We start from the raw sequence: 72,089 nt of genomic DNA, 5'->3' as shown, positions 1-72,089 counted from the left end.
GTGAGCGTTGAGTTTGAGCCAACACCGGAAGATAATGAAAGACAAGGAAGCCTGACATGCTGCAGTTCATGGGATCACAAGAATTGGACAGGACTTAGCAACTGAACAACAACAATTCAGTTCAGTTCAGTTGCTCAGTCGTGTCCGACTCTTTGCTACCCCATGAATTGCAGCACGCCACGCTTCCCTGTCCATCACCAACTCCCGGAGTCCACTCAAACTCACATCCATCGAGTCAGTGATACCATCCAGCCATCTCATCCTCTGTCATCCCCTTCTCTTCCTGCCCCCCAATCCCCCCCAGCATCAGGGTCTTTTCAAATGAGTCACCTCTTCGCTTGAGGTAGCCAAAGTACTAGAGTTTCAGCTTTAGCTTCAGTCCTTCCAAAGAACACCTAGGACTGATCTCCTTTAGAATGGACTGGTTGGATCTCCTTGCAGTCCAAGGGACTCTCAAGAGTCTTCTCCAACACCTCAGTTCAAAAGCATCAGTTTTTCGGTGCTCAGCTTTCTTCACAGTCCAACTCTCACATCCATACATGACCACTGGAAAAACCAAAGCCTTGACTAGATGGACCTTTGTTGGCAAAGTAATGTCTCTGCTTTTGAATATGCTTTCTAGGTTGGTCATAACTTTCCTTCCTAGGAGTAAGCATCTTTTAATTTCATGCAGTCACCATCTGCAGTGATTTTGGAGCCCCAAAAATAAAGTCTAACACTGTTTCCACTGTTTCCCCATCTATTTCCCATGAAGTGATGGGACCAGATGCCATGATCTTAGTTTTCCAAAGTAGAGATAAATCATGAACTCTATCCTTCCTTTCAAATAGTTAGATTCTGAGTATTAAATGAATGACAAGGAGTAGTATATAAGCATGGATACAATATAAAAGTCAAAGTTTTGAAATGAACAGCATTTGTCCCATTCTCAATGTCTTGGATTCCTACATAAACATGGACTTTATGAGAGAGACAGAATTCTAATAGCAGAATTAGTGAATGTCTAGTCCACCTTATTCATTTGATAAATGTGTCAAACAAATAAAAAGAATGAGTTGTAGACATTTTCCCAAGTTGGCCAATATGATCTCTCCAATTTTTAAGTTGGCACCTAGGTGTAATTTAACTTTGAATTTTCTTCTCTTACACTATTCTAAGTTACAATTACTTTATAACTGATAATTTTTAATTTAACCTATTTGAACATGGTTAATGTTCTTAATATGTAAAGCTGTATTATATTGTGGAGATGTTAGGATTTCTATATATAATATCATGTCAACTGCAAATAATGACAGTTTCACTGCTTCCTTTCTAAGTAGGATGCCTTTTCTTTCTTTTTATTGTCTGGTATATGTGGCTATGACTTACAATACTGTGTCAAATAGAAGTGGTGACCCTTCTGGGTATCTTGTCTTGTTCCTGAATTTAGATGAAAGACTTTTAGCATTTGACCATTGAGTATGATATTAGCTGTTCATTTGTCATAAATATTCTTTATCTTGTTAAGATATGTTACATGCATATTTACTTTAATTAAAGTTTTTATTATGTACTGTTGTTGAATTTTGACACATGTTTTTTCAATTTCTATTGAGAGGATTATATAATTTATACCTTTTATCTTGTTAATGTGGTATATCACATTAATTGATTTGCTTAAATATCAATTAATTGAACTCTCCGTGCATCCCTGGAATAGTTCCAACTTGATTATGTTGTGTGATCCTTTTTATATATTGTTGGATTTGGATCATGTGCTCTGCTCTGCTCAGTCACTCAGTCATGTCCAATTCTTCGCAATCCCATGGACTGTAGCCACCAGGCTTCTCTGTCCATGGGATTCTCCAAGCAAGAATACTGTAATAGGTTGTCATTTCCTACTCCAGGGATCAAACCCGTGTCTCTTACATCTTCTGTGTTGGCAGGCAGATTTTTTATCATTCTTCCATCTGGAAAGTCCAGAATTTGGTTTACTAGTGTTTTATTAATTTTTTTCCAACTATATTCATTAGTGGTATAACCCTGTAACTTTCGTTTTCTGTAATGCCTTTGATTTTGGTGTCTGGGTAAAGGTAACCTTGTAGAATGAATTTGTGATTTTTTTCCTCCTCTTCAATTTCTTGGAATAGTTTGAGAAGAATAGGTATTATTTATATGTTTGATAGTTTCCCCTGTGAAGATGTTCATTCTAGGACTTCTGTTGCTGGAGATTTTTTCAAGTTCAACCTATTCATTTCTTATTTTGTTTTTGGGTCTTCTCTCTTTTTTTCTTGGTGAGCGTGGCTGAAGATTTATCAGTTTTGTTTATTTTTTCAAATAAACAACTCTTGCTGTCATTGATATTTTCTTTTTTTTAAGTCTCTATTTTATTTACTTTCTCTTTGACCTTTGATCATTGATGTAAATGGGATGTTAAACTCCCCTACTATCATTGCATTATTGCCAATTTATCCCTTTGTCTATTAATACTATATATATAGATATATCTATATATAGATATTTAAGTGCTCATGGATTGGTTACATATACATCAACAGATGTGTATCCTGTTCTTTTATTATCCCTTTATCATTATATGATGCCTTCTTTTTTGTTATAGCCTTTGTTCTAATGTCTATTTTGTCTGATATTAATATTACTGCCCACTTTGTCATTTATGTTTGCGTGCAATATTTTTGTATTATCCTCTCACTTTCAGTCTGTGTATGTCTGTGGATTTGAAGTGACTGTCTTGTAGGCAGCATATTTGTTTTGTTTTCTTGTTCGTCTCTGAATGTTTTGTGACCTGATGGACTGTAGCTCACCAGGCTCCTCTGTCTGTGGGATTTCCCAGGCAAGAATACTGTAGTGGATTGCCATTTCCTTTTATCAGGGATCTTCCTGACCTAGGAATTGAACCTGTATCTCCTGTATTGCAAGCAGATTCTTTATCACTGAGCCAGTTGGGAAGCCCTCAGGCAGCAATATAGATGAGTCATATTTTCATCCAATTATGACTCATGTTTTATCTTTTGACTGGAGCACTTAGTCCATTAACATTACTTGTTTTCCAGTTTGTTTTTCTAGTTCTTCTGCATTAATTTCTTCTTTTTGTTTCTTCCATTATGGGTTGATGATATTGTTTAGTAGTATGCTTGTGTTCTTCTGTTTTTAGTTTCTGTGTATCTATCAAAATTTTTTGATATGTGGTTACCATGAGTTTTATATATGTTGCTTCATAATTATATCAGCTTGTTTTAAACTGGTGGTCATTTCAGTTCAAATACATTCTCAAAGATCCACAGTTTTTTTTTTTTTTTTCACTCACCTCTCCTCCACTTTGTGTTTTGATGCCATACTTTATATCTTCATGCTTATTCCTTAGCTATTTATTGTAGTTAGAGTTGAGTATATAATTTTAGTTTTTAATATTCATGCTAGTTTACTTAAGTGATTGGTTCTCAGCCTTTATAGCCTCCCTGTATCTGTGACTTTGGGCTTCCCAGGTGTATTAGTGGTAAAGAACTCGCCTGCCAAAGCAGAAGTAAGAGATGTGCATATGACCCTGCATCAGGAAGATCTCCTGGAGGAGGGCATAGCAACCTACTCTAGTATTCTTCCCTGTAGAATCCCAAGGACAGTGGAGCCTGGTGGGCTACAGTCCATAGGGTAACAAAGACTTGGAAGTGACTAAAGCCACTTAGCACACATGCATGCATATTTCTGAAATTTCAGTAGTCAGTGTCTATTCACAATATCGGTCACTGAAAAAAATATTGATAAGAAGAAACTTGTATGTAACATCTATTGCAGTCTTCTGCAAGATATAGACTATTATGCCATATCGTGTTTTAAAATTCTGGTATAAAATGTTTTCTTATTTGAAGGATTTAAAGTGACTAGAACATAGCTCTTTAAAAATCTAGTTCTATATGGTTAGGAAGGAAAAAAGTGTTCGAATTCATGATTTTTTAGCTCATTTTTATAAAATTAAGAAAAAAATCTTTAAAAAAAGTAAATAAGAATTTCTATTATGTTATAGAAATGTATCCACACAAAAGTGATTTGCTTGATGTATTTTTTTGAACCCGATATGTCTGTCTCCTTTGTGACCCCTTGGACTGTAGCCTGCTAGGCTCCTCTGTCCATGGGGATTCTCCAGGCAAGAATACTGTAGTGGGTAGCCTATCTCAATAGAAAAGACTCTGATGCTGGGAGGGATTGGGGGCAGGAGGAGAAGGGGACTACAGAGGATGAGATGGCTGGATGGCATCATCGACTCAACGGACATGAGTCTGGGTGAACTCCAGGAGTTGGTGATGGACAGGGAGGCCTGGCGTGCTGCAATTCATGGGGTCGCAAAGAGTCGGACTCGACTGAGCAACTTTCACTTTTACCTTCACTTTCACAGTGCTATGTAATATCTCAATTTATAATTCTTTTTATTTATACTTTATGGTGGAACCGCTGCTTAAACACATGCTAATAAATTTGTACTTTTCTGAATTAGTTTTGATAGAAGGCTAAACAATACATAGTTATGTGGAATAGCAAATTAGTAAATAAAATACAATTTAGAAAACAGGAGATTTAATTTAAAGGCTATTTTTTTCAGACTTTTTATTTTCTTACTTTGTTCCTCACATCCTGACATATACACTGGCCCTCAGTCAATGAGGCTTAGTGGGATTGCTTAGATGAAAAAAAGATCTATGCATCTGCTTTAATTTTAACTCTGGTACTCACTGATCTCCAGAACAAATATTAACTCCTTTGGAGATGACAAGCATATGAAAGAAAACCCTTCTAAATTATATTATGTAGTCATACGGTTTTTAATAAGACTGTGTGAAAAATTAGAAACATATCACATTGCAGAATGATAGGCATATTTATATCAGTTTTCTTGGGAGAATTTCTCCTTTTAGAGTTGTAGTTGTTTAGATTTTAATTATTATTCCTGAAATTCATGGACAAAGTTTAAATTTCACCCAAACAGCACATATACATAACAGCGTATATTTTGTGCAAATATTTTTGTAGTTACTATTTTCTGGCATCAAGCAACAAAGCAATGTAAATCAACTATTTTGCCTTCTGCCTCCATGATATGCAAATATTTTGTGCAAATGTTCTTATATACACAAACACAAACAGATTGAAATGATGAGAATGTATTTTTATAGTTTATTTCAGCCAATATTCTATTTTATTAAATTAATATAAACACTATATATCAGTAATTAATGAACTTTCTGAATAGTAGTTTGGTTGCTCAGTTGTATCTGACTCTTTGTCACCCCATGGACTGCAGCATGTCAGGCATCCCTGTCCATCACCAACTTCTGGAGCCTACTCAAACTCAGGTCTGTCGTGTTGGTGATGCCATCCAACCATCTCATCCTTGGTTGTCCCCTTCTCCTCCTGCCTTTTATCTTTCCCAGAATCAGGGTCTTTTCCAATGAGTTGATTCCTCACACCAGGTGGCCAAAGTATTGGAATTTCAGCTTCAGCATCAGTCCTTCCAATGAATATTCAGGACTGATTTCATTTAGGATTGACTGGTTTGATCTCCTTGTAGTCCAAGGGACTCTCAAGAGTCTTCTCCAACACCACAGTTCAAAAGCATCAATTCTTTGGCAGTCAGCTTTCTTTATAGTCCAAAACTCACATGCATACATAACTACTGGAAAAACCATAGCTTTGATTAGACAGACCTTTGTTGGCCAAGTAAAGTCTCTGCTTTTTAATATGCTATCTAGTTTGGTCATAGCTTTTCTTCCACTGAGCAAGAGTCTTAATTTCATGGCTGCTGTCACCATCTGCTATGATTTTGGAGCCCCACAAAATAAAATCTGTCAGTGTTTCCTTTGTTTCCTCATGTATTTGCCATGAAGTGATGGGACTGGATGCCATGATCTTAGTTTTTTGATTGTTGAGTTTTAAGCCAACTTTTACACTCTCCACTTTGACTTTCATCAAGAGGCCCTTTATTTCTTCTTTGCTTTCTGCCATAACGTTGATGTCATCTGTGTATCTGAGGTTATTGATATTTCTCCCGGCAATCTTGATTCCAGCTTGTGTTTCATCCAGCCCAGCATTTCTCATGATGTACTCAGCATAAAAGTTAAATAAGCAGGGGCAATATACAGCCTTGATGTACTCCTTTTCCTATTTGGAACCAGTCTGTTGTTCCATGTCCATTTCTAACTGCTGCTTCTTGACCTGCATACAGATTTCTCAGGAGGCAGGTCAGGTGGTCTGGTATTCCCATTTCTTTAAGAATTTTCCACAGTTTGTTGTGATCCACACAGTCAAAGGCATAGTCAATAAAGCAGAAGTAGGTGGTTTTCTGGAACTCCCTTGCTTTTTTGATGATCCATCAGATGTTGGCAATTTGATCTCTGGTTTCTCTGCCTTTTCTAAATCCAGCTTGAACATTTGGAAGTTCACAGTTCACATACTGTTGAAACCTGGTTTGGAGAATTTTGAGCATTACTTTGCTAGCATGTGAGATGAGTGCAATTTTGTGGTAGCTTGAGCATTCTTTGGCATTGCCTTTCTTTGGGATTGAAATATAAACTGACCTTTTCCAGTCCTGTGACCACTGCTGAGTTTTCCCAATTTGCTGGCATATTGAGTGCAGCACTTTCACAGCATCATCTTTTAAGATTTGAAATAGCTCAACTGGAACTCCATCACCTCCACTAGCTTTGTTCATAGTGATGCTGTTTTATTGCTTGACTTTTCATGAATCAGACCTCTAAAAAAACAATATTGAGTAGAATGAGATAAAAATAGAGTTGAAAGTTATATTTACGTAGTCACATATTTAGATGTGATCAGATGTTTTATATTTATATCAAATTATTGTAGGTGATCAGATATTAAATAATTGAAGACATTCATTCACTACATTGAATTATTTTTTTAAGTACCTATTCTGGTAATAATGCTGACCCTACACCATGTAATCTCATGTTCATGTAGCTGATAGTAGTCTTGCTCCAAATTATTGTCATCCAGTTTGATAACCGTTGGCATGAGGCGAGCACAGGATATTATATGGCGATACCCGAGCTCACTGCCATGTGGAACAAGCATCTGGAAATCTGACTAAAATGCTCACTTTCACTTTGGAGGTTTTGATGGTATGTAGACATTTCTACTTTCAGTGTATTCATCACAGCTGTGCTTTCTTTCCTGTAATCTCTAGAGAATTCTCAAAAGTATGTTGAATTTTGTGTAATGTTAATGATAGTCTTTCTTGCTTATTCAGCATTATATTATAAATGTTTTTATAAAAGATCATATTGAAGTGGAGAGCTCTAATGAGGCTCATTAACATCAATTGGAAGATTCATAAAGTTGGAAGGAAAAGAATTAAGTTGATTTCTTGCTAATATGAAATCACAATCTAACAGGTTCAGTAAGACCTGAGAACCTTTCAAGAGAGTGCCAAGTTTCTAAGCAGTTTGAGTAAATAGGAATTTCAGTATGCTAATTTGGAATTGAAATGTACTGCTCTTTGGCTGTATCAGCCTGTATAATTCAATATCTTCTAATTTGTGTTTAAGAAGAATGCTATCGTAGTTTTTTCCAATAATTTTTCTTTAAAATTCATATGCTTACTGTAATTTTAGAGGCATTTTATAACAACCATCAGAGATTGAAAAATGACGAATGATAAAATTACATAGTAAGACATAACATATTCTGAGTATTTACCCTGTGCTAAGTACTACTTTAGGTGCTCTGGATCACTAACTTAGTGAATTCTCATGACACGGCTGAAATAAGGAAATGTAGATCACATCCCCATTACAGACAAGGAAACTGAGACACCGAGTGATTAGTATTTTTCAATGTCACCGAGCTGATAAATGACTGAGCTAAATTAAGGAGGTATTGCTTCAGAGTATGACTTTCTAAATACACAGCCTCTAATTCAGTTCAGTTCAGTTCAGTCACTCAGTCGTGTCCGACTCTTTGCGACCCCAAAATCACAGCATGCCAGGCCTCCCCGTCCATCACAAACTCCCGGAGTTCAACCAAACTCATATGCATCGAGTCGGTGATGCCATCCATCCTCTGTCATCTCCTTCTCCTCCTGCCCCCAATCCCTCCCAGCATCAAGGTCTATTCCAATAAGTCAACTCTTTGCATGAGATGGCCAAAGTATTGGAGTTTCAGCTTCAGCATCAGTAGTTCCAATGAATACCCAAGACTGATCTCCTTTAGGATGGACTGGCTGGATCTCCTTGCAGTCCAAGGGATTCTCAAGAGTGTTCCAACATCACAGTTCAAAAGCATCAATTCTTCGGTGCTCAGCTTTCTTCACAGTCCAACTCTCACATCCATACATGACCACTGGAAAAACCACATAGCCTTGACAAGACGGACCTTTGTTGGCAAAGTAATGTCTCTGCTTTTGAATATGCTATCTAGGTTGGTCATAACTTTCCTTCCAAGGAGTAAGCATCTTTTAATTTCATGGCTGCAATCACCATCTGCAGTGATTTTGGAGCCCCCCAAAATAAAGTCTGACACTGTTTTCACTGTTTCCCCATCTATCTGCCATGAAGTGATGGGACCAGATGCCATGATCTTCGTTTTCTGCATGTTGAGTTTTAAGCCAACTTTTCCACTCTCCTCTTTCACTTTCATCAAGAGGCTTTTGAGTTCCTCTTCACTTTCTGCCATAAGGGTGGTGTCATCTGCATATCTGAAGTTACTGATATTTTTCCCGGCAATCTTGATTCCAGCTTGTGCTTCTTCCAGCCCAGCATTTCTCATGATGTACTCTGCATAGAAGTTAAATAAGCAGGGTGACAATACAGCTTTGACGTACTCCTTTTCCTATTTGGAACCAGTCTGTTGTTCCATGTCCAGTTCTAACTGTTGCTTCCTGACCTGCATACAGGTTTCTCAAGAGGCAGGTCAGGTGGTCTGGTATTCCCATCTCTTTCAGAATTTTCCACAGTTTACTGTGATCCACACAGTCAATGGCTTTGGCATAGTCAATAAAGCAGAAATAGATGTTTTTCTGGAACTCTTTTGCTTTTTTGATGATCCATTGGATGTTGACAATTTGATCTCTGGTTCCTCTGCCTTTTCTAAAACCAGCTTGAACATCTGGAAGTTCATGGTTCACGTATTGCTGAAGCCTGGCTTGGAGGATTTTGAGCATTATTTTACTAGCGTGTGAGATGAGTGCAATTGTGTGGTAGCTTGAGCATTCTTTGGCATTGCCTTTCTTTGGGATTGGAATGAAAACTGACCTTTTCCAGTCCTGTGGCCACTGCTGAGTTTTCCAAATTTGCTGACATATTGAAAACTCAGCAGTGGTCTCTAATTTGCCTCATAAGAATATTTCCATTTCCTTAATCTATTATTTGTGGTTACAATATTATTATTTTTGGTACATTTGACATTCATGTGTGTGTGCTAAATCGCTTCAGTCATGTTTGACACTTTTGACCCTATAGACTATAGCCCACCAGGCTCCTCTGTCCATGGGGCTCTCCCCGCAAGAAACCTGGAGTGGGTTGCCATGCCCTAAAACATTGCAAATTGGTACCAACATCAATAAATAGAGAAACAAAATTCAATCAACCTATTGATAAAAGTAGTAATACAGGAATAGAGAGATAGGGATATCTAACTTTAGTCTGCTAAGTACTTTTACAATATACTATTTTCCCTTATCTTTATAGATTTTTAAAAATTTTAATAAAGGATTTGTTTTTGAAGGCATTAATCATGGTAAGCAGTACACTGCTTTTCTAAACTATTGTGGTGGCCAGGTGCAAAAAAATCTTTCACAATTTAGAATTCTCTCTACTCTGATATACGCATCTCTTTATTGATAGGAATCTGTTTCTAAACAAATGATTATAATTCAATTAATTATAATCATTAAATTGAACTTAAGACTTTTTACAGAATTTCTTATTTTCTCATTTCTAAAGAAAGAAAGAAAGTGAAGTCGCTCAGTCGTGTCCGACTCTACAACCCCATGGACTGTCACCTACCAGGGTCCTCTGTCTATGTGATTTTCCAGGCAAGAATACTGGAGTGAGTTGCCATTTCCTTCTTCAGGGCATCTTCCCACCCTAGGGATTGAACCCAGGTCTCCTGCACTGTGGGCAGAAGCTTTGTCATCTGAGCCACCAGGGAAGCCCATTTCTAAAGTTATTGTCTATTATTATTCATATTTAAAATTGTGTTCTGTATTTCATATAGTTTACACATTAATTCTATTTTTTATTTTTCATAATCTTCAATATGGTAGACTTTGGATAATGTATCTTCTTTTTGCTAAATATGTCCAGACGACTTGAATGGTTCAAGTATAGCCCATTTTTTCATGACCAATTTCTAAGAATTATCACGGTTCCATTTCTTAAATTGACGATTTATGGAAAAGCACACCAATGAGTTAATAAATACTATTGTACTGAAACTAGACATTGTAAAATCCATTGTTCATGTCTAATATGTTTCATTACTAATGACACAAATTGCTACACACAGTCCTGAATATTGCTAGACCTTCTCTGTGTAATTAAGACACTTAAATTTCTGGGATTTGTCAACTAAGAGCAGGGCTATCTTTGATACCTGATGAAGTTGTTATGTACAAAATTCATCTCCTGATTTCTGGTCTATAAAATGAAATTTTAAACAGACTTTGTCTCAAGCACACTATGAGAGTGGATAAAAATAAAATATTGGGAACAAGACATGAGGAAAGAAATTCCTAGTACTATCAGATTCAGTTATATGAAAATGTACATTTAACTTTTTTCCTATGTTTTGAGCCTAACACCACCCCATTTAATCACTCTTGCTAGAGAATGTATATTTTAGTCCCTATTCCAAATACCTACGTGCTTGTTACTATAAGCAGGTAAAATTGAGTCAAACCTTCAGTTCTGTTCAGTTTGTTAGGCTGTCTTCTTTTGCACTAAATCATGTTCAGTACACAGAAGAGTCTAAAAATACAAAGAAAAATCACTTCACATGGCTTTCCCATGTATCTCCATTCCTCTTCTTCATAATTAAAAAATAATTTTAGTTTTTTTTATTCTTTCTTCATAGAAAAGATCCTCTCTCTATATAATAAATATGTCTTACATAAAATTATGTTTTATGTATTTCTATCTAAATTATGCTATATATAAGTATGCTTTATTACCTCCTCTGTGTCTAGCTCCTATCTCTTTATGGATCAGGTCAGTAGTGCCAGCAATACTCAAGGTATCCAAACTAGCAGAAACATATTATCTTCTCTAAACCTAAAATTTTAGTCCTTACTCTTCTAATTTTATATTTTGTAAATGTTTTAGTATGACTGAAAGTGAAAGCAAAAGTCGTTCAGTCGTGCCTGACTCTTTGTGACCCCATGGACTACACAGGAAAAATGGCAACCCACTCCAGTGTTCTTGCCTGGAGAATCCCAGGGACGGGGGAGCCTGGTAGGCTGCCATCTATGGGGTCGCACAGAGTCGGACACAACTGAAGCGACTTAGCAGCAGCAGCAGCAGGACTATACAGTCCATGGAATTCTCTAGGCCAGAGTGGGTAGCCTTTCTTTTCTCCAGGGGATCTTTCTAACTCAGGGATCAAACTCAGGTCTCCCACATTGCAGGCAGATTCTTTACCTTCTGAGCCACAAGGGAAGCCCAAGAATATTGGAGTGGGTAGTCTATCCCTTCTCCAGTGGATCTTCCCAACCCAGGAACCAAACTGGGGTCTCCTGTGTTGCAGGTGGATTCTTTACCAACTGAGCTATCAGGGAAGCCCCTTGGTATGACTATAACATTATGATTGTAAATACTTCATAGGTACTATCACTGAAGTACACAGATAAAATAATGAAACAATACTAATTGTTTCACAAACTGTTGTAAAACATTAGTTTTACAAACTGATCACAAAACTGATGTAAATCCAATGTTATTGCTGTTTATGATTTCAGTTTGATATGAAATAGTCAATGTCTGAAAAAAAGTGTTGAAAAAATATACCTAAGGCTTTTAATAGCCATTTAGTAGAGAAAAAGGAATGAAAAATAAGCAGAATAAAGAGAATTAAAAGTAAAAGAGGGAAGAAAAACAAAGTGGTATATGGTAAGAATGAGAATGAGCCATCGATTTCATTAATTATTGATTACAAGGCCCTTACAAAAATGTCTAATATTTACTAGAATCGAGGTGCCATACTATCTTATTGGTCTTTATTTCTTTGTTAGTAAGTGTTCCATGAGTTACGTTTTCATCTGGACTGAAAGGAGTGGAAATTATTTATATTTTCTTCCTTTTGAAATATTATGAAATTGCTTATTATATAGAAAACAATATTTTAAAAGATTAGTAATTAGTTCATTAAAAAAATAGATTCCCTTTCTAGTCATTCTTACAGTCTTATTGTTTAAATTAGGTAGAATTTTCTTTGGTAAGTATAATTTATTAAGGTATTTGGGGAAGAGATTATATATTTGTCATCTTAAAAGTTATGTCACTCATTTTATTCAGGGAAAAATTTCTCACTGGGTTAATTCTGTGAAAAGAGTATTATTGACTGTGTGTTAATAAAGATGGATAGAATCTCCAATTTGGGCATGCTGTATTTTTTTTTTTTTTACATTGAATACAATATTTGATTTTATGTTATTTGTTACATCGTCATAGTACATTTTCTACAGTTTTCCATAAAAAATAGGTTCAGTAATTTTCCGAAGAGTGTTCTGTCACCATCATTTAAGTCCATATTTAAAGAATCCTTCAGAGTATTATTATAGTTATATATGTTCCATGAACTAGTCAACTTATATTTCTTCTATTTCCCTAAATTTTTTCTTCATTAAAATGAATCAGAGATACTATTATTCCTCTATAGTGTGTTCCATATGTCAGACTGAACATGATTTTTACAAAATAGTTGTGTGGGATAAAGAAATATAAGAGGGGCTGGAGGTTAAGTAGCTGGTTAATGCCTTGGCAGATTTTCCTGATTGAGAGGAACAGTTTGATTGGTCTTCTTTTAAGAAAGGTACAATTTTATTTTTATGTTTGCTATACAACCCTACATGTCAATGTGGGAGAACCAAAATAAATTTACTATGCTAAATTGACTGACATTCTTAAAGGTAATTATCATGAGAGCTTTTCAACTCCACTAGGGGGCAATTTCATATTAGATATTTGCTGTTTCTCACTCCCAGTAAAGAAATCTCTTAGATGTCAGCCTGAAATTATTGACAGACAAAGTGAATTTTGAAGGTGTAAAATCTGATATCTGATATCAGTGTAAGCCTTACCTGTATTTCAGCACTAGGCAGGCTTTTAGAGCCAACAGGGATAGGAAAGCTAGCATTTTAAGAAACTTTCTAGGAGACTGTTTTCTAGAAGGTACGAAGGAGAAGATAATTTTGTCATGAAGAGAAGGGGACTTAATAAAGGCAAGGCCTTCTGAGGGTGGCTGAGTTTATATTACCTTGAACCATGCTTTAATTTTAGAAGCCCATATTATGGAGTCAAAAAAAGCCTAAGGGTATTTTTATGGTAACGTATTTTCTTATATATGTGGTGACACTAGTTTTACTTGTTTGATTCTAACATTTATGAAACAGTTTTTTAAACAATACCTCAGCAGGCTCCATGCAATTTTTACAAAGGAAAAGAAAAGGAAGTTTAATGATTTTAAGCCCTGTTTTGTTATAAATCATGGTACTTTAAAAAAAATCCATGAAGTGTACTCAACCTGCATCTGTATATGCCTGGCATTTAGTAACACCTGGCCTTTGGAGTCTTTCTTATATAGAAACCCCAGCATCTCAAGACCATTGTTTATTTTGGCTAAGCCTGAAGAAGCAAGTCCCTCTTTAAGATCGTGGAATATCACCACTATTATCAAAATTTCACCACCAATTGCCTTCATTTCATGGTGACACAGAATGATAGAATGGTGAAATTGTGATATTCTCCTCTAGATTATATATGTACATAGAGTATGATTTTTAAACAGATATACAGTACATATACTTGCATTACATATCATCAAAAATCTTATAAACCAGCACTTTAAATTCACTGTAGGCTATAATTCAATAAACCATAATGTAATTATTAGTAAAAATTCAAAAAACATTATGAAGACTAAATAAAAATAATTTATGTGAAAGAACTTTACAAACAAAGGTATTATTGTTAGGCTCCTTGAGGTTAAAGCCATGCCCAATTCATCTGTCTATGCCTAGACCCCAAGGCAGGGGCTGGCATATACTATACATTCATAAAGAATTTGCTGCTGTAACACACTGAGGATTTTAGTGGAGAGCTTATCAATTTGCTAAGATAATAAACAGTAATGTTTAAAAGCCCAGAATTTGGACTTTTCTACAAGGAATGCTTAGATTTGTGGATTGAATGTAGCATAAGATTGAATAGAAGCATTAAAAAAATGTGATAAACATTATACATTTCCTCTGGCATAAGTCAGAATTCTAAATCTGATTTAAGACTTATGAAAGACATTTGTACTGCTTGGATGTGGTTAAGAAATAGAGGGATAGAGGGCAATGGTAATGATTTTCTAAGGAAACAGACACACACTAAAGTCTGTCAAGGATCAATCTGTTGTACAATATATGTGAAGGACACAGCCAAGTTTTGAAGACTTTGGCACTGAAAGGTCTTGTCATTCTTATATTATTATCCTGGTATTTCCTGAAATTCAATCAGGGCAAATACAGTAGGGATGCATCACTTGGGTGATCACTAAGGCTCACAAGATTTTCAGTCAGTTTAGTTCAGTCGCTCACTTGTGTCTGACTCTTTGCAACCCAATGAACTGCAGCACACCAGGTTTCCCTCTGCATCACCAACTCCTGGAGCTTGCTCAAACTCATGTTCATCTAGTCGGTGATGCCATCCACCATCTCATCCTCTGTCATCCCCTTCTCCTCCTGCCTTCAATCTTTCCTAGCGTCAGGGTCTTTTCCAGTGAGTCAGTTCTTCCCATCATGTGGTCAAAGTACAAAGCTTCAGCTTCAACATCAGTCCTTCCAATGAATATTCAGGACTGATTTCCTTTAGAATGGACTGGTTGGATCTCCAAGGGACTCTCAAGAGTCTTCTCCAACACCACAGTTCAAAAGCATCAATTCTTCAGCACTCAGCTTTCTTTATAATCCAACTCTCACATCCATACATGACTACTGGGAAAACCACAGCTTTGATAAGACAGACCTTTGTTGGCAATGTCTTTGCTTTTTAATATGCTGTCTAGGTTGGCCATAGCTTTTCTTCCAAAGAGCAAGAGTCTTAATTTCATAGCTGCAGTCACCATCTGCAGTGATTTTGGAGCTCCCCAAAATAAAATCTGTCACAGTTTCCATTGTTTCCCCATGTATTTGCCATGAAGTGATGGGACCAGATGCCGTGATCTTAGTTTTCTGAATGTTGAGTTTTAAGCCAGCTTTTTCACTCATCCCTTTCACTTTCATCAAGAGGTTCTTTATTTCCTCTTCATTTTCTGCCATAAGGATGGTGTTATCTGCATATCTGAGGCTATTGATATTTCTCCAGGCAATCTTGATTCCTTGTATTTCATCCAGCCTGGGCATTGCACATGACACACCTGATTTTGATAGTTCTTAAACACATGGAGGTTAAACATATTAATGCAAAAAGCAAGAAAAGATTAGGTTAGACATTGGTTTCAGCTCAAAGAAATAGAAATGCTAATTACAATGAGATATCATATAAAGAAACAATACTACACATATTGAGGGATAATATCTGTTGTAAATAAATATCTTTAACTACTCCATTGGTGCTCTATAGGGGATATTCACAATTTTACCACCCATGCTGATAATTAGAATTTGGTAGAGTGCTTTCTCATAGTTATTTGCATTTTCACTTAAGTTTAGCAGTTTCCCTCCTTGCCACCCCCCATGAAAAAAATAACAATAATTTACACATTAGTTTGGGATCGATTTGGCCTCATGAATTTATCTGGGCCAGATGTATTGATTCAGTTTGTTTCTTTTAGACTTTCTTTTTTAAATAGGAGTTTTAGGCTCACAGCAAAATTGAGAGACGTTTACAGAGATTTCCTTTACACTCCTTCCCCTTACACAATCATAGCTTGCCTCATTATCAACATCTACATCAGAGTAGTACATTTGTTAGAATTAATGAATTTACAGTGACACATCATAGCCTCCTAAAGTCCATAGTTTACATTAGGCTTCTCTCTTTTCCAGATAGTTTTTAATGAATCGTTTAATAATAGTACCTGTATACAACACCTAATTTTTTAAGTTGTTAAGAATTCTGATGGTGAAAAAGAGAAGGCATAGTCGAATGATGGGGAAACAAACAGGAGAAATGAAAGGCTAATAGGTAAACCAATTAAAGACAGCTACAATGGAAGCGTGGCTCTAGGAGTGCCCCCAGATCAAAGTCTACATATTAAGAGAGGTCAGAATGTATCTCTGGGGAAAAGCACCATAAGTTTGTGTATTATGAAAACTTTTATGGTTAACTGATGGAATTAAAACATAAAATATTTCTTATAGAGTCTGAGAGAAAGAAAACTGAACATTAGTGTATGTCATAGATACTTTTAGCTTTTAATGATAGAGAGTAATAGATTTATTCAACCTAGTTATTATCTCATCCATTCAAAGGTGTTCATGGTGTATTTGACAGTCATCCTATTAATTTTACCCTAGCTGCAACACAAAATTGTAATTGGTTTTCATCTCTTAAAGACTTTCTCATTTTATCTTTTATTGATAGGTTGAGAAGTGGTTGCCTATGCCACCAAATATAGTATCACACAGAATAGTTTCACTGCCCTAAGAATCTTCTGTGCTCTGCCCGTTTATCCCATCTGTCCCTCCTTAGTCCTGTAAACCACTGATCTTTTTATTGTTTCCATAGTTTTGCCTTTTCCAGAATGCCATATAGTTGGAATCATACAGTTTGCAGATTTTCACACTGGCTTCCTTCACTTACTAATATAAATTTGTTTCCTCCATATTTTTTCATGGTTTGACAGGTCATCTTGTTAGTGCAGAATAATATTCCATTATTTGAATATACCAGTTTATTTATATGTTCACCTATTGAAGGGCATTTTGGTAGCTTCCAGGTTTTGGCAATTAAAAAAAAATGCTATGTAAAATTTTTTGTATGGATATAAGTCTTCGTTTTCTTTGGGTAAATGCCAAAGAGAGGGATTGCAGGATGGTATGGTAGAGTATGTTTAGTTTTGCAGGAAGTCACCAAATTCTTCTAAGGTAGCTGTATGATTTTATAGTCACACTAGGAATAAATGAGAGTGCCTATTGCTCCACATCATTATCTGTATTTGGCATCATCATTATTCCAGATTTTGGCCATTCTCATAGATGTGTAGTGGTATCTCATTGTTTTAATTTGATGACATATGATGTTGAGCAACTCTTCATCTTCTTATGTGTCATTTGTATATCTTCTTTGATGACAGTTCCATGAAGATCTTTGGCCTATTTTTCAGTTGGGTTGTTTGCTTTCTTATTGTTGAGTTTAAAAATCCTTGTGTATTTAGATAACAGTCCTTTATCAGATGTGTTTTTGCAAATATTTTCTCCCAGTCTGTGGCTTTTCTTCTGTTTTTTTTTTTTTTTTTCTTGACAATGTATTTTGTAAAGCAGAAGTTCTTAATTTTAATGGATTCCAGGTTATCCATTATTTCTTTCTTGGATTGTGTCTTGGTGTTGTATCTAAAAAAAGTCATCACCATGTTCAAGGTCATCTAGGTTTTCTACTACATTATCTTCTAGAAGTTTTATAATTTTGCATTTAGGCCTGTGACACATTTTGAGTTAATTTTTGTGAATGATGTAAGATGTGTGCCTAAATTTATTTTTTTCAGTGTGGATATCCAGTTCTAGCACCATTTGTTGAAAAGACTATCTTTACTCCATTATTTTACATTTGCTCCTTTGTCAAAGATCAGGTGACTCTGTTTATATGGATCTTTTTCTGCACTCTTTATTCTGTTCCATTGATCTCTTTATCCATTCTTTTATCAGTATCACACTTTCTTGATTACTTTTTAATGATAACTTCAAGCCTTTTCCTGAAATACTATCCATGATTATTTCATAAATGACAGATTGAATTTTGGGAACATGCTTTCAGAAGTAATTGATAATGATCAGAACTGTGACTTTCATGAATCTTTTCTGACATAAATTCTTTACTACCAGAAGGATTAGATTATTGGAGTTATGCTCTTTACTATTACATAGCATCTACTGAAAGTCTGCTCAGTCGAGTTTGACTCGTTGCGACCCCACAGACTGTAGCCTGCCAATAGGCTTCTCTATCCATGAAATTTGCCAGGTGAGAATACTGGAGTGGGTAGCCATTCCCTTCTCCAGGGGATCTTCTCAACCCAGAGATCGAACCCAGGTCTCCCTCATTGCAGGCAGATTCTTTACTGTCTGAGCCACCAGGGAAGACCAAGAATAATGGAGTGGGTAGCCTAGCCCTTCTCCAGCATATCTTCCCATCCCAGGAATTGAATTGGGGTCTCCTGCATTGCAGGTGGATTTTTTACCTGCTGAGCATAGTGTCTAAAGAAATAAAGTAATTGTAAACATGAGAATCTGTTGAACATATGCATATATATCTCTTTTCTACCTTTTAGCTAAAATCAAATGTTGTGAAGACAAGTATACCCTCATTAACAGTTACAAATGAACACATAAAAGTGGTTTGTATTATGCTAGAAATATTCAGATAAAAGATACCTACGTGGTTCCAGTTATTCAAGAAGAATATGTTTCAAACTAGGATGAAATGCTAAATCACATGTTAATACATTATTAACCAGAGACATATTAATACATTTTGTTATCTGAATATTATTGACCAGAGACATATCGACATTTTTTTAAAATTTGTTTTGTTTTTTATTTTTTTATTCTTTCCAATGAAATTATTTATTTATTTATTTTTCACTTTACAATATTGTATTGGTTTTGCCACACATTGACATGAATCCGCCACAGGTGTACATGTTTTTAGAGAGTGATGCAATTAACATCACTGGGCAAACTTGTTACAGCTTAAAATTAATCAAGTGTTCATTATACAACTTATGCTTGTTGTTATCATTGCACATTCACATTGCTCCATTAAGTTTTTGTTCCAACCTTGTATATATTTTAAGTGTAAAATTTTAAAAATGATACATTGAAAAATTTTGAGCAAAGAATTTTTTGGTGATTTTTATGTAGATATTTTCTCTGATTGTCCAAGCAACGTATTGACTAGTGTCTTGAAAATATAGGGCTTTGCTGGTGGCTCAAATGTTAAAGAATCTGCTTGCAATGTGGGAGATCCAGGTTCAATCCCTGGATTGGTAAGATCCCCTGGAGAAGGGAATGGGAACTCACTCCAATATTCTTGCCTGGAGAATTTCATGGACAGAGGAACCTGGCAGGCTACAGTCCGTGGGTCATAAAGAGTCAGACATGACTCAGAAACTAACTAACATTCACAGAAGATATAGTTCTTCAAAATATAGTTCTGATTCAGACGATGCGAATATTAGACCAACAAAAAGACAAAAAAACCTTAGTGATTGATTTTATATGCTGCTGCTGCTGCTGCTAAGTTGCTTCAGTCGTGTCTGACTCTGTGCGACCCCATAGACGGCAGCCCACCAGGCTCCCGTCCCTGGGATTCTCCAGGCAAGAACACTGGAGTGGGTTGCCATTTCCTTCTCCAATGCATGAAAGGGAAAAGTGAAAGTGAAGTCGCTCAGTCGTGTCCGACTCTTTGTGACCCCATGGACTGCAGCCTTCCAGGCTCCTCCGTCAATGGGATTTTCCAGGCAAGAGTACTGGAGTGGGGTGCCATCGCCTTCTCCGGTGATTTTATATAGAAAGTTAAAATGAAACAATGCTGGAGAAAGCTTGTTTCCTTCTACAGAATAAAGGATTGAAGACAACATTCACAAAATTTAGAAGCTTTTACAGGTGTGTCAGGTATAACTACTGAATGTAATAACCCACCAGTCTTAGTGAAATAACAGTTAATTTTTGACTAGGCAAAATAAAAATTTGGAGAAACACATTAGTTTCTCCAAAATCTCCAGGCAATAATGACTTAAGTTCAGTTCAGTTCAGTTCAGTCACTCAGTCATGTCCAACCTTTTGCTACCCCATGAATCGCAGCACGCCAGGCCTCCCTGTCCATCACCAACTCCCGGAGTTCACTCAGACTCACGTCCATTGAGTCAGTGATGCCATCCAGCCACCTCATCCTCTGTTGTCCCCTTCTCGTCCTGCCCCCAATCCCTCCCAGCATCAGAGTCTTTTCTAATGAGTCAACTCTTCGCATGAGGTGGCCAAAGTACTGGAGTTTCAGCTAGAGCATCATTCCTTCCAAAGGAATCCCAGGACTGATCTCCTTCAGAATGGACTGGTTGGATCTCCTTGCAGTCCAAGGGACTCTCAAGAGTCTTCTCCAACACCACAGTTCAAAAGCATTAGTTCTTCGGCGCTCAGCCTTCTTCACAGTCCAACTCTCACATCCATACATGACCACTGGAAAAACCATAGCCTTGACTAGACGGACCTTTGTTGGCAAAGTAATGTCTCTGCTTTTGAATATGCTATCTAGGTTGGTCATAACTTTCCTTCCAAGGAGTAAGTATCTTTTAATTTCATGGCTGCAGTCACCATCTGCAGTGATTTTGGAGCACAGAAAAATAAAGTCTGACACTGTTTCCCCATCTATTTCCCATGAAGTGATGGGACCAGATGCCATGATCTTCATTTTCTGAATGTTGAGCTTTAAGCCAACTTTTTGACTCTCCACTTTCACTTTCATCATGACTTAAGAGAGTGTGATAATGTCAATGAAAGTTTAGATGGGCCAGGTAAGCACTGAAGGAGGAATTTCACTCAGACTTTTAGGTATCTTTAAGTAAGAGGTAACACATTAGTCTTTGAAACTGAAACTTTGAGGAAAAGTTAGAAAGCATATTTCAGACAAATATAAATGTAACAATGTATATAACAATGGGCAAAACATCTATAGTCTTCTCCAAGAAAGATGTTTGTGAACTTCCTTTCTCTTTGGTGATATTAAGAGAGCTTACATGTGATCAGGTCTGTCATGACATGTACTATATACCCCAGATTTTATGTGTTGTTTGCTAGATTGTATTTCCTGTGAGCAAAGAAAACAGGATCTAATTCATCAATATTCCCAACATTTATATTTCCTCACATATAATTGATCATAATTGAAAAATATGCACTTAAAGACATCATTTAACTATTCATAATATCTGATTAGAATGACCATATGCCTTATTTTGATAGGAAAGTTAAAGTTATCCCTGTTTTTTTTGTTGTTGTTGTTGCTGTTATTTTTTTCTATAATTCTTAACTGTGTTCTTTTTCACTTTCCAAACTGTTTTGGTTTACACGATAAGTTATATCATGTATTTATCATATTATATATGATATATATATATATCATATATATATAATATAATATAATATATTATATATATATGTATATATATACATATATATATACACATATAATATATATCATATTATATCATGTATATCATATATTTTGTAAGAGTAAGAAATGTCCACATATGGTTCCATTCACTGGACTTGAATCTAATTTTATTGAGTGTTCAGAATCAAATGAGAAGCAAAAATAAGTTGTTGATTATGAGACCAAAGAGACATTGATGAAAAATGGACCTAAAGTTAGAAGGTTTAAAAAGGACTTCTGAGTCATCACCTAATAGCCAAAGAAGCCATAAGTACTTTCAATCTTATATTCTTCAACTGGAAAATTAGGAACCAAGACTTTCCCTAAATAATTTATATAGATAGATTTATTCTATTTTATATATTTGACTCAAAATGAAATGATTTGACTTATTAAATAACAAATACTCCATTATTAGACCTGGTCAACAGTATGTACATTTAATTTAAGAGTATTTAGAGGAGACTTATACGTAGATTGTTCCTGAGATTAAATTATCTTTATGGCTTTGTAGCAACTAAGTTCTACAAGACTTTGAAGTGTAAACCATATATTATAGGGTTCTGTTATAAATAATTTTTAAGTTTACAACTGCATTCTTTATAATATTTTCAACTGTTTTTTATTTTTGCTAATACTTATATAGTATCAGTTTTGAGTTAAATTACATTGTAGAAAGTAGATTATTAAACTAATATGCTTGGATTTCTTTTAGGTGTTATATATACATATATAATACATATGTATGTATTCTATTGTGACACTTTTTGAAATATTCTAAGCCTATCACAGGGACTAGAAGGCATTTTGAGGACAGAGCAGACTAAAGTGTTTCAGAAACAGCACATGTCATATTAAGTCTAATATGATGACAGCATATATGCTTTATTAATATATTACAATGTTTTTAACCTGTATAATCCAATAGAACTAGTATAATGCTTCTATTAATGGCATCATTTTCTCTTAGGAAATGTTGAAATTAAATCCCATATTATAAGGAAATACTATAACTTTGGGAGAAATAGGTAATATAAGAGAGCTGCATCTAACTACACTATAATTTGCAACCAATTTAGGATGTGTCAAGGGTTATATGCTTCTCTGAAACTATTCTGTCATGTAGTGTTGTTGTTTTAATAATCACTCAATATGTGATTTCATCATTCTAATCATACATGCACATTATGAGTAGTCTTGGAAGAAGCCAATTTTTGCAATATTATTAGGTGAAATAGTATAGAAAATAATCCATAATTTAGAAAAAACTGAAATTCAAGAAGTTAATTTTCTGTTTAGGTTCAAAATATGCATGTTAAATTTAGAGTATGCGTTTGGATATATATTAAATAATCAAATTTAGTTAAAAATAATAAGTATAGTGTACTCATCTTTTAATAAATGATTTAAAATAACTTTTAAATAATATAATAAAATACAATAAAATAATATAATACAATAAAATAATATAATAAAATAAAATAATAAAATAAATAAAAAAAGGAAATAATCACCCAAGTCCAAGAAACCCAGAGAGTCCCAAACAGGATAAACCCAAGGAGAAACACCCCAAGACACATATTAATCAAATTAACAAGATCAAACACAAAGAACAAATATTAAAAGCAGCAAGGGAAAAACAACAAATAACACACAAGGGAATCCCATAAGGATAACAGCTGATCTTTCAATAGAAACTCTTCAAGCCAGGAGGAATGGCAAGACATACTTAAAATGATGAAAGAAAATAACCTACAGCCCAGATTATTGTACCCAGCAAGGATCTCATTTAAGTATGAAGGAGAAATCAAAGCTTTTCAGACAAGCAAAAGCTGAGAGAATTCTGCACCACCAAACCAGCTCTCCAACAAATACTAAAGGATATTCTCTAGACAGGAAACACAAAAATGGTGTATAAACTCGAACCCAAAACAATAAAGTAAATGGCAACGGGATCATACTTATCAGTAATTACCTTAAACGTAAATGGGTTGAATGCCCCAACCAAAAGACAAAGACTGGCTGAATGGATACAAAACAAGACCCTACATATGTTGTCTACAAGAGACCCACCTCAAAACAGGGACACATACAGACTGAGTGAAGGGCTGGAAAAGATTTTCCATGCAAATAGGGACCAAAAGAAAGCAGGAGTCACAATACTCGTATCAGATAAATTAGACTTTAAAACAAAGGCTGTGAAAAGAGACAAAGAAGGTCACTACATAATGATCAAAGGATCAATCCAAGAAGAAGATATAACAATTATAAATATATATGCACCCAACATGGGAGCACCGCAGTGTGTAAGACAAATGCTAATAAGTATGAAAGGAGAAATTAACAATAACACAATAAAAGTGGGAGACTTTAATACCCCACTCACACCTATGGATAGATCAACTAAACAGAAAATTAACAAGGAAACACAAACTTTAAACGATACAATAGACCAGTTAGACCTAATTGATAGCTATAGGACATTTCATCCCAAAACAATGAAACAGCTTACTTGAAAAAAAAAAAAGCATTTCAATGAAATAGCAGTAAATAGAAATTATGATTCCTCTTTCTATGAAATGTCAAACATTAGAAAAAATAAAATAAAATAAAATTGTATGTGTGAAAGCACTTCATAGACCATAGAGCTCTCTGTAAATATCACTATCATTATAGCATTTAAAAAAAAAAAAGAAATAAAACCAGTTTCTATATGTTAAAAAAAAATAATAATAACTTTTACAGATTACTTACAACAAAGGAAATCAAACATATGGTTTATGTCAATACTTGGCAATTTTTAATTGATATATCTTTTTTATAATTCTAAATTAGAATCTCATTTTGGAATATAAAATTTTAAAGAGAATCTGTTCATTACATTTCTGTTGTTGAAATCACCAGCCATGACTTACCTTGATGAGGGAAATTTGTTTAGTGAACAATGAATATTTGAATAAAAAGCTTTTTGGTTCTATAAAATCTTTTCAGGCAGCTGATAGAAATAGCCTGTGATATCTCATTATGGTTTTGATTTGCATTTCTCTGATGATTAGTGATGCTTAACATCTTTTTGTGTGTCTGTTGTCCATCTGTATATCTTATTTGGAAAAATGTCTATTCAGGTACTCTGCCCATTTTTAAACTGGATTACTTGTGTTTTGATATTGAGCTGTATGAGTTAATTTTGTATCTTGGATATTAAACTTTTACTGGACATCTCATTTGCAAATATCATCTCCCATTCAGTAGGTTGTCTTTTCATTTTGTTGATGGTTTTCTTCGCTTTTTAGTTTGATGTAGTTCTGTTCGTTTATTTTTGCTCTTATTTCCCCTGCTTGAAGAGACAGATCCAAAAAAATGTTGCTAAGGCCAATGTCAAACATTATAGTTTTAGGTCTTACATCTAAGTCTTTAATCTATTTGAGATTTTTGTTTACAATGTAAGAAAGTGGCTTTGTTTCATTCTTTTGCACAAATCTGTACAGTTTTGCCAATACCATTTATCAAAGAGACTCTTTTTCCATTGTATATTTTTGCTTCCTTTGCAGTAGATATATGCACACTTAGGTTCACTGAAGTATTATTTACAATATCCAAGATATAGAAGCAATATATGTTCTTTGATAGATGAATGGATAAAGAAGTTTTATATCAATGTATATGCAATGGAATATTACTCACTCATGAACAACAATGTCATGTTGCCATTTGTAACAACATGAATGAACCTAGAGATTATTATGCTAAGTGAAACAAAATAGAAAGGGAAAGAAAAATACTGTCTGATTTCACTTGTATGTGGAATCTAAAAAATAAAACAAATATATTAATAATAAAATAGAAAGAAATCCACAGATAGAGAAAACACACCTGTGGTTGTTAGAGGGGAAAGGGGTTGGAGTTGGGCAAAATAGGGAAAGAAGATTAAGAAGTAAAAACTTCCAGCTATAAAATAAATTGCGAGCATGTAATATATAGCATAGGGGATATAATCAATAATATTGTAATAATTTTATTGGTGATGAATAGTCACTAGATTTCTTGAGGTGATTATTTGTGATGTAAAAAAATTGCTTTGCTGTACACATGAAACTCATATAATATTGTAAGTCAAATATACTTCAATTAAAAAACAAAAATAAAATTCATTTAAAAGGGAAAAATGAAATGAAATATGAGGGGAAAAAAGATCTAAGGGTGTTTACTTTCTTAGTTAACTGATCAACAGAAATATGAACATGCCATCCATCTCAATTGTATTACCTGGTATACAGTGGATATTAAAGAAATATTTGTGGAAAACATATATGAATAAATAATTGAATGGATATATAAGTAAAATAAAAATATCCTTAAGATGCTCATTGCCATAGTCACTATAACATTGCCCTTTGAAAAAATGGATTGGACATATAATATTCCTAATAAAATAGCACTCATTTCTACATACCGATAGAGGAATTTTTCATAAAATCTGAATCTGCACTACTGACTTCAAACCTCTGTTACCTATTCTTCCCATTTATTACCCTAGAACATCTCCTCTAACTTTACCCTGTCTACTTTCTTCCCCACCAGGCATCTCTTTCAGGATATGATATTAAATTTTAGGAATTAGGGGTTGTTGTAAATTTACTTCTCCTTGAGGTACAGGAATCTCTATTTAAAAAAAAAACTTAGCCCATGACTACATTCTCAAAACATGGACAGTGCTTTTTAAATATTAATATATATATATTTAAAGAAATTATTTTAGACCTCTAAATTGGTAAGAGCTTGCAGAAAGGAAAAAATTAGATTACTGCAGTTGTTATTAAACAAATTATATTTCCCCTGATCTTTTTATTCTGGATGATAGCATAAATATATCTTAGATAAAATAAAGCGAGAGGAGGGAGAGGGGGAAGGGAAAAGATCTTATTATTAAATAAAATTAAGTGGTAACTGTGGCTTCTCTGGTGGCTCAGTGGTAAAGAATCTGTCTACCAATGCAGGAGACGTGGGTTCGATCCCTAGGTTGGAAAGATGCTCTGGAGAATGTAATGGCAACTCACTCCTGTATTCTTGCCTGGGAAATTCCATGGGCAGAGGAGCCTGGTGAGCTACAGTCCATGTGTTCCCAAAGAGTCAGATCCGACTTAGTGAGTGTGCACAGGCTTGTGGTAATTATAAATCTTATGAGGAAAAGAAAACTGTTTAAGAGAACAAAATGAGAATTAAAGAGGGTTAAAATTTCATATAGTGTTTTGAAGGAAGAATTTTCGAGATGATATATGAGCACGTACCTGAATGATGAGAAAACTCAAGGGAAGAGTTTTCCAGACAGAAGGACAGAGAAAGATAATAACTCTCAAAATATAGGCAAGGTTGTATGTCTGAGGAACAGGAAGCAAACAAGTAGGAGTACAGTTCTTTGTTCAAGGTCGGGAGTAGTAAGAGATGAATGCCGATGGTTCTGTGCTTCAAAGTAATGCCTTGCTCAAGAGACATGATCAAGAAGAGTACTGACATTGGGTGGAAGGGAGAGGCTTATAAGTGTAAACAGTTAATGTTTATACTGGATGTTACATATTGATTCACTCAACTTCTTTACTGCTTTTCTTGATTTTAGAAGGGGGAAAGCTAAAAATGTTTCCCAGACTCCCTTGAAGATGCAATTCTGGAAGTAATTTGGATTCCTTTGATTACATATACTTAACGTTAAGAAAGTAAAAAGTGGATACCATATTTCTTCTCATCTCTTAGAAGGCAAGGTCATAGACCCTGGGTGTTTGGAAACAGTTCCCTTGGCCCTACTTACCATTCATAGACCCATTGTCTTTCTGAGGATAAGAGGCCCTTTTGAAGGGGGCATGATGACTGTAGCAGCATCTTTCTGAAAGCTGAATGACAGAACATTCATATCCTTGAGTTAAGAAGACCTGAATTCTTCTTGAAGCTCTCCAATGATTTCAGAGCACTTAATTTCATATATTAAAATTTTTCTGTCCTAAATTTCCAAGTCATCACTCTCTTTAAAAAAATATTTATTTTTTATTTTTATTTACTTGGCTGCACCAGTCCTTATTTGTTACAGGTAAGATCTTTAATCTTTGTTGAGGCATGCGGGATCTTTAGTTGGAACCTGGGCCCCCTGCATTGGGAGCTCTGAGTCTTAGCCACTGGCCCACCAGGGAAGTTTTCAAGTCATCACACGTTTAATAGTCTTTGAACTAAAGCAGATCGATGTAACCTACTTCAGCTCAGGTAGTGAGCAGAATGAACTAAGAACTGACTCAGATATAATAATTCATAATGGAACACCCTTACAGATATTACAGAACATGACAAGTACTTATAGAAAACCATCTGTCATGACCTTACTGCTCATTCTCATCTTATAATAAAGTCTTCTTTCATTAATTAACTTCACATTCAGATTTCCTTAAGGATATCCATTGGATTATTTTGATTTTTAGTAAAGATAATTTAAAAATTTCAAATATAGGAAAACTGTTCTATTTTGGTCTGCTTAGTTTCTCCGGAACTTCTAGGACTTCACTCGTCTGTACTAGTGCTGCTTAAGGTGGAAAAAGGAGTTTTCCTAGGCTAGACTGCTCAGGTTCCCTGGAACAAAGAGACTGCCTAGTACAGACTGCTTTTTATGGTAGAGTCTCTCTCGCCTTTCCCTTGTTGTCTAGTCACTCTGGTATCTCTGGTAGGAGGAAGAGAGTCTTGGGGAACAAGGATGTTCATCCTGGCCACTAATTGTGAGTTGGACTCACAAATAATATGCCATTGCTGGTAATGCTGTGCTCATCTGGTGCTTTCAAGAGAGTGTTTGTATGATGATTACTGATTTGTTATTATGTAGGAGTAGCCTGATGAATTAAACTCTACATAAAATAGTTATTTTGAATGTTTAAAAGTATTCTAATTAGTATATGTTTATAGCCAATACAAAGAAATTCTTATGTATTGAAAGTTTCATCAAGATTCTATTTTCAAATAGCAGCCATGCTATTTGAATATGAACAAATTCTATTTATGCATGATTTGCAGGAACATTATTACTGTGCAGTCTTATATATCTATGCCACAGATATATCAATACAATCTTTGTACAAATACGTAAAGCACATTATATTTTATTATGCAGAAATTATTATTCTATGAAAAATTTTTAAACATATTTCTATGGTGAAGATGTTATTCTTGGGAAGACAAGTGATTTTTCCAAATGCTTTCATGTCCATCTGTGAAGCTACTAAGCCTTCTAAAATTATTTCACTCAATCTTTCATGTAAGCATTCAATATTTAACTTAAAATTTTAATTTTTTAAAATTTTGCTCAGCAATGCTAAGATATAAATATTTGAGAAACAGAATAACACTGTGCTCATTAAATATTATGTGCTAGGACATATTTCCAGTATTTTGACCTTTGGATTAACATTATAATAGTGTTCATCATTTTTTTTTAACTTCAGAAATTCTAAACACTTCATTTGTAAGTCAGAAATTTTCAGTTTCATCCTAAAGCCATAGATAAATAAAGAGAAAAACCAGTGAGTATTTAACAACCTATCATATGTAAAGTATTTTTGGTAGGTGTTAAGAGGGCTGCAAAAAGTGAGAACACTACTTATAGGAACTTAAAATTAAATTGGAATAATGAAACACTAACATATTATAGAGGATATGAATCATAGATTCAGTTATGCAGAACTGATGTGTATCTTTATATTTTATATCAACTAATTCTAAATTCTGACACCCGTCCAGGCTGTCAGCTACAGGTCAACCTCAGTCATATGACCTGATCCCTTCTTATACTCCATCAATATTATATAGTTACTCTAGCATCTTACATTGAGAGATAGCAATTATTACTCAGCCGCCCTCAGTGGTATCCACTGACATTATTGCACTCTGTAGGATCTCTTTAGGTTCAGAAGCTCTGCTATTTTTGTGTCATTTTTGAGGTACTTGCAAGAAATCTCAATATCTGATTTGTTCAAGCATAATGTGAACATTCTTCTCTGAAATTTTCCTGTTCCTCAGGCTGCTGCCAGCTACAGGACCAATAGCTTCTGTTAGAAAGATCTACAGTCTTTTCCCTTTCCGTGTGTGTTCTTAGTCGCTCAGTTGTGTCCAACTCTTTGCAACCCCATGAACTGTAGCCTGCCAGGCTCCTCTGTCCATGGGGATTCTCCAGGCAAGAATACTGAACTGGGTTGCCATGCCCTCATCCAGGGGACCTTCCCAACCCAGGGAAGGTCTCCCACACTGCAGGAGGATTCTTTACTGTCTGAGCCACCAGGAAATCCCTTCCCTTTCCATAGTCTCTCTTAATTCTTATTCCTAAAAAACCTCTCTCTTCTCTTCCCTCATCAGTGATGACGCTTCCAGAGACTGATATAAAAGACTGGAAAAGCTGATGACTACAGCTGTTTTTACTCGTAGCTTTCTCAGGCCCTCAGAAAAGGAAGTACATGCTCTTCTCTACCTTCATGGAAAGAAGCAAATATATGATTCTTCAGATTATTATATTACTACACTGTTGTTGTTCAGTCACTCAGTCATATCTGACTCTTTGAACCTCAATGGACTGCAGCATGCCAGGCTTCCCTATCCTTCACCATCTCCTGGAGCTTGCTCAAACTAACATCCATTGAGTTGGTGATACCATCTGACCATCTCATCCTCTGTTGTCCCATTTTCCTCCCTCCTTCAATCTTTCCCAGCATCAGGGCCTTTTCTAATGATTCAGCTCTTTGCATTAGGTGGCCAAAGTACTGGAGTTTCAGCTTCAGCATCAGTCCTTCCAATGAATATTCGGGATTGATTTCCTTTAGGATTGACTGGTTGGAACTCCTTGCAGTCCAAGGGACTCACAAGAGTCTTCTCCAACATCACAATTCAAAAGCATCAGTTCTTCAGTGCTCAGCTTTCTCTATGGTCCAACTCTCACATCCATACATTACTGGAAAAACCATAGCTTTGACTATATGGACCTTTTTTGGTAAAGTAATGTCTCTGCTTTTTAATATGCTATCTAGGTTGGCCATAGCTTCTCTTCTGATGAGCAAATATCTTTTAATTTCATGGCTGCATTCACCATCTGCAATGATTTTGGAGCTCAATAAAATCAAGTCTGTCACTGTTTCCATTGTTTCCCCATCTATTTATCTTGCATTGATGGTATTGGATGCCATGATCTTCATTTTTTGAATGTTGAGTTTTAAGCCAGCTCTCCCACCACAATGACTGAACCATGAGATAAAATGAAATATTTGAATGAGACAATAAATATTGCAGTAGGTTGGAATGAGTGAGGAGTGTGACTTGACATGGAGTTGGATCAGAGTAGGTACAATGGGGTCTCAAAGAGTTGGATGTGACTTAGTGACTAAACAAGAACAAAGGTACAACAGAGAGATATACTTTGAAAGTATGCACATAATATAATTCAAATGATAGGACAGTAGCATGTCTATGGTGTTTAAAATAAATGATTTCACACAGCATTATATATAAAATGGATAACTAATAAGGACCTAATGACAGCACAGGGAACTCTACTCAATATTCTGTAATGACCTATTTAGAATCTAAAAAATAGTAGATATTTGTATAACTGATTCACCTTGCTGTACAGCAGAAAGTAACTCAACATTGTAAATCAAGTATACTCAATAAAATTTTAAAAAATAAATAAAATGGTTTTATAGGAAGTAAATTGAAGTCACTCAGTCATGTCTGACTCTTTGCAACCCCGTGGACTGTAGCTTACCAGGCTCCTCTGTCCTTTGGATTTTCCAGGCAAGGATACTGGAGTGTGTTGCCATTTCCTTCTCCTGGGGATCTTCCTGACCCAGGGATCAAACCCAGGTCTCCCACATTGCAGGCAGATGCTTTACCATCTGAACCACCAGGGAGGCCCTTCATAGGAAATAAGTAAAATGAATTTATAAAAAGTACAATTAATTTTTTGTTTTCTCATTACAAACTAGATATATGTAACACAGGTTGGAATTCATAGCTTGTGAAGAAGTGGTAATAAGAAAGGTTAAAGTTAGATAATGACAGAGTAGCTTTGACAATGACTGTGTTGATAAATATCAAAAGGAAATGGAATGAGCTGACCCTCACACTTCCTATATCAATCAATTTGCTACAGTTTTACTGCATGGTATTATAAACTCCTGATTGAGTGCTTGATGACATGTTACATATGACATTAGTGATCCTTCTAAATAAGAATATTTGATAGCAAACAAAAAAAAAGATTTCAGATAAAGAAAGATCATGTGACTTTTGAGAAATATAAATGTTTATATTCATAAATGCTGTGGGTTTGGGCAATTTTAAGTCTTAGACATCAATGCAAAAATAAACATGACTTATACTTTTATAAAGAGCTGTGAAAATTATATTAGCTAAGTGATAAAGCATATTCTTTTATTCACATTATTTCAATAGAATGTAGCTATTACATACAACCTAAGATAAGAGCCAGATCTGCAAGTTTATAATACATTGTGCAGTCTATGTATAAAAAGTAAGCTGTGAAGAGTTTTCTGAGGGGGAAGACAAAAACAAACAAAAAACAAAATACAGACCTCACAAAAAATCTTTTTGTCATGCTAAATGTTTTCTTAAATGTGATGCTAATTCTTCCTTTTTATTTAATCATTTTCTAGTGATGATGTACACATTATAAGCCAATCATATTTATCAATTATTTACTGTGCAATTATCACTGCATCACACATATTTTATCTACAACTCTTGCTCAGTATGGAATAATTTTAATTATGTATCTTGGAAAATTATACTGAATTCTAGATGGTATGTAGCAGACTGGTCTATTATAGTGGTTCTGAAATCAGCCTTTGGAGTCCAGTTACCCGGTCATTTCCTGCTATGAAATCTTGGATACTGGATTTCATCTCTTTGAGCCTCTGTTTCTTCAGTTCTAAATGTTAGTAATAATGATACATAACTTAGTTAGACTGAGATACCACAAATATTACAATATGCATTATAAATATAGTGAAAGATAACAGTTCTGTAATATGACTTGGTGATAGAAAACTGTTTAAGTGTCCTGATCCCTCAAGTATGTTCAATTGGGCTCACCCTGCTTCTTTAAATTTCACCCAGGGTGTCATTCTCTTGGATTGAAATTGTCTTTAGTAAAATATATTACTATGGGTAAACAATTAAGCTCTTATTAGTGTAAATTTGTCAGATCCTTTCCAACTTGAAAGTTAGTTTAATCTGATCAATCTCACATAACACTGATGTTAGGACTAATATGCCAAGCAAATAAACATATAATGCAAAAATATTATTAGTATCATAAATGTGTAAGTTTGATTTTTTGTGGACATTGTTCCCTATGTTATGCCCTTGCTTAAATTGAGGCAATGTTCTCAACTCAGTTTGTATACTTTAATAATCTGTGTTTTCAAAAATTTACCAGAGCCTGATCTTCACCCTCAATAATTATAATTTAACTAGTCCTGGACTTCAGAATTATCTAAAATATTTTGAAATGAATCTAATGAGTTGAAAGTTTTAGCAGAACTGAATTTTAAAAAGTGTTGTAAAGTAAATTATGTCACTAGATGCATTGGGCCTAACAAAAGTACAGTATACTTTTAATTATAATTTTCTAAAACAGTTAAGCTTGAAATATGATTAGTTTTATATACGGAAAACATACTGAAGGATTAAAAAATCATATAAATTTGTTTTTTTCTAACATTTTAAATCAATAAATAATGCATGTATATATCATCAATAAAATATAATTATGATTTTTAAAGAAGAGTTTGCTTTTTATGTGTGAACTTGAGTCCATTTCTGTCACTTACTCAAAGGACTAAATTAATTTTACATCAAGGATTTTTGTAAAGTTCATACCAAAACTTTGCAATGAATTCCCTGATGTGAATATCTGTATTCTGTATTCAAGATGTTGAGGATCTTAATTGCATTAGTTGAATTAGATAAGATTAAAGAAAGGTAGAAAATGGGAAAAAGTGGGGGAAAGAGTTTACACCAAGTCACAACTAGAAATTGAACCGACCAGTCACAAAACAAATAAAATTATTAATCAATATTCTAATGAAGGTAAAAGTGGAAATCATGAGGGTAGTAAAAAGCTGAAGTTGAAGAGATTTAGAAAGATGATAATGACATATTCTACCTCCTGATCAGCATCTGCCTAAATCTAAAGTGGAAAGTAATCCCAAATCAGTAATTTGGATCTAATGTAACAGTGAGGATATCATGACAAAGAAAAGAAAACTCAAGATAAATATAGTTTATAATTATTTAAACTTCACTGTTTTAATAACCTATATGATCTGCTCCTCAGTCTCACATATCATGTAATTTTCTTACATTTTGAGATCCACTTTTTTCCTCACAGGCTTTCTGATGGGTCTGGGAATTAAACCGCCTGTTTTATGCATAGGTCTTAGAACCTCAGGTACTCCTCCAAACTATACAATTTTCTTTATTTATTTGGAGCATTGAATGTTTTCTGGCTGTGAAAATAGGAAAGTTCAAAGTTACTGATTTATTAATTATTGATGATGTGAACCTAAGCAGATCAATTAAATTCTCTGAGCCTTGGCTATAAAGAAGAAGCATATTTCTGGTACTTCACCAAAATGTAGAAATCAGGGGAAGGGAGTTACTGAAAAGAAGGTGCTGATCCTTTTGTCAATACATCTGAAGGCAGTAGTAAGTTCAAAGTAACTATAGACTTAACAAAGCTTAGAAACAAGTCAACCATAGATTATATGACTAAGGCCTGACACTAACAACTTGAGAGTAAAGTGAGTTTGCCTGTTTGTGGAGATAAATATTATTTATTTTAGTCTCCAGTCCTCCATCCATGGAATTTTCCAGGCAAGAGTACTAGAGTGGGTTGCCATTTCCTTCTCCAGGGGGTCTTCCAAACCCAAGGATCAAACCTGGGTCTCCTGCATTGCAGGCAGATGCTTTACCATCTGGGAAACCAGGGAAGCCCCTTTTCACAAAATTCCTGACTTTCAATCAATGAGATTATGAGACACATTAAAAATCAAGAGTCCATACAGCCCACTGACAAAGGAGGAAATAATATAATTAACCTAAGAGAAGGCTCAATGTTGGAATTATCAAACAAGGATTTTAAGACTTTAAATTAACTCTAATGAATATAATAAAGTATCAGGAAGAACAGTTTTATAAAAATATTTAATTTCATAAGAGCCATGGACGCATTCTTAGGTGTTCAGTCATGTCCAACTCTTTGTGTCCCCATGGACTGTAGCCCACCAGGCTCTACTGTCCATGGAATTATCCAGGCAAGAATACTGGAACTGGTCTCCATTTCCTACTTCATGAGATCTTCCTGACTCAGGGATGGAAATCATGTCTCCTGTGTCCCTTACATTGTCAGGCAGATTCTTTATCACTGAGCCACCAGGGAAGCCCTTAGAGTCATGGGAACTATGTAGTAAAATTCTAGAAATTTAAAATATAATTTCAGAAATGAAGGATTTATTTAAGTAGGTTAAAAACAAACTAGACACATCATAGGAAAGTATCATGACGTTGAATGCAGGTAGAAAAAAAATCAAACCAAAGTACAAACAGAAAAAAAGGAAAAACTACAAATAGTAAAGAGAAATAATGTATCCAAGATTTGTGAAATAATACCAAAATGTCTAAAAATGTAATTGGAGGCTCAAAAGAGAGAAATACAATATAAAATTTAAAGAAATAACGATTAAAATCTTTCCAAATGAAGGAGAGCAGCAACCTACGGAATAAAGAAGCTCAGCAAAATGAAAGCATGATAAATGACAAATCCTACAACTAAACCATGCCCAGGCAATTTGTAGTTAAACTACTAAAAGAGAAAAGATTAAGAGAAAATTATAAGAGCAGCCAGTGAAGATAGAGACTTGGGACCCTTTGCTGCAGTGCTTGAACTTGAATAGACATCTCCTTGAACTACAAATTACAAAGAAACTATGAGGAACTAAAAGTAACTATGTGTTTGTGAAGTTGCGGCAAATTACAAGCCAAAAGGTACAAGAAGACAAAAATAAGAAGAAAACAATGCGACTTCTGAAAAGCCAGAAGCAAAACAGGATGCTGGGAGCAAAAGCTGGATACTGCGCAAGCCCCTTCACACAGCAGATGTGCTAAGTCACTCCAGCTGTGTACTACTCTTTCCAAAAATATGGACTGTAGCCCACCAGTCTCCTCTGTCCATTGGATTCTCCAGGAAAGAATAGTGGAGTTGCCATGCTCTCCTCCAGGGGATCTTCCTGATGCAGGGATCGGGCACACAGCAAAGAAGTTGGCAAACCACCAAAGCCACCCCTCTGGCTAGACCCTCATACACTCTTACCTTCACCCCATTTAAAGAACCAGCTCAGCCCCCCTCTCTCCTGGATAGCAAGCAAGGGAACCTGTTACTTATTCTTGCTCATCCCTAATACAGCAGGGACCCCAATAAAGAAAGCTTTTCTTGAATTTCTTGTCTGGCTAGTAGTCAATTTCTGTTGATTGGGGAAGTTAAAGAACCCTTGTTCATATCAATACCAGGTCACAAGAGCTGCACAGGAATATATACCAGAAATAGTGCATATTTGGTAGATAGTTAAATCATGTGTGTGTGTATGTGTGCGTATCTTTAGATGAGTCTTAACTAAGTAAAGCAGAAATAAAAACAAACAATTTAAAAGTGTAATTTATAATTGTCTGAGCCACTAGGGAATTCCAAACAATTTATTATCCTATTTTTGCATTTAGAAAAGTCAAGTTATAAAACAAGTCTCTAAAGGATAGAGGTGGGAAAGTGGAATTAGGCTATAAGAAATCTCTTACACATTTTTTGAAATAGTGTAATAATATTGAAAGTAGATTGTGATCAATTAAAGATGAATATTGTAGTCCCTAGAACAAGGATTCTAGAACTGAACTAAATTGTAAGGAAACATAGCATTAAAGTTTGTAAAATGCAGTAAAGCAATACTTAGAGGAAATTGTACAACTTATATTAGGAAAGAGTAAAGGAGATCATCCTGGGTGTTCTTTGGAAGGAATGATGCTAAAGTTGGAAACTCCAGTACTTTGGCCACCTCATGCGAAGAGTTGACTCATTGGAAAAGACTCTGATGCTGGGAGGGATTGAGAGCGGGAGGAGAAGGGGACGGCAGAGGATGAGATGGCTGGATGGCATCTCCGACTCGATGGATGTGAGTTTGAGTGAACTCCAGGAGTTGGTGATGGACAGGGAGGCCTGGCGTGCAGCAATTCATGGGGTCGCAAAGAGTCAGACATGACTGAGTGACTGAACTGAACTGAAAGATATAAAATTAATGGTCTTAGCTGTCAGTTCAAGAAGCTATAAAAAGAAGAGCAAATTAAAAACTCAGTAAATAAAAGAAGGAAATTATAAAATAAGAGCAAGACTGAATATCAGTAAAAATTGATTAAATTTCTATATATTAGCTTACCTGGTGGCTCAGGCAGTAAAGAATCTGCCTGCAATGTGAGAGACCCAGGTTCTATCCCTGAGTTGGAAAGATCCCCTGGAGAAGGGAAAGGCTACACACTCCAGTGTTCTTGACTGATTAATTCCATGGACAGAGGCTATAGTCCAAGAGGTCCAAAGTGTGGGACACAACTGAGCTATTATCAGTATATATTAGCAAGAAAAAATTGGAAAATAAATTTTTTAAACATATCAGGATATATAGTAATATCAAAATGATAGAAAACATCTTAGAATAAATCTAATAAAACTTCAGCAAGATCACTACATTTAAATAATCAAGTCTTTCTGAGGAAAACAAAGAGCTGTATAAATAGATATATCATGTTAATGCATTGGAAGACAATATTAAGATTCTCCCAAAATACATCTACAAAATTTCCTGCAGATTTTAAAACATAATAGATAACCAGTTCTAAAATGCACTTGGACATATATAGAATGTAGAATACCAAAGCAATTTTGAAAAAGAAGCATAAAATTTTGGAGATACTACACTATATGATTTCAAGACTTATCATAAAGCTACAGCAATACAGAGAATGTTTTAAAGGTTATTCAACTTTGGATATTTGAATGACTCACAGGTCATTGAAGAACATTTTAATGTCAGACTTTAAATAAAGAGAAAGTATATGATATAGCAAGAAAAAAAATGTTGACAAGCACTGAATTTGAGAGTTCTAGATGAAGATTCTCCATGTTCTTACACAAAAATGCAGTTTTTCTCAAGATTAAGCAATCAAGATTGTTGGAAGAATCTTGGCTTATTAGAACTTAAGACTGAAATTTCTAGTGATATATTTTTATATGCTCCAGTAACATATCCAAGTCAACCGTCTTGTGCCAGTTGAATGAAAGCCACCAAAGTGGATGTCAGGAAGGGTGTTTAAGACTTTAAACAGCACATCACTGACTATTAGTGAATTGTTTAGCACAAAGACCACATCTGGTTAGCACTCTGAACCACTGACATAATAGTTGAAGCTAGATGCCCAGCTTCCCTGAACACAAACAGGGAGTTCCCCTTGTCCAGCTGTAAAATAACTCCATCCTATATAGTATGGTCAGAGAAGGCAATGGCACCCCACTCCAGTACTCTTGTTTGGAAAATCCCATGGACAGAGGAGCCTGGAAGGCTGCAGTCCATGGGGTCGCTGAGGGTCGGACATGACTGAACGACTTCACTTTCACTTTTCACTTTCATGCATTGGAGAAGGAAATGGCAACCCACTCCAGTGTGCTTGCCTGGAGAATCCCAGGGATGGGGGAGCCTGGTGGGCTGCCGTCTATGGGGTCGCACAGAGTCGAACACGACTGAAGTGACTTAGCAGCATATAGTGTGGTATTAGCACTGATAGGGATAGACAAATAAACCAATTAAATACACTAGAGAGTTAAGAAATAAACCCTCACATATATATGCTTAATTGATATTCAACAAGGAGCTGAGCAACTACAATGGAAAAAGGAAAGCTTTTTGTTTTTAGTTTGTTTTTAGTTTAAAATATTATAGATTGACAGGAAATTGTAAAGATAGTACAGAAAGAACCTGAACTCAATTTCCGTGCTTAATCCAGTTTCCCCCATATTTACTCCCTCAGTCATGTTGGGCTCTTGTGACCCTATGGACTGTAACCTGCCAGGCTTCTGTATTCATGGAATTTCCCAGGTTACATCTTAAATGCTAATAGTACCATATATAAAACATGAATTTGACATTGGTACAAAGTGTGTGTATAGTTCTATGTCATTTTATCACATGTACATTTGTGTATTCACCACCTTACCACAAAGATCTTTCTAGTGTTACTCATTTGTAGTTGCCCTGCCCTCTTCACCATCACTAATTCCTGACAACCACTAATCAGTTCTTCTTCTCTATTAATTTTGTCATTTAGAGAATGATATGTAAATAGAATTATATTTTGATATTGATTTTTTTTACTCAGTGTAGCTTGAGTAGATGTATCAATAATTCGTTCATTTTTATAGCCAAGTAGTACTTCACTGCATGTCTGAACCACCTTTTTTTTTTTTTTAACCATTCATGTATTGTAGGATATTTCAGTGGTTTCTAATTTTTAACCATTGCAGATAAAGCTGCTTTGAACAAATGTGTGCATATTTTATGTAGACAGATAAATAAAATGTCTTTATTTTTCTGAAATAAATGTCTAGGAGTGTGATTGCTCTATTATATGCATATTAAAGGTTTAGTTTTAAAAGACACTATCAAACCTTTTTTCCAGAATAACACTACCATTCTATATTTCTGTAAGAGATATATTAAAGACCCAGTTTCTCCACATCTTCAGCAGAATTTGGTATTGTCACTATTAAAAAAAAAATAGTCATTTTAATAACTACAGGCATTCCTGTACACCTGTACAGGAAATAATTCAGGTTCAGTTCCAGATCACTGCAGTAAAGCAAATATCATAATAAAACAAGAAATAGGATTTTTTAAAATTTTTCAGCTCATATAAAAAGTTATGTTTACACTAAGTAAGTAAGTAAGTATATATAGCTGTATGCCTAGGCTTCCCTGGTGGCTCAGATGGTAAAGAATCCACCTGTAATGCAGGAGACCTGTGTTGGATCACTGGGTTGAAAAGACCCTGTGGAGGAAGGCATGGTAACCCATTCCAGTATTCTTGCCTAGAGAATCCCCCTAGACAGAGGTGCCTGGCGGGCTACAGTCCACGGGGTCACAAAGAGTCAGACATGACTGAGCAAGTAAGCACAGCACAGCATTATGTCTAGAAAAAATGTACACGTGTTAATTAAAAAACAATGCTGTTGGAGGATGGTGCAAATAGACTTGTTTGACAGTTTTCTTCAATTTGTAAAAAAAAAAAAATGCAACAACTGTGAAGCACAAAAATGTGAAGTGCTGTAAAAGGAGGTATGTAGTGATAACTCATTGTGCTCTTAATTTGTGTTTTCATAGTGGCTGCTGATGTTGAACATTGTTTCATGAGTTTATTTGCCATCTCTATAACCTCTTTGGTAAAATATCTCATCATGTCTTTTGCCATTTGCTAATTGAATTGTTTTATTACTATCCTGTGGGAAACGGGAGTGGGCTAGATGATTAAATAAATGGAAGAAATGTGGCCTAAGATGCAATTATGACATGGATAGAGGAGTATAATTAACCCAAGTCTGTGTACCTGAATCTAAAAACAATACCACCACTGACAGCATATGTATAAGATAGGGATATGAAAGATCTTTTAAATTTCAATTACTTTACTTGGTAAAGTTCCACTTGAATAGGTACTTATCATCAGTGCCTCCTGCACTTTTGGTCTGTTATCTACTGCTTCATGCTAAATTTACACTTTCAAAATTTAAGGTAATGCTAAGGAAAGCTAGGTTATGGTCAAAATCCTACAGGTTAGGTTTCAGCAGTACATGAACTGAGAAATTCCAGATATTCAAGCTGGATTTAGAAAAGGCAGAGGAACCAGAGATCAAATTGGCAACATCCATTGAATCATAGAAAAAGCAAGGGAGTTCTAGGAAAACATCTACTTCTGCTCCATTGACTATGCTAAAGCCTTTGAATGTGTGGGTTAGAATAAACTGTGGAAAATTCTGAAAGAGATGGAAATACCAGACCACCTCACCTGTCTCCTGAGAAGCCTGTATGTAGATGAAGAAGCAACAGTTAGAAGCAGACATAGAACAACTGACTGGTTCAAAATTGGGAAAGGAATACAAAAAGGCTGTATATTGTCACCCTGTTTGTTTAAGTTACATGCAGAATACATCATGTGAAATGCCAGGCTGGATGAGCACAAGTTGGAATCAAGATCGCTGGAAGAAATACCAACAACTTAAGACATGCAGATGATACCACTCTAGTGGCAGAAAGTGAAGAGGAGCTAAAGAGACTCTTGATCAGGATGAAAGAGGAAAGTGAAAAAGCTGGCTTAGAACTCAACATTTAAAAACCCAAGATCATGGCATCTGGTCCCATCACTTCATAGCAAACTGAAGGGGAAAATGTGGAAGCAGTGACAGGTTTTCTTTTCTTGGGCTCCAAAATCACTGTGGACAATGATTACAGCCATGAAATAAAAAGATGCTTGCTCCTTGGAAAGAAAGCTCTGACAAACCTAGTTATTGTTCAGTTGCCAAGTTGTGTCTGACTCTGTGACCCCATGGACTGCAGCATGCCAAGCATCCCTGTCCCCCACCATCTTCCAGAGTTTGCCCAAGTTCCTGTCCATTGCATTGGTGATGCCATCCAGCCATCTCATTCTCTGTTGCCCTCTGTCATCTGCTGACAATACTAGACAGCATATTGAAAAGCAGAGATATCACTTTGCCAACAAAGAATCACATTGTCAAAATTATGGTTTTACCAGTAGTCATGTATGGATATGAGAGTTGGACCATAAAGAAGACTGAGCACTGAAAAATTGATGTTTCTGAATTGTGGAGCTAAAGAAGACTCTTGACAGTCCCTTGGACAGCAAGGGGATCAAACAAGTCAATCCTAATGGAAATCAACACTGACTATTTATTGAAGGGACTGATTCTGAACCTGAAGCTCCAATACTTTGGCCATCTGATAGAAAGAGCCAATGCATTGGAGAAGACCTGGATGCTGAGAAAGACTGAAGGCAAAAGGAGAAGGGGCTGGCAGAGAGGAGATGGTTAAACAGCATCATCGACTCAGTGAATGTAAATTTGAGCAAACTCTGGGAGATAGTGTAGGACAGAGGAGCCTTGCATGCTACAGTCCATAAGGTCCCAAAGAATTGGACACGGTTTAGTGACTGAACAACAACAACAGAGGAAACAAAATGAATATTGTGAAAATGAATACAATCCATATATTTTTACATGACTCCAAATTCCTTAAAATTAACAAACTAGGACTTCAAATTTTTCAACCTTGTTTGTATAGTAATATAACCTGAAGATATATACATATAATTTTATCATAAACAAACTTTCTCTGTTTCCATGCTAGACTAATTAAAATAGAGTCTGAGGGCTAGAGCCTTGGCATTGTTAGGCTTTAACATCTCCTTAGGCGATTCAAAGGTGCCTTTGTGAGGAAGCAGGGTTAGGTGTAGTTGTAGGATTAGGGATTTTTTTTTTTTTTTGCTGCTACAAGATATATGAAGACTGTGCTTATCTGAGTTCCTTTTAGAAATACAATGGGAATTACAAATAGTGCATGGGTAAAAGTCAGCTGTTATACCCTTTCCATTCTTTTGTAGGTGGGATCATAGTTTTAGGCTAGACATTTTCTCCTTTGGCTTGCTTTTTTTTTTTTTTTTATCATGGTGTGTTAATTAGATACAGAAACATAATTCTGTTTCTGTGAAACATAATTCTGTTATCAGCAAAACCACATTCTGCCCAAGGTGATTTCTCCAATGGCTTTAATCTTCCTTTTCAAATCCATGAAATAAAGAGCCTTCCAAACCAGGGAATGAGTAGTCATTTGGGCTAAAAGAGACTTTCAGTTTAGATTTCAGATATTCTAACCCACTGTGAAAGTTTGATAAAAAGTGAACCAGGGCTTTTAATTAATTATGTACAGAAAGTTGACAAAATTCTGTTGGGAGACAATCCTAATAATCCATGCACAGAGTATAGTGGGAATTGTTTATAAATATAAATGAATTGAAAGGTTTATAACCTTGGAACAGGACAAGGAAAAATCAAACCATGGTTGGCAAACTCACAATTAAATTCTCAGTTAGTAAATGACTTACTTGAGAATTCTCTTTAATCTTTGTTTTTCAATATGTTCCTGGAAGCAAAGAGAAAAGAAAAATCTCGGCCAGAGCTTGAATAGAAAACTCTTAGGGAGACTATGTTACATACATATAATTTTAATAACTCTTGGTTGGCTTGAAGAACCTTAAATTTACATGGAAACATAATCTCCTTTTTGTATGTGTGTGTAATATATACATAGACATATATATATATATATATATATATATATATATATATATGCAATCTAAAGTTTTGACAGAGATTTATTGACATTTCCAAATGTAAAAATTAAAAAAAAAATCAAATTGTAACTTTGGAAGAAAAGCTCTTATTTCTGAAGAAGAAATTGATTTTGCCTGTGTGATGTTTGTGTATTTTTACATCTGACATTTCATATTGAAAATTTTATAGAAGTAGGGAAGAAACATTTATTTAATGATGAGTCTAGGTACATGTTCTAATAACTGGCTGTATAGGATTTAGCTGCTCATAAAATTATTCCCTACTCTTATAAGCAGATTCATATGTTTAGTTTTCCAAATGTCAACAAATAAATTTGTGTTAAAACGTATTTCACTCTTTAAAATTACTTCTGATATTTCATCTTTTTCAAAATTATATCAAGAAGAAGTCATTTTATATCAGTGAAAATGTCAAGGTGTACCTTGTACTTTGTGATACCTTGAGTGACCACATTTGTCTGTCTCCCACACTTGTTCATTGCTTTCTTGAGGGCAGGAAGTGTGGGTTTTTGGTACTCCAGTACATCATCTAGCATAATCCTTGGGAAATATTATGTGGCTTATGAATTATATTTTTTGGAATCAACTGAATCAAGCTTTATACTATGTACAAATATTCCAAAGTCTGATAATACCATTCCATATTCACTGAAAAGTTGTGTGTTGATGAAAGTGAAAGTGAAGTTGTTCAGTCCTGTCGGACTCTTTGTGATCCCATGGACTACACAGTCCATGGAATTCTCTAGGCCAGAATGCTGGAGTGGGTAATCTTTCCCTTCTCCAGGGGGGTAATCCCAACCCAAGGATCAAACCCAGGTCTCCTGTATTGCAGGTGGATTCTTTGCCAGCTGAGCCACAAGGAAAGCCCAAGAATACTGGAGTGGGCAACCTATCCTTTCTCCAGCGGATCTTCCCAACCCAGGAACTGAACCGGGTCTTCTGCATTGCAGGCAGATTCTTTACCAACTGAGCTATCAGTGACCACTCTGATCCAAAGGATGATTCTTTTCCAATGTAAGTCTAATAATTTGAGGTGTAACTATAGAACATGATTCTCTTCTTATACAGGCTGACTGGTCTGGATGTTCATACATTTGTCACCACAGATATGCCATGCTACTGTAAGATGTGGAGTTACTAAGGCAAATTACCTATTAAATAAGAAAAACTGATTGGTTTCACAGGCATCTAATACTAGCTGATCTTTCCATTATCTTTACATTTAGGCATGAATCAAGTTATAAATTACATATGCACTGATATCAATGCTCTACCTAGGATGAATTGGTCTGCTCAAACTTTGCCACATCAGTAATCTAATATAGGGAAGAAATCTAGATAACATGTTTTATAAGGAAATGTTTGCAACTACTCCATCCTGAAAGTTATGACCAACCTAGATAGCATATTCAAAAGCAGAGACATTACTTTGCCAACAAAGGTTCGTCTAGTCAAGGCTATGGTTTTTCCTGTGGTCGTGTATGGATGTGAGAGTTGGACTGTGAAGAAGGCTGAGCACCGAAGAATTGATGCTTTTGAACTGTGGTGTTGGAGAAGACTCTTGAGAGTCCCTTGGACTGCAAGGAGATCCAACCAGTCCATTGTGAAGGAGATCAGCCCTGGGATTTCTTTGGAAGGAATGATGCTAAAGCTGAAACTCCAGTACTTTGGCCACCTCATGCGAAGAGTTGACTCATTGGAAAAGACTGTGATGCTGGGAGGGATTGGGGGCGGGAGGAGAAGGGGACGACAGAGGATGAGATGGCTGGATGGCATCACTGACTCAATGGACGTGAGTCTGAATGAACTCCGGGAGTTGGTGATGGACAGGGAGGCCTGGCGTGCTGCGATTCATGGGGTGGCAAAGAGTCAGACACGACTGAGTGACTGATCTGATCTGAACTGAAGAGTTCTTAGGGACAACTTTGCAGAACTACAAAATCATTTTAGGACAGATGTAGAAACTGGCAAAAACAGAATTTTCAATTAATTATGACAAAGGAAATATATATTCATGTTGGTAATATTTTATGAATCATAAATTATAATATGTCGGCAAAAATGTTTCTAAATTTTGAGGTCAGTTTTGATAAATGAGATTAATAGGTACAAATTTCACTTCCTTTCTAGCACTGTGCATCTCCATAATATTTCTATATAATTTTTCTATTCTTTTTAAGTTCTCTGCATGCTATATAAGATAATATTATCCCACATGTATATACAGAAATAATCTTTGGGAATGTTGTCCAGAACCATTTAACATCTAAATATTGAAGTTCTGTTTAATTAGAGGCTATAAATACTACATTGTATGGCCAATGAGAACCAAAACCTATTTCCCCATAAATATTGGGTCCAAGGTTGGTTATTTTGTTTGTTCCCATCTCTAGCTCTACAGAATATCACTCTTTCTGGCCCCACATTCATACATAAAAGATAAAAGTGTAGTTGTTAAAAGACTGGTACAACTTGGGTCAATATTTCTTATTTAGTAATAACTTTGAAGTATTTCACAACAGAACTTTAAAATCTCTTTTGAAAACTGTACCTTTGACAAGATGCCATTAAATTGTTAAGAGGTAATGATGTGGTTTTCTAGGAGGAATACTATTTTCTATTTTAGTTTCAGAACTAAGGCTAGTCATTTCCCCCTAAACAAGATGATTACTTCCCAGTAAATAGTGTATCTTGAGTGTTACAATGTGATGAGGTTTTTACATTGATTGCCTCTATAGTTGTCCTGGGTTCAAAGCTTTATTATTAGCTGCATGACTTAGGGTAATTATTATATACACACTGTACCTTGATTTTCAAATAGTATTAGGTTCTACCTTAAGAGTTTTGTAATGATTAAATGAAGTTAATACTTGCAAAGTGTTGTGTCTGTCATTTAGAAAAGCTCAATAAAAGTTATGTATTATCATTCTTCTTATTTCATTGAATCTAAGATACCACTGATTGCAAGGTATGCTGTTATATGGATCACTAAGGGAAAAAAGATGGGCTCGAAAAAGGACAGAAATGGTATGGACCTAACAGAAGCAGAAGATATTAAGAAGAGATGGCAAGAATACACAGAAGAACTGTACAAAAAAGTCTTCATGACTCAGATAATCACGATGATGTGATCACTGACCTACATCCAGACATCCTGGAATGTGAAGTCAAGTGGGCCTTAGAAAGCATCACTACAAACAAAGCTAGTGGAGGTGATGGAATTCCAGTTGAGCAATTTCAAATCCTGAAAGATGATGCTGTGAAAGTGCTGTACTCAATACACCAGCAAATTTGGAAAACTCAGCAGTGGCCACAGAACTGGAAAAGGTCAGTTTTCATTCCAATCCCAAAGAAAGGCAATGCCAAAGAATGCTCAAACTACCACACAATTGCACTCATCTCACATGCTAGTAAAGTAATGCTCAAAATTCTCCAAGCCAGGCTTCAGCAATATGTGAACCGTGAACTTCCTGATGTTCAAGCTGGTTTTAGAAAAGGCAGAGGAACCAGAGATCAAACTGTCAACATCTGCTGGATCATGGAAAAAGCAAGAGAGTTCCAGAAAAACATCTATTTCTGCTTTATTGATTATGCCAAAGCCTTTGACTGTGTGGATCACAATGAACTGGGGAAAATTCTTCAAGAGATGGGAATACCAGACCACCTGATCTGCCTCTTGAGAAATTTGTATGCAGGTCAGGAAGCAACAGTTAGAACTGGACATGGAACAGCAGACTGGTTCCAAATAGGAAAAGGAGTATGTCAAGTCTGTATATTGTCACCCTGCTTATTTAACTTTTATGCAGAGTATATCATGAGAAATGCTGGACTGGAAGAAGCACAAGCTGGAATCAAGATTGCTGAGAGAAATATCAGTAACCTCAGATATGCAGATGACACCAACCTTATGGCAGAAAGTGAAGAGGAACTCAAAAGCCTCTTGATGAAAGTGAAAGTAGAGAGTAAAAAAGTTGCCTTAAAGCTCAATATTCAGAAAACAAAGATCATGGCATCCGGTCCCATCACTTCATGGCAAATAGATGGGGAAACAGTGGAAACAGTGTCAGACTTTATTTTGGGGGGTGCTCCAAGATCACTGCAGATGGTGACTGCAGCCATGAAATTAAAAGATGCTTACTCCTTGGAAGGAAAGTTATGACCAACCTAGATAGCATATTCAAAAGCAGAGACATTACTTTGCCAACAAAGGTTTGTTTAGTCAAGGCTATGGTTTTTCCAGTGGTCATGTATGGATGTGAGAGTTGGACTGTGAAGAAGGCTGAGCGCCGAAGAATTGATGCTTTTGAACTGTGGTGTTGGAGAAGACTCTCAAGAGTCCCTTGGACTGCAAGGAGATCCAACCAGTCCATTGTGAAGGAGATCAGCCCTGGGATTTCTTTGGAAGGAATGATGCTAAAGCTGAAACTCCAGTACTTTGGCCACCTCATGCGAAGAGTTGACTCATTGGAAAAGACTGTGATGCTGGGAGGGATTGGGGGCAGGAGGAGAAGGGGACGACAGAGGATGAGATGGCTGGATGGCATCACTGACTCGATGGACGTGAGTCTGGGTGAACTCCGAGAGTTGGTGATGGACAGGGAGGCCTGGTGTGCTGCGATTCATGGGGTCGCAAAGAGTCGGACACAACTGAGCGACTAATCTGATCTGATCTGATCTGAAGATGAAAGGTGCAGCTAGTATTTTAAGGTTGTTATTTTTTAAATGGAATTTTAGAATACAGAAAGCATTACTCACCTTATCTGATCTTTTTTTTTTTTATGACAAATATTCTACATGTAGAGAAATCTTTCGTTTTTTGAAAAGAAAGTGAAAGTGAAAGTCATTCAGTTGTGTCCAACTCTTTGTAACCCCATGAACTATATAGTACATGGAATTATCCAGGCCGGAGAACTGGAATGGGTAGCCTTTCCTTTCTCCAGGTGATCTTCCCAACCCAGGGATTGAACCCAGGTCTCCCACATTGCAGGCAGATTCTTTACCAGGTCAGCCACCAGGGAAGCCCTTCATTTTTTGGTTTATATCAACTCAGTTGTCCAGAGGGCTTATGAAACCCTCTGCAGTCTTGGTGTTAGATATCATAATGCTTTAAGTTCTGTTTCTTTATGTGAAGATGAAAATTTTTTTTCTGCTCTCCCTCAGTTTCGCTTTGCCATTAATTCATTGCTTTCGGTAATTACAATTTTAGGTTTGTTTCCAAGTTCTTTTGGGGTATTCCATATCAATATTCACATCTTTTTCTCTTTGCACTTCTTCAGTTATGGTAATATTTACAAAGAACTATAGCCTATAGTGAATATGCAAACAGTGGAAAGCACCAGTTTCTTAGTGCTGCAGAACTGGTTTCAAATCTCAACTATAAATCAGCTCGATACTTAAAAATCATATTAAATATATGTCAGCATTACCCAGTATGCATTATTTTTGATGATTCTGATAGACTGAATTAAATTTCACTCTTGGTCTCAGAACCTGATCATTTGACTTGTAAAGAATTAAAGCTTAATAATTTGGATTATTCTACTTTTTTTTGGTATTGATTTCATATTCCAGGATGACTTAAACAATTAGAATCCACTTTGAGCTTAAAGCATTATAGAAAATAGCAATTTTTTGTGAAATGAGAGTTTTCATAAGGGAAGGGATATTATTTGTCCTCTTTAGAAAAAAAATATACCATAAATAACATGCATGTTTGCCAACAAAGGTCCCTGTATGGATATGAGAGTTGGACCATAATGAAGGCTGAGTGCCGAAGAATTGATGCTTTTAAACTGTGGTATTGGAGGAGATTCTTTTTTTTTTTTTTAATTTAAATTTATTTATTTTAATTAGAGGCTAATTACTTTACAATATTGTATTGGTTTTGCCATACATCAACATGAATCCGCCATGGGTGTACACGGGTTCCCAGTCCTGAACCCCCCTCCCACCTCCCTCCCCATATCCCTCTGGGTCATCCCAGTGCAACTTGAGAGTCCTTTGGACTGCAAAGAGATCAAATCAATCCTAAAGGGAATTACCCCTGAATATTCATTGGGAGGACTGATGCTGTTAACTACAAATTGACACTTAACAAGATCATTGCCAATGACTGAACAAGGCATTTGCCATCTGCCTCTATGGGAGATTCCTACACTGATATGCTGTTGACTTTCAAAAGCCCCTGAGGGAGTTCAGGGTGGAGTGAGGTACTCTGTGCTCCAGGGAATCTAATGGGACAGCTGGATGTTTTTAGGAGCAGATTTAATGATCTCAATCCTTGCATCTTCTCATATCTAGAGAAGCACTAAATCCCTTCACGGTGACATAAGATCCTCATGACTAGCAAAAAACCTTTTGTAAAATGAATGCTTAATGATGGTACTGAACTCCCCCTTCACCAAAACCTTATTTGACCATCTTCACTGCTGCTTTGGAGCAGTCTCTCAGGGTTATCTGAGGTACTGCCTCCTGGGCTGCAGTCCTCATTTTGCCCCAGATAAAACCTCACAATTCTCAAGTTGTACATCTTTTTGGTCATCAATGCTGACGTTTAAGCTCCAATACTTTGGCCACCTGATGCGAAGAGCTGACTCATTAAAAAAGACCCTGATGCTGGAAAAAGATTGAAGGCTGGAAGAAAAAGGGGATGACAGAGGACGGGATGCTTGGATGGCATCATTGACTCAATAGACATGAGTTTGAGCAAGCTCTGGGAGACAGTGACGTACAGGAAAGCCTGGAATGCTGCAGTCTATGGGGTCGCAAAGAGTCAGACACGATTGAGTAACTGAACAACAACAAGCATCAGACAAGCAATTTCCAGGGAAGAATAAGATTCTCCTTATTTCTTCATTTTGCTTTATTTCTTGGTAAAGCTATCTAGTTCTGCTGAGGGACCATTCCAGTCTTGAATTGTCAATTTTCAGCCAGTTTTCATACTGAGTGTAGAAGGTGAATGATGAGTAAGCAGATTGGTACCAAAAAAATGAAAAAACAAAAACAAAAAACAAACCTGCACACCTTTATAACTGATTTTAAAACTGAAAGTCAATTATGTGAAGAAATTTACTTAAAATATTATGTTCTTATAGCTGACACAAAGGTAAGGGACATTGTAAATCTTCATGAATCAATGAAGAGGGGGTGATATCTGGTGCAATGATCTTTAGTAGTTATTAAAAAAAAAAAAACCTAAAACTTTAAATATTAAAAAACCGCATTATTTATTTTTATTGAGCTAAATACATTTATTGTTATTGAAGAATGGGATAATATTATAGTGAATGGGAGTGGCTGGGAAGCTCAAGAGAGAGGGGATATATGTACATGAAAGGTTACAGCTGTGAGCCATGAAGGACTCCAGGATTCTTGGCCTCTGGAAGAGAGAAATTCGATCTGGGCCAGTGACAAGGCTTGATAACTCAGAGCTTTTGTGTAATAAAGTTTTGTTACAGTATAAAAGAGATAGAGAAAACCTCTGACATAGACATCAGAAGGGTGCAGAAAGAGTGCCCCCTTGCTAGTTTTTAGCAAGGAGTTATATACCTATTTGGAGAAGGTAATGGCACCCCTATTAGCAAGCTGCTAATTAGAGAAAGGAAATGTCTCAAAACTGAGAGAGTTGCACCAGGCCCCTAACCCACAACATGTATTTTGAGATAAAGTTGGCAAAATGTGAGTCATCTCGGGCAATAAAACAATTGACCTGAATCCTGAAGAAAGTCAGATTTCTAAGCAAATACATAGCTTCATTAACATAGCTTAAGAAAAACATTTCCATAAGAAAAACGCATTGGTTAGCTCAAGGTTTGAGAAAAGTTAAGTTCAGGTGGAACCAGGTGTCATTACAGCAACACAGAATTTTAAAAGAAACTTCCTTTTAATTTTGTATGCTGTTGCTGCTGCTGCTAAGTCGCTTCATTCGTGTCCGACTCTGTGCGACCCCTTAGATGAAAGCCCACCAGGCTCCCCCGTCCCTGGGATTCTCCAGGCAAGAACACTGGAATAGGTAGAGGGAAAAAAAAGAAAAGGTCTGACACTTGTAGTTCATAGTTTATTTCCTTCTGCCCCTTATGAGAGAGGAAAAAAAAAAAAAGTCTGACACTTGTAATCAATTTCCTATGCTTGGGGACCCCTGCCTTCCTGCCTGTTGCCCTCTCATATACATATAGCTGATTCACTTTGTTGTACAGCAGAAACTAATACAACATTGTAAAGTAATTCTATTCCAATACATGTGTTAACTAAAATACATGTACAACTTGAGAGTTGCCAGTTAAGTTTTATTTGGGGCAAAATGAGGACTGCAGCCCGGGAAGCAGCATCTCAGATATCCCTGAGAGACTGCTCTAAAGCAGCAGTGGGGAAGGTCCACATATAAGGTTTTGGTGAAGGGGAAGTTCAATACCATGAAGCACTCATTCTACAAAAGGTTTTTTGTTAGTCATGAGGATCTGATGTCACCATGAAGGGATTTAGTGCTTCTCTAGATATAAGAAGATGCAAGGATTGAGACCATAAAATCTGTTCCTAAAAACATCCAGCTATTTAAAGACTTGTCCCACCAGATTCCCTGGAGCGCAGAGAATGTGCTCACTCCACCCTGTACTCCCTCAGGGTTTGTTGAAGGTCAGTAGCCATTGTAGCAAGGGGTTTAGTCTCTGTAGAGGCAGATGGCATATGCCTTTGTTCAGTCATTGGCAATGATCTTGATAAGTGCCAATTTGTAGTGCACACACACACATGCACACACATACACACAGTTCTCCTAATTGAATTCAGTTTCTAAGATCTTGGTCTCTCTGTTGCTTTGGCCTGAGACTTTCAAAAATAGAGACTTTACGGTAAGGGGCCACGGAGCTTAGTTGTTTTTCTCCAGGAACCAGATTGGACAACATACAAACCCATGCACTTTCTTTAGAGTTTCGATATGTAAAATTGAGAGATTACTATGGTAAAAATGAAGGTCACATATGAAGCTCACAATTAAAAATACAATAGTAGTTGGCCTTTCAATTTTAACTTACTGATTTATGGCTGTTAATGCAAAGTCAACATATGCTGTGGACACATATTACAGCAATAACTTTCATTTCTGAAAATGTAGTTCATTGCCACATCAAATATATTTTATAACCTAATGTAAAAAGGTATACTGTTCAAAGTGCAAAGGCTATCCTAATGTTTGTTGAGGTTCAGAATTTACAAGATGACTTTAGAAATTAGAAACAAATGTGGTTCCTTAGAGATGTATTTATACAACATGAGTTTTTGGGATCAAGCACCCTTTCTAAAAATACAGTTAACTCCCATTCTTCAGAGCAACAGCATTAATACCCATATGATACATAAAAGTAATTAGTATTATTCTATCTTTGTCAGTGTATTCTATCTTTGGTGGTTTCTTTACACAACAGTCAACTCATTCTCTGAAACAAGGTCAAGACAGCTGATAAACTGTAGTTTATCTTGAAAGATGGAAATGGCCATAGGAGCATTTTGTTTTGTTTTGTTTTTACTGGAAAGAAACCTAACAGAAGCCTACCATAATACATATATGAGTGTATGTGTAAGTCGCTTCAGTTGTGTCCTACTCTTTGCGACTCAATGGGCTATAACCCACCTGGAGGGCTCCTCTGTCCATGGGATTCTCCAAGCAAGACTACTGGAGTGGATTGCCATGCCCTTCTCCAGGAAATCATCCCCACCTAGGGATGGAACCCTCATCTCTTAAGGCTGCTGCATTGGCAGGCGGGTTCTTTACCACTAGCGCCACCTACAGTCAAATATGTGAATGTGCAATGGATAAGAAGCCATAATCCTATCTTTGACAGGTTTCAACAAGAAAATGAAGACTTGAATATCAGCGTAATAACAATATTAGACATCCTTCATTTTCTCCTCTTTTTAACAACTAAAATTTGGCATTTACCCATGAACGAAAGTGTCTCTATGAGAGTTGTGGAATCCAGCACTGTATGCCATTGGCACTTGTGCATCTGGTGATAGACAGACCTCAATACTGGCAGTGGAACTGGCAGGAGCTTGTAAACAAGCTTTTGTTTCTTTCCACTGTGGTTTGATATCACCTGGAGGGCTCTGACTTGGACAAATGCCCACAGATAAAAGAGCATTTGTAGAAGTCCGGGTTTCTTGAGGAGAGATTCCAGCACTCTGTTGAACAACAGCAACAATATATGAGCTTGGCTGCACTGGAGAGGGTAAAAGGAGCTTCGCCAGCTTTGCTCCTCCACTAAGGTAGCACAGTATGGGGCTGAAGTGGTGCTCTCTCCCACAGGCGAAAGAGAAACACTGAATGAATACCTAGCTTTCCCAGTCGTGTGGGATGCAGATGGAGAAACTCTTTTCTCTTCCACGGTACCCAGAAAATTGAGGAAGAACCTCTGTCCCTGGGGGAGTGGAGAGATTCAGAAAGAAGCAGATAACAATATCAGAGGTCATAAACAGATGTGGTTCCAGACTCCAGCAGGAGGTCTGCCCACTTGCCACTGGGAAAACCTCACGTGATGATCCCATGAATGGGTCCATGGGCATTCCTAATGACTCAGTGCCAGAGCTACACTATCCCCCACTCTATGGCCAGTGGCAGAAGAGTGCTCTGGCAGACAGAGAGCAAGAGCTGAAGACAGACCAGGATCTGCAGGAGAGGGAGAAATCACAAACTGAAGCCAAAGCCTCACCTTTGGGTAAATGACACCAAATAGCTAAAGTGATGCTAGGAAAGATTGAGAGCAAGAGGAGAATGGGGCAATGAAGGATGAAATGGTTGGATGGCATCACTGACTCAATGGCAATGAGTTTGAGTAGACTCCTGGAGATAGTGAAGGACAGGGAAGCCTGGTGTGCTGCAGTCATGGGGTTGCAGAGTCCCACACGACTCTTAGGGACTGTACAACAGCAACCACTTCTTCCTGTATTATGTCAAACATGATTCTTATTAATAACTCAGCCAAGTTTTTTTTTTTTCACAATGAATAAAAAAAAAAAGTTTATGTGTTTACATAATTTAGGTAGAAAATCGATTTAATCAGATTTTCCTGTTCCCCAGGCATTCTGGCTAAACAAGATTTTGTTATCTCTAAAGCAAAGGGGTTTGAAAGTGCTATATCTGATAATTATTTTTTCACCCTAAACTTGGTCACACTTCTGTGACTCTCCTGTGATGAATTTTCAAAATCTCCTCAGGGTTAAGCCCATGTCTGTTCATGGAGGCATGACGAGCTTCAGGTAGAAAAACTGACAACCAAATGTGATACATTCTAATTAGATTGTGCTGTCATCTAGGCTAGGACCTCTTGTAGTAATAAACCCACAATAAGTAGAAAGTTGAGTATTAAAGGCTAATGAAGGAATCTTAATAAAAATTTATAAACACTTTCAAACTGAGTACAAGTTAAGGCAGTTGGACTCTGTTTATTTTTATAGGTACAACATTTCCTTAGACTCCTGCCGCCTTACAATCTGAGAAAACTCTTATCTGATAAAAGGCCTCTGTTGATCAATTTAGGATTATAAAATTCCTAGAGTTTTCTTGTATTATTATTATTATTTTTTTAATATTCTTCCACATCTTTCTTAGAGTATCTCCAAGCTGTGCTTCAGTAGAATTTTCATTCTTCGTTATGGCTGTTGTTCAGTTTTTTGTTTGTTTTTAAATGAATCCTTTAGGCTACAGTAGGTTAATTTAGAGAAGATCTTAGTAACTTTTGGGAGTTTTGGGTCAGTTTGTCGTTATGTCAAAGTATGAGTCATTGGACTGTTGGTATTGATCACACCTACATGTCACATCAGCAAGCTAAGAACAGATAATGGATATTTTGCAGGTTCTTTAAAACAAGGCAGGTAGCAGCACATGAAAATCTCCCCAGATGGCATGTTTGGCACATGGACCTTATATTACCAGGTCCTAATATGGACTTAATTTTTCAGTTATCATTTACTTTGACTTTGATGATTTCTTCTACTTCTGCCTAGTTCTGTTGACATTTCATTGGCTCACAATAATTTTCATAATGGCCTACTGTGTTGCTGACATTTTGTTAATGTTGAAATACAATGTATTTTTGTATTATTACTAAGTATTGTGATGGTTAATTTTATGTCACCTTGACTGGGCTAAGGGATGCCCAGATAGCTAGTAAAACATTATTTCTGGATGTGTCTGTGTGGGTGTTTGTGGAAGAGACTAACATTTAGATCAGTAAATGGTAAGGAGGATCCTGCTCACCAGTGCATGTGGGTATCTCTCAATCCAATGCAGGTCTGAGCAGAATGAAGAAGTGGAGGAAGACCAAATTCACTCTCTGCTCAGCTGGGACATTCATCTTCTCTGCACTTGGATATTGCCCCTACTGATTTTTGGGTCTTTAGACTCAGATCGGAATTTATACCATTGGTTCTCGTGGTTCTCAGGCCTTAAGGTTTGGACTGGAACTCCACTACTGGCTTTCAGGGTCTCCAGATTGCAGATAGCATGTCATGGGGCTTCACAGCTTCTGTTATTATTGAGCCAATCTCTCATAAGGAATCTATTTCTATATATTTATGTCTATCTATATGTACCAATAATCTATCTTTCTATCATCTCCTACTGGCTCTGTTTCTCTAGAGAACACTAATTAATGTATTTTGTAGTTCATAATAAATATGTTGTGCTCCATTGTTTTATAATATTAAGACAAAGATCATAGGATTCAACTTGTGTGACAAAAAGTGCATCCTCCTATCTTACTGAAAATACTATAATGTGTTTTGCTTTATATTTTATAACTGTTGGTGAATTTCTAGAGTTGGGAGAGATGCCTCTCTAAATAGGTGTTTGTTCAACTTTCAGTTTGGTTCAGTCGCTCAGTCGTGTCTGACTCTTTGCCACCCCATGAATCGCAGCACGCCAGGCCTCCCTGTCCATCACCAACTCCCAGAGTTCACTCAGACTCACGTCCATTGAGTCAGTGATGTCATCCAACTGTCTCATTCTCTGTCGTCCCCTTCTCCTCCTGCCCCCAATCCCTCCCAGCATCAGGGTCTTTTCCAATGAGTCAACTCTTCGCATGAGGTGGCCAAAGTATTGGAGTTTCAGCTTTAGCATCATTCCTTCCAAAGAAATCCCAGGGCCGATCTCCTTCAGAATGGACTGATTGGATCTCCTTGCAGTCCAAGGGACTCTCAAGAGTCTTCTCCAACACCACAGTTCAAAAGCATCAATTCTTCGGCGCTCAGCCTTCTTCACAGTCCAACTCTCACATCCATACATGACCACAGGAAAAACCATAGCCTTGACTAGATGAACCTTTGTTGGCAAAGTAATGTCTCTGCTTTTTAATATGCTATCTAGGTTAGTCATAACTTTCCTCCCAAGGAGTAAGCGTCTTTTAATTTCATGGTTCCAGTCACCATCGGCAGTGATTTTGGAGCCCCCCCAAATAAAGTCTGACACTGTTTCCACTGTTTCCCCATCTATTTCCCATGAAGTGATGGGACCAGATGCCATGATCTTCATTTTCTGAATGTTGAGCTTTAAGCCAACTTTTTCACTCTCCTCTTTCACTTTCATCAAGAGGCTTTTGAGTTCCTCTTCACTTTCTGCCATAAGGGTGGTGTCATCTGCATATCTGAGGTTATTGATATTTCTCCTGGCAATCTTGACTCCAGCTTGTGTTTCTTCCAGTCCAGCGTTTCTCATGATGTACTCTGCATATAAGTTAAATAAGCAGGGTGACAATATGCAGCCTTGATGTACTCCTTTTCCTATTTGGAACCAGTCTGTTGTTCCATGTCCAGTTCTAACTGTTGCTTTCTGACCTGCATACAGGTTTCTCAAAAGGAAGGTCAGGTGGTCTGGTATTCCCACCTCTTTCAGAATTTTCCACAGTTTATTGTGATCCACATAGTCAAAGGCTTTGGCATAGTCAATAAAGCAGAAATAGATGGTTTTTCTGGAACTCTCTTGCTTTTTCCATGATCCAGCAGATATTGGCAATTTGATCTCTGGTTCCTCTGCCTTTTTGAAAACCAGCTTGAACATCAGGAAATTCACAGTTCATGTATTGCTAAAGCCTGGCTTGGAGAATTTTGAGCATTACTTTACCAGCATGTGAGATGAGTGCAATTGTGCGGTAGTTTGAGCATTCTTTGGCATTGCCTTTCTTTGGGATTAGAATGAAAACTGACCTTTTGCAGTCTTGTGGCCGCTAATGGTTTTCCAAATTTGCTGGTATATCAAGTACAGCACTTTCACAGCATCATCTTTCAAGATTTGGAATAGCTCAACTGGAATTCCATCACCTCCACTAGCTTTGTTTGTAGTGATGCTTTCTAAGGCCCACTTGACTTCACATTCCAGGATGTCTGGCTCCAGAATGTCCCTTTTTGGGCTCCACCTGCCGAGGTCGAGCCCCGGCTAATCCAGGGAGTTCAAAGTGGGGACAGTGTCGGAGAGGATCAGGATACAATAGCTTCAATTAGATATTAATTAGAGATGTAGAGAGTAATAGAATGAGGATAGCTCAGTAGGAAAATTCAGTGGAGAAAAGAGGCTGAGTAGCTTGGTTTATGCGGGAGACCAATAAAACTTCAATACAAGAAGTTTGCACCACTTAGGTAGGCTGCAGGCGTCCTTCCGTTCTCCCAAAGGAGAGGAGACACTAAGGTCTCCCCGGTCGGATCTTAGAAGCCCAGGCAAAGTTAGTAAGCTTGGTGGGTTCCGCGCTCCAGATGGAGACTCAGCCAGAGTTTGAGAGAGAGAGCAACATGGGGAGACCAGTATTTCGAGGAACTGATCCCAATTCTTTATTTCCCATGGTCTACTTTTATACACTGAGATGTTATGCAAAAGCCACATGGGGTCAGCAGTCCTGACTTTTATCAAAGTCAGGTGCTTCATACAAATGTATACAGAGGTCTTAGGGGTGTTACATCATCTTCTGGCCAGGGGGCCTGCTGACAATTTATGACCCTCTCCTTGTGATAGCGGTCAACCAGGAAGGACACTTATTTCTCCAGGGGTGATTATTCTTAAAAAATACTCCACCTTCTGAAGGTACCAGGCAAACTTACATTCCTATAGGGTGAGGGTGTAGTGGGTTTTAACTAAGGAAAGAATTTACTTAGCCTAAGGTCTAATGTGATTAATATCAAAGGTTAATACTTATTTCTTCTATATATTCATTAATGTGTGTAAGAGCAGGGGATGTGGAGACTTAGCAACAAACTTTGGCTCAACAAATGAAAAACCCTTCACCAATACAATTTCTAATCAGCCCACTATATTTATACTATTGGTTTTCTAACTTTTCTAAGGAACCTGTTTTTAGAAGGTTTAAAGCATCTCGTGCCTCTCATGGTTGGGAGGCTGTGAGCAATCACATGTAGCCGGACAAGACTGTCAGGCAGGCTAGAGAACCTTCAGAGGAGTTTGTAGGTTAAAACACTCTTGTCATGCCCAGGAGTTTTTATTAACTAGAGCTCTAAGTTAACTCCTTCTCTGAAAGAGTTGGTGGGGGACAGCCCCCCGTAAAGTCAGAGGTGTAGGTGAGAGCACAAAGTAGTAAAGTAGGCAGGCTCTTGTTATGGGGGTAGATGCTCGAGGATTTCCAGGGGGACTCCTGAGGCTCAATCCCGCCTTTGCGTATGTCGAGCCTCCTTCCTCATGACCTTTGCCACAGGTGGAGTGCCTCACGCTGGCCCCCAACAGTCAGTGATCACACCATCGTGATTATCTTCATCGTGGAGATCTTTTTTGTACAGTTCTTCTGAGTATTCTTGCCACCTCTTCTTAATATCTTCTGCTTCTGTTAGGTCCATACCATTTCTATCCTTTATTGAGCCCATCTTTGCATGAAATATTCCCTTAGTATCTCTATTTTTCTTGAAGAGATCTCTAGTCTTTCCCATTCTGTTGTTTTCCTCTATTTCTTTGCACTGATCGCTGAGGAAGGCTTTCTTATCTCTTCTTTCTATTCTTTGGAACTCTGCATTCAGATGCTTATATCTTTCCTTTTCTCCTTTGCTTTTTGCATTTTTAAATTATAGTTAAGTAATCTATATGACAATCCTCCAAAATTAAAATATATGTATATATTTTGTCCTCTTATCACTTTCCTCATGATTATAAAAGTATAGAACAAAGAACAGGGACTTTAACTTTTTGGTAGATATATATTTTCATATTGAAGATAACTTGTGAACTGAATGACATTTTATGAGTGATGAAAGTGTTAGCAGATACTTCTTAATATAATTGCACTTGCATCCATAATTTCTTAAATGTTATTCAAGACATTATACCAGTGACATAATAATTTTGTAGGTCCTACAGTTTATTTATTAAACAAACATTTACTGCAAGTCTGTTACACTAGTTTGTCTAGTTTGATTTAGAAAGTATTAGAATGGTGGATGATATCTGGGTCCCTGAACATCAGCTTTCCTTACCGGTTGCCTCTACAGACAAGCCTTTGCCATTCTAGATGTGTGCACCAGAGAGACTCCTTTCTAGGGAAGCATAAACACTTATTTTTTATTGAATTAACTGTTGATTATAATTTTTGATAAATACCTCTACTTACTTATGACCTTTAGCCTAATAACATATATGCCATTTCTGCTCTTATAGGGTAAAGTAATGGAAGGCATGTGAGACCACAAATAAAAATGTATCATCAAAGGGCCTAACACAGGTAGGAATCCCTACTTAATAAATTAGGACAGAACTGCAAGGAATGGCTTTGCTAATTCTATTTTTCTGGTTGGTTTTCTGTCTTTAGCCATAACACATGTGTTTCATTTATTATCTTACACCATCTATGTTTCCAGTAAGATTGACTTTTATATTTTTCATTTTATCACTACTCTATGAGGATAGGAATTGTGTTGGTCCTTGGTCAATATTCACTAAAGATATAAAGCCATTTCTTAATAATGCATTAAATCAGTCTCCTCTATTTCCTTTATTGTGTGTGTTCAGTTCAGTTCAGTTCAGTTGCTTGGTCATGTCCAACTCTTTGTGATCCCATGAATCGCAGCACTGCATGTATATAAATATATTATTGTATGTATTCAATTAATAAGGATCCAATTATCTAAACTTCCTGAAAATGTCTTTCTTGTTCCATTTAGAGAGCTGTATAATGTAAAGTCATTACATAAGTGCTATCTCTACTCTGTTTCCTGGTCACATTTGCTTTTAGGTCTAAACTTTTTTTGAACTCTTTGACGAAAGATTTACATTCTAAACTGAATTAAATGCTGGAACATCACAGAGAGCACTTTGTAATGGAATATTGCCAACAAAATATCCATATACATTAACACAATATAGACAACCCCCCAAAACATGATTGTTAATGTTCTATAGTTCCGGTATGAAGTCTTTAGGTGGCACTGTGGTTCCAGCAGTAACATTTAATATTAAAGAGCTTCCCATTAGGTCTGTGAATAAAGAATATGGCCATTGGTTTTGCATCTATTTTCTGTAATTATGTTTTATATTTAAAGGGATTATTTTTAACTTATAGAACTTTTCTCACATTACTTCACATTATTTATAAACCTAAAACAAGGCAAAGCATCCATTTCATTCCCCTTTGGCAGATGTCAAAAATAAGTTCAGAAAAGTTAAGCAGTTTCATAGGACCCTTTATACCCTATAGTATATTTTCAAAAAGAAGATATTGAGAAAGAAGAATGAAACTGGAGGAATCAATCTGCCTGACTTCAGGCTCTACTACAAAGCCACAGTCATCAAGACAGTATGGTACTGGCACAAAGACAGAAATATAGATCAATGGAACAAAATAGAAAGCCTAGAGATAAACCCACGCACCTATGGACACGTTATCTTTGACAAAGGAGGCAAGAATATACAATGGAGAAAAGACAATCTCTTTAACAAGTGGTGCTGAGAAAATTGGTCAACCACTTGTAAAAGAATGAAACTAGAACACTTTCTAACACCATACACAAAAATAAACTCAAAATGGATTAAAGATCTAAACGTAAGACCAGAAACTATAAAACTCTTACGGGAGAATAGGCAAAACACTCTCCGACATACATCACAGCAGGATCCTCTATGACCCACCTCCCAGAATATTGGAAATAAAAGCAAAAATAAACAAATGGGATCTAATTAAAATTAAAAGCTTCTGCACAACAAAAGAAACTCTAAGCACAGTGAAAAGACAGCCTTCAGAATGGGAGAAAATAATAGCAAATGAAGCAACTGACAAACAACTAATCCCCAAAATATACAAGCAACTCCTGCAGCTCAATTCCATAAAAATAAATGACCCAATCAAAAAATGGGCCAAAGAACTAAATAGACATTTCTCCAAAGAAGACATACAGATGGCTAACAAACACATAAAAAGATGCTCAACATCACTCATTATCAGAGAAATGCAAATCAAAACCACAATGAGGTGCCATTTCATGCCAGTCAGAATGGCTGCGATCCAAAGTCTACAAGCAATAAATGCTGGAGAGGGTGTGGAGAAAAGGGAACCCTCTTACACTGTTGGTGGGAATGCAAACTAGTACAGCCACTGTGGAGAACAGTGTGGAGATTCCTTAAAAAACTAGAAATAGAACTGCCATACGACCCAGCAATCCCACTGCTGGGCATACACACCAAGGAAATCAGAATTGAAAGAGACACGTGTACCCCAATATTCATCGCAGCACTGTTTATAATAGCCAGGACATGGAAGCAACCTAGATGTCCATCAGCAGATGAATGGATAAAGAAAGCTGTGGTACATATACACAATGGAGCATTACTCAGCCATTAAAAAGAATACATTTGAGTCAGTTCTAATGAGGTGGATGAAACTGGAGCCTGTTATACAGAGTGAAGTAAGCCAGAAAGAAAAAACACCAATACAGTATGCTGCTGCTGCTGCTGCTAAGTTGCTTCAGTCGTGTCCGACTCTGTGCGACCCCATAGATGGAAGCCCACCGGGCTCCCCCGTCCCTGGGATCCTCCAGGCAAGAACACTGGAGTGGGTTGCCATTTCCTTCTCCAATGTGTGAAAGTGAAAAGTGAAAGTGAAGTTGCTCAGTCGTGTCCGACTCTTAGGGACCCCATGGACTGCAGCCTACTTATATGGAATTTAGAAAGATGGTAACGACAACCCTCTATGTGAGACAGCAAAAGAGACACAGATGTATAGAACAGTCTTTTGGACTCTGTGGGAGAGGGAGGGGAAGATTATTTGGGAGAATAGAATTAAAACATATATAACATCTTATAAGAAATGAATCACCAGTCCAGGTTCGATGCAGGATACAGGAAGCTTGGGGCTGGTGCACTGGGACGACCCAGAGGGATGGTATGGGGAGGGAAGTGAGAGGGGAGTTCAGGATGGGAAACATGTATACACACATGGCGGATGCATGGCAAAACCAATACAATATTGTAAAGTAAAAAAAATAATAATAATATAAAAAATTTTAAAAAAAGGTATTTTACTTTCTTCCTTGGCTGGGTCTGCATTAGTGTCATGGGTTTTCCCAAGTCTCCTTGGCTCCAATGTGATTGACAGTGACTTTGGTGATGTTCAGCACCTGAAGGTATTGGAAATGGTATTGGAGAATGTTTCTGTTGCACAGAGAGCAGTGAAGGTATCAATATGCCATGAGTGTCTCAATTTCTTCATTGCTTTGTTCTTTTCTACATATCTACCCAATTCTATGCAGGATATCAAAGTTAAATACATGTTAGGATAATGAATGTATGGCATAAAATATAGAACCATATTCTAAATGAGTTTTTTTTTTTCATATATTACAAAGGAAAAATACTAAACCTGATTAATCTTTCCCATAGTGTTCTTTTACAGGAATTCTTACTTATATACTCTCAGTTTCTAAATTTCATATCTTATTTAAGATTTACGTATCTATGAAAATGTCTTCTTCTTCCAAACTTGAATATACAATCTCCGTTCAACTCTTGGGAAAACCTAACACCTATCTGTATGGTTAATATGGGACCCAAATTCATCCTTACTTCCCTAGGGGACTTTTCCCTAACTTTGCAAATTTCTAACCAGTAGAAGATATCTGGGGCTTTAATTCAAAATTCTGTAGCCAACAGAGGAGTCCCTCAGTGGGGAATGGGCTGGACACTTCCAGGATACATGCTCTTTTTAGTTATTTCATCAGACAATACAGACATGCCTTTGTAATTTTCTCTGCACACACTCACCTAGCTTTTGAGGCTACCTGGCTTCTATGGAGTTAATACTCCCTTATTAGTCAGAACATCATCCTATTTTCAAACTGTGCTTTTTGACTGACAGAAGTTGGTTCATGCTGATCTATACACTCTTAAAAACCACTTCCCTGACGGTACCAAGACTTGACTAAGGTTTTCCATTTGCAAGTAGTCAATTGAATTCTTATTAAAGGCTCTCCTCTTCCCCAATCTAAAGAAAAGGAAAAGGAAGAATTTATATTGTTCCAATTATAATTTGAACTGATATACTGATTGCAAATATGAATTATGGACAAAGGAGCCAGTATCAGTTGTTTTTAAGGTGTCTTCTAACTTCTCTTTTCATTCTCATATCGAAAATTATTTTTTCTCTGACTTTATGCTATAAAGTCATAACGTTTACGACTTTCTAAAATGGCAACTGCTTATAGTGAAATTCTAAAGGGAGAGCAGAGTGCTTAATCATGGAGAATTAAAAGTTGAGGGAAAGGTAGAGTCAGGTGGAAGCAAATAGTGTAGCTGATTTGACTGATGAAATTTGAGCATGAATTTCCCGATAACCCATTGGTTTAAAAAGTTGAATTTGAGTAATCTCTAGAATTTCCTAATGCCTTGCTTTAAATTTTCTTAATGTTCTTAATTTTATATTTGGGTTACATTTATCTTGTATTAGAAGCCCTCCGTGGAGAAGGCAATGGCACCCCACTCCAGTACTCTTGCCTGGAAAATCCCACGGACAGAGGAGCCTGGTGGGCTGCAGTCCATGGGGTCGCTAAGAGTGGGACACAACTGAGCGACTTCACTTTCACTTTTCACTTTCACGCATTGAAGAAGGAAATGGCAACCCACTCCAGTGTTCTTGCCTAGAGAATCCCAGGGATGGGGGAGCCTGGTGGGCTGCCGTCTAAGGGGTCGCATAGAGTTGGACATGACTGAAGCAACTTAACAGCAGCAGCAGCAGAAGCACTCCAGTAAGAAATATTACATTTTTTGTGTGTTTTATTGTATTTATTTTTTCCAATCATAAGATATCTAGAGGTCTTATAGTAAGAGTATCTTACCAGTCTCGGGTTACAGGGACAAATTCACTTATTTCTGTAGTGTTACTTGGGTGACTGTAATGCAAACAAAACTTGAAGTAACAAAGTCTAAAAACAATATCTTTACATTTCAGCATTTATCATTTTCACATATGTGTATATGTTGCAACATGAGTATTTAGTAGGTATGAATTTAATGTATCACTGTAGCACCCTAAAAGAAAGGAATATAAGTATAGAAATAAGAACCCAAGTAAGTTAATTCACTTATGAAAGAAGGAGATGATATCCATTTTATGGTTGAGTAATCTACCTTTCTGGATTCAAGCTGAAATCAAGCTGGATTCAAGATTGCCAGGAGAAATATCAGTAACCTCAGATATGCAGATGACATCACTCTTATGGCAGGAAGTGAAGAGGAACTAAAAAGCCTCTTGATGAAAGTGAAAGAGGAGAGTGAAAACTCTGGCTTAAAGCTGAACATTAAGAAAACTAAGATCATGGCATTTGGTCCCATCACTTCATGGGAAATAGATGGGGAAACAGTGGAAATAGTGTCAGACTTTATTTTCTTGGGCTCCAAAATCACTGCAGATGGTGACTGCAGCCATGAAATTAAAAGACGCTTACTCCTTGGAAGGAAAGTTATGACCAACCTAGATAGCATATTCAAAAGCAGAGACTTTACTTGGCCAACAAAATCCATCTAGTCAAGGCTATGGTTTTTCTAGTAGTCATGTATAGATGTGAGAGTTGGACTGTGAAGAAAGCTGAGCACCGAAGAATTGAGCGCTTTTGAACTGTGGTGTTGGAGAAGACTCTTGAGAGTCTCTTGGACTGCAAGGAGATCCAACTAGTCCGTTCTAAAGGAGATCAGTCCTGGGTGTTCATTGGAAGGACTGATGCTGAAGCTGAAACTCCAGTACTTTGGCCACCTCATGCGAAGAGTTAACTCATTGGAAAAGACTCTGATGCTGGGAGGGATTGGGGGCAGGAGGAGAAGGGGACAACAGAGGATGAGATAGCTGGATGGCATCACCGAGTCGATGGACATGAGTTTGAGTGAACTCTGGGAGTTGGTGATGGACAGGGAGGACTGGCATGCTGCAATTCATGGGGTCGCAAAGAGTCGGACAGGACTGATCGACTGAACTGAACTGAATCTGCCTTTCAATAAGGAGCCCAACCATATCTTCAATTTTGACTATATTTTATATATTTCTAAGACAAAATTTACAGTGTAAGAAATTATACTGGAACTATTTTCACTTATAAGTACAGAAGAAATAAGGCATAATTTACCTTTTGGAGATTTTAAACATTTGTGAACACCAGAGTTATACAGATGGTCTTAATATGTCGATATGTTATCATTAAACATATATTATTTTGACAAGATGAAATACATATCTACAACATTGCATATAAACTTGAGGGTTTTAAAAGTTTCATTATTATAAAATTGTTACTTCTTAAAAGCTGTAAAAATTATATTTGGAATTTGGGAGACAAATAACTGAATGGTAAGTGAAAATTTACTCAATACAATTAGGTTAATGCCAAATAAGGTAGAAAAAAAATAAATAATGTACATATAATATTAAAGAATTACATGCATAAGTAATATATATATATATATATATGCCTGGAGAAATATCAATAACCTCAGATATGCAGATGACACCACCCTTATGGTAGAAAGTGAAGGGGAACTAAAAAGCCTCTTGATGAAAGTGAAAGTGGAGAGTGAAAAAGTTGCCTTAAAGCTCAACATTCAGAAATTGAAGATCATGGCATCCAGTCCCATCACTTCATGGGAAGTAGATGGAGAAACAGTGGAAACAGTGTCAGACTATTTTTGGGGGCTCCAAAATCACTGCAGATGGTGACTGCAGCCATGAAATTAAAAGATGCTTACTCCTTGGAAGGAAAGTTATGACCAACCTAGATAGCATATTCAAAAGCAGAAACATTACTTTGCCAACAAAGGTTCGTCTAGTCAAGGCTATGGTTTTTCCTGTGGTCATGTATGGATGTGAGAGTTGGACTGTGAAGAAGGCTGAGCGCCGAAGAATTGATGCTTTTGAACTGTGGTGTTGGAGAAGACTCTCAAGAGTCCCTTGGACTGCAAGGAGATCCAACCAGTCCATTGTGAAGGAGATCAGCCCTGGGATTTCTTTGGAAGGAATGATGCTAAAGCTGAAACTCCAATACTTTGGCCACCTCATGCGAAGAGTTGACTCATTGGAAAAGACTGATGCTGGGAGGGATTGGGGGCGGGAGGAGAAGGGGACGGCAGAGGATGAGATGGCTGGATGGCATCACTGACTCGATGGACGTGAGTCTGAGTGAACTTTGGGAGTTGGTGATGGACAGGGAGGCCTGGCGTGCTGCGATTCATGGGGTGGCAAAGAGTCAGACACGACTGAGGGACTGAACTGAACTGATATAGTTTAAAATTTATTGGCAAATTTTAAAAGTGTTTCTTAATCATTGACATTTAATTTAAAATAGTGAAGTTAAGTAAAGTCTGGTTCTACCATTAGTGTTAAAAAATGAGATTTAGGTTCATAGAGAACTAAATTTCAGTAAAAGCTCTGACACTTTGCTGTTTTGAACAGTTTCTTAATCTCTGAAAACCTTAATTTAATTACTTCAAAATAGGTTTTGTTCCTAGCTTGTGGGATTGTGGTGAAGATGAAATGACACGGTAGAATGCCTAGCCAGGAGCATTTTAATGGCTTGATAACAATGTAATAAATGATAGGTATTACTCTGAGCTACTACAATGGCTCTGATCAGTTCTTGATATGTTTATATAGGAATGATAATTGCACAGATGCATTTTAAAATATGTATTTTAAGGAGAGCACAAAATCTCTTTGTGCTAATTAGTAGATTTGTTTCATAACATTTATTTCATTGTATTACACATTTTATTACAATTGTGATTTTTGAAAATATTCCAAATTTCCTTTAATATCTAAAAAAGTTATGATTGATATATATTCTGATTATGAAGAGACAGTTTTCATTGACTACATTGTGAAGATTAAATATGATTAATTAGTTTAGACATCACTTTAAAAAATTCACTTTCAATAATCAATAGTTCTATTTTCTACCTCCTGGCTTAACTTTAGTGTTGGTAACTTTGTTATAGCAAGAATTTGAGTAATTTTTGGTAAATATTCTAGTCCAGGATTATAAAATGCTTATTCTTTCTCTGTATCCTAACAAGGCAGTTTTGGAGGTTTCTGCTAAATTTAACAAGTTTTGACTGCATGCAAATTCAACATTATGTTTATATATCGATTAAATATTCTTGTTCTTCCAATTTTGTCAATGATTAGACCAAAAATCTCAATGTAATTCAAGAGTTTAGCTAAATTTATGACATATTTTTGCATTATAAAAATAAGTAATTATTTTTATTTATCTCTGGGATAAAACTAGAATTCTGTGATGTAAGAGGTAGATTTACAGCACATCACACTCAAGAACTGAGATCACATTATCAAAACACAATGAAATGAATGGCATCAGACCCTCTTATGGTTGTTATATTAGAAAACAGTTAAGGAACGTACATGAAAGAAATTCTGAGAATCACTTCCACTTCCATTTTCTGCAAAAGCTAATGTACCTAAAAGTGTCATAAAGAAAAAAGATCTCCTGAGGAGGCTTCTGATGTTATTCCCTCAAGAAGTTTGGTGACTGTGGACTATTTAAAGTTGGAGGGATAGTTTGGCTAGGATGGAAGCTGTCACTCTGTCCATTTAAATCCTCTATAACAAGAAGAAATTTTAAATCCCTTCTCACATGTGAGTTTTGGGTTGAATGTTCTCACCCACATGAAAGCCCCTTTGTCAAACTCTGCAGTACTTTCAAGACATACTGCAGTTCAGGTCCTGAGTGCCCAGGGCTGTCTCCATAACAGAGCTCCTAATCCTCCTATATCCTTTTGTGAGTGACTGGGAAGACCAACCAGGGAAATTTCCTATTTCCTGTTTTGACTTCCAGGGGAAAATTCTATTGCTGCTTAACTTGAGTAAGATTATTCTAGCATGTATTTCTGACTCATTCCTCTGTTTTTGCTCAGCATCTGTATGAAAGGTCCTCTCTTCCAATCAGTACAGATATTAGACTTTAGAGCTTTCCCAACCCCTAGATTTTCCCCCTATTCTTCCTCTTCCAGGGGTTTTATGGGTTCTTCTTTTAGACTCAGTAGAATTGAGCTGATGTTCCACTTTTCTCATCACCCCCTACCAAAAAGAGACAGCCACAGGTTCCCCTACTGAGTCTTCTTTCCATTTAAGTTTCTTCAGTAACTAGTTCTCCTTCTCCTGCAACCAAACTACCAATTCAACTAACCAACCAAATAAAACATGTTAGGCATGATGTTTCACTACTTCCTTTCCATTTGAAATATGTTCATTCAAACAATAATTTGTATGCGTTGATATCCTGTCCAGATTTTAAATTTCTTAAAGACAAAAACCAAACTATATCGTTATGTATTTTCTTTGTTGACTCCTAAATATTTGTTGAAAGAAAAAAATAAGTGTAAAGAAAGCACTCTTTTATGTTTGTTTGTTTGTTTTTTTAATGAAAATGCAAAGCCTGTGTAGACTGAGGTACAAAAGTTATATAAAACTGAAGATCCTACTGTATAACACAAAGAAGTATATGCAATGTCCTGGAATAAATGATTATGGAAAATAATATAAAAAAGAATGTAAACTTCTTGAGTCACTTTGCTTTACAACAGGAATTAACACAACATTGTAAATCAACCACACTTTCAAGAATAATAATAATAACAAAAACTTAAGGAATGAGAGCAAACAACAGATGAGGTCTGTATCCTTAAAACTTATTGAATTCTTCTTGAACTGTGAATCTGGAAGAATATGTAAATACACTATGCTTTGAGAAACTAAAATAAAAGACTGTTATATTGTATATGATACAATGAGAAAATTTCACCCTCAATCTTTGAGTAAAATATTTGCTTTCTACTTTTAATCTCTCACCCTAAACAAAACTTTTCTTGAATTATTTAAATTTCAGTATGAAGAAGGCAAAATTCTCTTTTTATCATGATCATATATCCTCCCTCTATACCTCAGAGGAGACAAGTTGTTTTTTTTTTTTAACATATAAAGATGTCTGAGTCCTCAAAATGTTCTTTGTGTCTCTGGTTTCTTAATTTCTAAAGTGCTTTTTACAAAATAAAGACACTCTGTTACTTAGCAATAACACTGATGCTAACCATAACAGGAAGTAGTTGAGAACTGAAAAGCATTCGGGGTAATGTCATAAAAATTAGCATGCTAAGCATTTATTTTTACTAGCCTACTAATTAAGGCTTGTAGAGTAATTCAATGATACTCTTCAGCATTAAATTAAGACTAATAATAAAAAGGCAAATTGAAAAGAAAAAGAAAAAATACTAACAGTGTTTGATTGGTATGCTTTCTTAAATATAAGCAGTTCATTGCCAAGAAGGAGTACTAAAAATCTTACCATTTGTGCTGGTAGAGTAAGAAACCTGATTTATATACAGTTAAACAAATTTCAGTTTAAAATAAGTATATCAGCAATTTGCATATTTGCATGGAAATGGTAACCCACTCTAGTACTCTTGCCTGGAAAATCCCATGGACAGAGGAGCCTGGTAGACTGCAGTCCATGGGGAAACAAAGAGTCGGACACAGTTGAGTGACTTCACTATTTTTTATGACATGAGTAGAAAAAATAAAAGAAAAATTCTGTGTTTATATCTGATGCTGTAGCAGCATCTGCTGTTACTGCTGCTGCTATGTTTATAGAATACACTTCTGATATCTATGTGCTTCTGGGCATTTATTTTATTTTTAAGAAAATTATTTGGCTACTCTCCATTCCTACTGCATATGATTCTTAAATAAGTTGTATTTATTTATATTTAAGGACTTTTAGTATATACTATGGAGAAGGCAATGGCACCCCACTCCAGTACTCTTGCCTGGAAAATCCCATGGAAGGAGGAGCCTGGAAGGCTGCAGTCCATGGGGTCCCTGAGGGTCGGACACGACTGAGCAACCTCACTTTCACTTTTCATTTTCATGCATTGGAGAAGGAAATGGCAACCACTCCAGTATTCCTGCCTTGAGAATCCCAGGGATGGGGGAGCCTGCTGGGCTGCCTTCTATGGAGTCACACAGAGTCGGACACGACTGAAGCGACTTAGCAGCAGCAGCAGCAGTATATACTATGGAGAAGGCAATGGCACCCCACTCCAGTACCCTTGCCTGGAAAATCCCATGGATGGAGGAGCCTAGTAGGCTGCAGTGCATGGGGTCGCTAAGAGTCGGACACTACTGAGTGACTTCACTTTCACTTTTCACTTTCCTGCATTGGAGGAAATGGCAACCCACTCCAGTGTTCTTGCCTGGAGAATCCCAGGGACGGGGGAGCCTGGTGGGCTGCCGTCTATGGGGTCGCATAGAGTCAGACATGACTGAAGTGACTTAGCAGCAGCAGCAGTGTATACTATTCCTCATAAAAATTATTTATCTTTTATGAAAAAAGATGTAATTATAATTTACTAGTCATATTTAGTTGATAGTTTCAATTTTATTTATGGTTCTTTCTCAAAAAATTATATATTAAAATACCTTCTATAATAAATATAGGTTGATTTTGATACTTGTTTCATATTCTTGGAAATTCTTGAAGGGTAAGAGTGATTATGGGGACTATGTTTAACCTACTTGTAATATATTTCAAGGCCAAGGACTAAGTACCCCCAGCAAATATAAACTTTAATTGTATTTATTAAAAAAATAATCCTAATGAGACTCTCAGTTTCAGCCAAGGATTTAACATCTCTCAGTTTTTACTTCCATGTGTGTGTCTTTTTCAGTCTTTGGTAGTTATCTCTCTACGCATAAATGACCTTGCTTGCCTTTGAGCACTGCTTAAATCGCACCTTCTTTGTGAAGCTCTTACTGATCAACTCTATTCATCTTCAGTCAATTCATTCACTTAAGCATTTCATTAGCACTTATGCATGTAATAAGACCATTGAATAATTTCCTCCATGCTTCTTGTAAACAAGCAAATAAACAGCAAATGGAGTAGTTACTTTGATTCAATTCCCAAATCTTCTACCTACTGACCCATGACTCATTTTTTTTTCTCTGTAAGATAGGACAACAGTTAGTATCTTTGATGTTGTAATTATATTTCATTAAAATATAAAGCTTGAGTTGGAGGATCCCATATTGAGTACATCATACATGTTTCATCAATTCTGGCTTTATTTGCCTATCTCACATCCTAAAGGATATCTATGTTGACATGAAAAGTAAAATTTAAAGATAAATAATTTATAACTATTTAATTTTAACTATTTATAAAATAATTTTATAGCATTTGAATGCTTAGACATTTATTTTAATCACTAGTTAGTGAATTTACTAACTCAACTGATTTGAAACGAGGACATAGCTTAAAACTCATTAAAACTCAACTCCTCTTTTATAAGTTACTGTTAGGTAACTCTGTACTCAGCTTTAATCAAGGAACTCTTGTCTGGGGTAAAGCATATCTTTTCAACACTTGCTCTTGAACTCAAATATATTAATATCCTAGTCAGTGTAGTGTCAAGTAATAATTTTATAATGCGTGAACATGAAG

The sequence above is a fragment of the Bos javanicus genome, chromosome 2, assembly GCF_032452875.1.
Source record: "Bos javanicus breed banteng chromosome 2, ARS-OSU_banteng_1.0, whole genome shotgun sequence".
In the NCBI taxonomy this organism is placed as follows: Eukaryota; Metazoa; Chordata; class Mammalia; order Artiodactyla; family Bovidae; genus Bos; species Bos javanicus.
Note: the sequence above shows the minus strand (reverse complement) of the source record.